Here is a 65,410-nt window from a genome sequence, read left to right as displayed (position 1 = left end):
CAGAGAAACACTGCGGCAGCATCACAGGCAAGTACATTCAGTTAACACACGGAACACAAATTGTACAATTCTCTGTCAGTAACAATATGGAAATATGTTTTACGTCATCCTGCTAATAGGACCAGAACAACAGGGGCTGAGCGGCGGCTCATCTCAGACGGTTCGTTTTGAAGGTCTCACAACCCGGACTGACCCCGGCAGATTCTGTGAAGGAAGCGAGGCGAGGCCGCCAGTTCGGGAAAGTTCATCCCCTCCCCCTTCAGGTTTCACCGATCACCTTGTGTTTCTCTCTCCCTTCTCCTCCCCCACCTTTCATTCTCCAGTCCTGCCGAAGGGTTTCGGCCGGTAACGTCGACTGTACTCTTCTCCGAGATGCTGCCCGGCCTGCTGAGTTCCTCCAGCATTTTGTGCGCGATCCTCGCATTTCCAGCAACTGCAGATTTTCTCTTGTTTCGAGTTCGGGAAAGTTAACTCACTACCCAACGTCAGAACTCCCCGATCGGGACCGGCTTCAATACTCACCGAAAGAACATTTTTGGTGTTGCCCCGCAGTGTCTTCGGCACCCCGTCCAAGACGGCGAGAACCCCCTCCGCATCCCGATCTCACCGCCGACCCGCTTTCACAAAGAAAGAAAAAAACAGCACGGACTAGCCCGGGAATGTGAGCATGCGCAATGTGTTAATTGCGTCATCGAGCGGTGGGCGGGGCCTCAGAAAAATCCGCAGATGCTTCCGATCTGCGGTAAAACGGGATCACGTGACGAGTGGTGGGCCTCCCACGTGATCCGGTGACGGCAACCCTCCCTTCACACACTGCCCTGCCCACCGTCGCATTTCCCATATTATTTTATTATTTCCAAACTTAAACCAGATACGTATTTAATTTTTCCCACCATATCTTCCCCGGTCCCGTTCCCTCTAGCCCCAGGTCACAGAGCTCTCAAAGTTAAGAGTTTCGACTCACATCGCGGTCCGAAACACAATTCAGACCCAAACCAGAAATGTGCAAGTTTCATTTAAATCAGACTATGTCTATAAACACTAATTTCTATTTATATTCCTCCGGCATCACCGATCAGGAACACTGAAACATTAAGTGAGAAACAGCAGCAGAAGGCCATTAAGCCCCTCTAACCATCAACAAGATAGTGGCTGTTCTCCCTTCTCAACCACATATTTCTGCCGGATCCTCATTTCCTCGATTCCCTTTGGTCTCCACACATCTGTTGTTCTCTGTTTTATGTGAGGACGATCACTGAGTCTTCACCGCCCTCTGTTGTGGGGATTTACAAACATTCACCGCCCTCGGAGTGGAGACATTTCAGACTCGGACAGTCCACGACCTTTTTCAGAGACTGGGATCCCTGGTTCAACCGGGAATGATGTTGTGCATTTTAATGCGTTCACCTTTCAGTCCTCGATTCTCTAAATGAAAGGGTTATCACATTTGATCTTTCTTCATAAGATGACCCCACCATCCCAGGGATCAGTCTGGTGAACCTTTATTGCACTCTCTATAACAAATACTCTCTAACCTCTTTGTTCATCCCCTATGGAATTAATTTCCATCTTCTGTATCCCGTGTTGCTCCAACCACTCACCTCCCACCCCTGTCACTATTTCCACCTTCCCACCTCCCCCTCACCTGGATCCACCTCTCACTCCCCAGCTCTTGCCCCATCCCCACCCCTCTCCTCTTTTCTCTGACTATTTCCCGTCCACTCACAATCCAGAGGGAGGGTCTCGGCCCGAAATGTTGACGGCCCATTTCCCTCCACAGATGCTGCCCGACCCACTGAGTTCCTCCGGCAGCGTCTTTGTATGCTGGTAAACTAACACCTTGACAATGTGGACCATAGATACCCCTTCCTCTAAAAGTCATCGAATCACTCAGACAGCTAATCGCTGACAGGAATTATATTTGATGGTTATTACATTCCAGCTGGATGGAGTTGATGGGGAGTTCGGCGTGTCCCAGCGAAAGAGCCGAACGGCCGAGCTCTCTGCGCTGTCCCTCCGGCTCTGGCCAGTGGTGGCGCTGTGGGAACCCTCGGCCAGAGTCTGGACCATAGGGAGACGCGCAGGCGCGCTGCCGACACTAAGCGTCGCAACACTGGGTCTGTGACAGTCCGAGCGGCGGTAGACAGAGGCTGATGTCGGGTTTGTGTAAATCGGGGGCCGGTAGCAGTGAGAAAGGGCCTGGCCCGAGCTCTACCGGGTGGCTGTGAGCTCCAGGCTCTCCTCAGCCCCGGTTTTAACTTTGCGACCGAGCCAGGGCTGTAGGGTCAATTTCTTGTGGTTCTCCAAGGTGTTTGGGGAGAATGGGCTCTGTCTGTGTGTGTGGGTAGAGGTTATGAGTGGAGTGTGGGTGTGGGTTTGTAGGCGGGTTGGGTTCTTTTGGGTGAAAGTGGGATGATTGCACATTCCGTGATACGGGGAGGATGGTCCCGAGACAAATTAAGTTGTAAACAAGGGACGATCTGGTGAACTGGATCAGACAGCTTAGCTCGCGTGTCCTTTCAGGAAACAACAATTCACTCTTCATATTAATGACTGTCTAAGATTGCTGTTCACAAGATTATGAGTTACAAGATTGTGTGTTACAGAGTCTCAGAGTCTAGGACAGCTGTCTCCATCATGGGCTGCGAGTGCAGATTGGGAAGGGGGAGGGTGTGTCAGTGACCAGTGCATCAGAGGATACGGGTTTCTACATCCTCCTGTGACGTATAAATGTCCTTACAGTGAATTCGGATATGCTGGCATATCGGGATTCTGAAAGTGAAAGGGAATCGGGAAGGGGCTGAGGAGAGAGTTTTAACAGGAGAACATGTTCAGGGGTAAAGGGATACAGGAGCAGTCTAATAGATCATTTTATGTTTTTTTTTTGTTTGTGTAACCTCACAGATGGTGACTGAGGAAGAAGCTTGTTGACGGAGGATACCCAGAGGCGAGCAGGTCAGGCACGGAATCAGGAAGTGAGTTGAATTGACTTTATTTCATACATTAATGAGGAGTAAAAATCTTTACATTATCTCCATCTAAATGTGCAACGTGCTATCATTGTAATTTATAATAGTTTATAATAATTAAAACAGTGTAATATAGAGTACGTTCATCAGTCTGATGGCCTGGTGAAAGAAGCTGTCCCAGAGCCTGTTGGTCCTGGTTTTTATGCTGTGGTACTGCTTCCCGGATGGTAGCAGCTGGAATAGAGTGACAGAGATGTAAGGCAGCTGCATTAATGGAAGACGACACGGGAACTTCATCAATTGCCAGTGGTTTAGCAGAAGTGACCAATCTCTATGCTACCTTGACAGAAACAGATATTCACAGAGGTGAGAAAGGGGTGCAGTTTGGTTTACTTCAGGTTAGAGAGGGGTGTGGAGTTTTGAAATCAATGCCTTGCGGTGCCACCATCGTTAATTTACCATGTCCGGAGTGGTGGATCACACAGCACGGAAACAGGCCTTTGGCCGGCCATACCTGTTCTGACCATCCACTCACTGTCTACACTTGTCCCATTTATCAGCACTTGGTTCACAGCCGACTGTATCTCGGCAGTTTCAATGCTCATCCTCTTCGTAAATGTTGTGAAGGGACCTGCCTCCACCACCACCTCGGGCAGTGAGTTCCAGATTTCAGCCACCCTCTGAGTGAAAAATCTCCTCCTCAGATCCCTCGAAATTTATTCATCCAGTGTTTAAATCTATGCCCTCTGACTTGTAACCCTACTGTCCCAGGATCGTGGCTGATATGGGCATCAGTGAGGTCTTTGAATAGGTTCAGCATGGTAAGTTGCTGTGGAAAGTCAGATCACATGGGATCCAGGGAGAGCTGGCTCACTGGATGCACAGTTGTCTTGATGGTAGGAAGCAGAGAGTGATGGTGGGAGGCTGTTTATTGGACTCGAGGCCCGTGTCTAGTGGTGTTCCCCAGGGTTACACATTGCTGCTTGTCATCTATGTCAATAATTTCGTTGAGAATGTACAGGGTATAATTAGCATTTTTCAGCAAGTAAGTTCAAACAATTACTTGTATTCAGATAGTAAGTCTAGACACTCCTTGTCTCCATTTTGCAGTTGCTCTCCCCTTACCCCTTACAGCTGTGCCACCCTCCCGCATCATCCCCCTTCCCCACCCGCCTTCCCTCTCCACGCAGTCTTTGTTCTGATCCGCGACAGGTTATATGTTAACGATGTGAGGTGATATATTTTAAGGAAACCTGAGGGGTGTGAGTTCCAGATTTCAGCTACCCTCTGAGTGAGAAATCTCCCCCTCAGATCCCTCTAAACCTCTTCATCCTCTGCTTAAATCTGTGCCCTCTGATCGGTGACACCTCTGTCCCAGGATCGTGGCTGATATGGGCATCAGGGAGGCCTTTGATACGGTTCAGCATGGTAAGTTGCTGTGGAAAGTCAGATCACACGGGATCCAGGGAAAGCTGGCTCACTGGATGCACAGTTGTTTTGATGGTAGGAAGCAGAGAGTGATGGTGGGAGGCTGTTTATTGGACTCGAGGCCCGAGCCCAGTGAGGTTCCCCAGGGTTAACCCACATTGCTCTCATTATTCATTGATATTTGAATATATTTGCATTTGCACGGTTTGTTGAATTCTATGCTCTAGTTGAACTTCCATTGATCCTTTTACTATTGTATAGATTTGCTAAGTGTTCCTGTAGGAAAAACAATCTCAGGGTTGTATGTGGTGACATATGTGTGCTCTGATAACAATATTTACTTTGAACGTCAAACACTGCTACTTGTCATCTAGATCAATAACGTACAGGGTATGGATAGCAGGTTTGCAGTAAGTTCAAACAATTACTTTTTCTGAAAGATATTAAGTATAAACTCTCCAGTCTGTTTCCCTCTCTGCACTCGACCACCACCTTCCCTTACTGTCTTCCCTCTGTGCCCCGTCCTCCCTCTCACCCTGACATTGGACATACGTTCAGGGTGAAAGTAAATTATTTTCGGGGAATCTGAAGGGGAATTCTTCACTTGGAGTTTGGTGAGAGTGTGGAATGAGCTGCCAGTGGAAGTGGAGGATATGGGTTCGATTTAGACACTGAAAAGGAATTTGGGTGAGGACGTGGATGGGAGGTGCATGGAGGCTGTGGTGCAGGTAGCTGGAACCAGGCAGTAACAACAAAAACAGGTCAGCATGGACTAGAAGGGCCTGTTTCAGTACTGCTGCTCTGTGACCTGAATAATATTCTCATTTGTAATTTCCACAGTCAGTAGTTTGCTACTTATGAGTGAACCCAGAAATTTACTCAAACAAGAACTGAAAGACTGTTGGTTGGCTACAAAAAGTGTTTACAAGCTGTGATACTTGCCAAAGGGGGTTTTACTCAGTAACGACCATGCAGGGTGCCCAAACCTTTGCTTCGGGCCCTTGTTATTTTGAAATTGTAAAAGATGGAAATAAAAATGTAATCTTGCTTAAAATATATTTAAAAAGTGTCATCTTTAACTTTATGCCTTTTATAATCAAGTCATCTTTTACTCACTTATCTAATCACAGTAAAAGAAATTTTGAACAGGGGTGCCCAAACTTTTGCATGCCACAGTATATATCCTGTGCCTTCCAAAAATTCCAGACATTGCTGATCTGTTTTCGTCCCGGCCCATGTTTTTTTTAGATCAATTTTGAACAATTTTTTTCTCGTGCCCCTCTAATTCTCTTTATTCCACCTGACTTTAGCTTCTCCTTCTCTAATGTCAGGGTGAATTAGATCAGATTAAGATCACTTACCCCTAAAGGTTCTTTGGACTTAAGTGACCTAATTAATTCTGGTTTATTACAACACCCAATCCAGATTAGCTGACCCCCAAGTGAACTCAATCACGAGCTGCTCTAAAAAAGCATCTTGTAGGCATTCCAGGAATTCCTCCTCTTGAGACCAACACCATCCTAATTTTCCTAATTACCTGCATGACAATCCCCCATGACTACTGTAACATTGCCCTCTTGGCACGCATTTTCTATCTCCCATTGTAATTTGAGGACCACATACTTACTACTGTTTGGGGGTCTCTGTGCAATTCTCATCAGGGATTCTTTTTTACATTTGCTGTTCCTTAATTCTACCCACAGATTTTACACCTTCCTACCCTACGCCACTTCTTTCTAATGATTTCATTTAATATTTTACCAACAGAGCCACTCAACCCCACTACCAGCTTGTTCTTGGCTTCTTCTTTCAAGAAACATATAAGTATCTGGGAAACAAGAGGACCTGCAGTTGCAAGAAATCTAGAGAACTACACACAAAGTGCTGGAGAAGCTCAGCATGTCAGGCAGCATCTATGGATGGGAATAAACATTTCGGGCCAAGATCCTTCACCGGGACACTTGATACCCACATATCTGGAATATCAACAAGCAACAAAAATAGAAAGTACTGCAAAATAGGGAAAACCTTTGACAAAATTCAGTTCAAGACTTTAAAAAAAAAACTACCAAATAGAGCTCAATAACTAACAAATACAACACAGGCAATACACACTTTCATCAATACTGACATTGACTTCTTTTTTTATAAAAATATCTTGGTCCCATTTCAATTAGTATAATTTAGAAAGATAAACAATAACTTAAGAAAGCTTTAGAAAAGACTATTTACACTCAAACCCACTTAGATTAACACTACCTTGGACAGATGGAGGAAGGGAAATAACACACATGAAATAAAAAAATATCACAGAACAGTCAGATAAAACTTCTAGGTATATATGTTTTCATCAAAAATGAACTGGATTCAGCACTCCATGTGTGTATATGCAATTGTGATAAGAAATACAGACCGGAAATCTTAAATGACAGGCCAAATCAGAAAAATTAATCATCACTATGGAAGGAAATATTAATCAGTTGAACGAGTATGATCCTCCATGGGAGACATCCCAACGATCTGAGCAGATGAAATGGTGACAAAATTATACATTAATCAATACATTATTTCAGATAGGACAATCCATAACAACGATCCAGATATAATATTACAAGATAAACAAGCAGGAACAACTCCCTTAATAGATAAAGCATTTCCGAACACACACAGTTCCTCAAACAGTGGAGCACTTCAACACAGGTATTGTTCGTGTTATCAGTCAGACAAACAAAAGATTTTCTCTGTCAATCAGCTTCAAAATGTTTCAACTCTGACATTGCCACACCCCACTTCTGATTTCCTTCTCCTCGACTTCTTCACTCTGCAGAAAACTCAAAGGAAACCTCTTCACCACAGAGTTGTGTCTGTTTGGAATCCGTCACCACTGGAATATGGATCCAGTGGTGGATCTCACCACCCAGGGAGAGTGAGAGATGAACAACAGGAGAGGATTTAAAAGGACTGTCATGGAACTGAATCACTGGCAGCGTCCAGCTGGCTTGAGTTGACTCTCTACTGTACACTAGGTGTGTTATAAATTCAGTAAGTACCAGAGACAGAGTTTAAAATATAATTGATTTATTTGTCTCAGATCCAGAATATTAAACTCCAGTCCCATTAAAGGTGAATGTGCAGCAGAAGAAACTCCTCCCATGCCCAGTGACCAGGGTGCAGAACTGGGTGTGGTGAGCAGCAGCAATAATTGCAGAGTTCAGCACCGACAGTCAGTCTCGAAGTTGCATTCAGCAATGGTGATGGACAAATATCCAGCATGCAGCTCATTGAAACTTTCTCCCCAGTGTGAACCCAGTAGTGTGTCACAAGTCTTACATGCTGTAAGGTTTCACTGCTAATGTAAGGACCTCTCAGTAAAGTTTCCCAGCTGAGGTAATGGTTTCTCAGTAGCAGCAATGTTTAGGCTACGACTATGGGGCTATCCAATGACAGAAATGTTCTTTCTTGTGAGTCTGGAAGAGAGATTTTCATGGTCTTTTGCCAGGGAGAAATGAGAAAATGCAAATGGAGAGAGTGGGTCCTTTTTCTTTTTCTTAAATTTGTTTTCTTTACTAACCCTCTGGTCAAAGTATGAATTACAAAGCTCAATTGTTTAATCACATATTGTTTACTGTTATTTCAGGGTTCTGATTTGTAGCAGGGGACACATCACACAGCATCCATCCAAATGATATTTCTTAAGTTTAGCCAGGCTGGGGTCTATCACCCGTTATATTAAGCTACTAGCCAAAGCAAGAGCTACATAAGGTTAGTTCACTGAGTGAATTGGTTCCCACATTCACAGCAGGTGAACGGAATATCCCCAGTGTCAACAGTGATATACATTGGTTGATTTAGCTGAGAGAATTTTTTCCCAAAGTCTGAGCATGAAATTGGCCTCTACCCAGTGTGAACTCGCTGGTGTCTCTGTAGTTGATATGTCCGAGTGAATCCCTTCCCACAGTCTGAGCAGGTGAATGGCCTCTCCCCAGTGTGAACTCTCTGATGTACCTTCAGTTGAGATGACGAAGTGAATCCCTTCCCACAGTCTGAGCAAGTGAATGGCCTCTCCCCAGTGTGAACTCGCTGGTGTACCTTCAGATGAGATGACATAGTGAATCCCTTCCCACAGTCTGTGCAAGAGAAAGGCCTCTCCCCGGTGTGAAATCGCTGATGTATCTTCAGTTGAGATGATGAAATGAAACCCTTCCCACAGACTGAGCAGGTGAACGGCCCTTTCCCTGTATGGGCTGACTGGTGTAACAGCAGGTGAGATGACCGATTGAATCCCTTCCCACAGTCTGAGCAGGTGAACTGCCACTTGCCAGTGTGAACTGATTGGTGTCTCTGCAGGACAGATGATTCAGTGAATCCCTTTCCACAGACTGAGCAAGTGAATGGCCACTCCCCAGTGTGAACTAACTGGTGTCTCAGTAGGTGAGGTGACAAAGTGAATCCCTTCCCACAGACTGAACAGGTGAACGGCCTCTCCCCAGTATGAACTCGCTGATGTACCTTCAGTTGAGATGAGCAAGTGAATCCCTTCCCACAGTCTGAGCAGGTGAACGGCCGCTCCCCAGTGTGAACTCGCTGATGTAACTTCAGTACAGATGACTGAGTGAATCCCTTCCCACAGTCCGAGCAGGTGAATGGCCTCTCTCCAGTGTGAACTCGCTGATGTACCTTCAGTTTATATGACCGAGTGAACCCCCTCCCACAGTCCGAGCAGGTGAACAGCCGCTCCCCACTATGAACTCGCTGGTGAGCCATTAGGGTGGATGATTGAGTAAATCCTTTCCCACACTCTGAGCAAGTGAACGCCCTTTCCCCAGTGTGAACTGACTGGTGTACCAGTAGGTAGGATGACTGAGTGAATCCCTTCCCACAATCTGAGCAGGTGAATGGCCTCTCTCCAGTGTGAACTCTCTGATGTATCTTCAGTTTAGATGGCAAAATGAATCCCTTTCCACATTCTGAGCAGATGAACGGCCTCTCCCCAGTGTGAACTCGCTGGTGAGCCATTACTTCAGATGACCGAGTGAATCCCTTCCCAGAGTCTGAGCAGGTGAACGGCCACTCCCTGGTGTGAACTCGCTGGTGAGCCATTAGGTCAGATGACCGAGTGAATCCTTTCCCACAAGTTCAGCAGATGTCCAGCCTCTGCCCAGTGTGAACTTGCTGAAGTACCTTCAGTTGAAATGACCGAGTGAATCCATTCCCACTGTCTGAGCAGGTGAACTCCCATGTAAAACGATGGGTGTGCCAGTCAGTTACATGACAGAGTGAATCCCTCCATACAGTCTGAGCAGGAAGGACAATCGAGTGAATCCCTCCCCACCGTCTGAGCAGGAAGGATGATCGTGTGAAACCCTTGCTGCACTTCTTAAATATCTGGACAAAGACAGCAAAACTGGTGAGTTGTGTTTGAGATTCCCGTAGACAAATTCCTTTACATTTTTAACCTGTAAAAAAGATTTACAAAATCCATCAATGGGGTAGGACAACATTTCATATGAGATCACTTGAGTTGTCAAGGTGTGATCTGACATCACACTGTTACAGTAAAGTTCATCCCAAGTTGGAGAGAGAAATCATCTTCTAACTGGGCAGATTGCTGGTATCTGAAATGACCATCAAACTCTCTGATGCTCCTCCTGTCTCTATAAGAATGGGGCATTTCTGCCATCTTCAATTGGTGACCTGGCTCAGTTTGACTCTCGCCATTGGTATTATTCCCTGTTCCAACTGAGTTGCATGGGTTGCTGGCCCCACAGTAACTGAAGCACTCTCACACAAATATCCGGCAGTGCATTTCTCGCACCCACCACTCTCTGTGTAAAATCTTACCCCAAAATCCCCTTGGTATCTACTTCCATGCAGCTTAAAATGATGCCCCCTCATGTTAGCCATTTCTTCCCTGGGAAATTTCAACTATAGAACCATGGAACATTACAGCACAGAAACAGGTCTTTTGGCCCTTCATGGCTATGCAGAACCATTTTTCTGCCTAGTCCCACTGACCTGCACCTGGGCCATATCTCTCCAAACCCATCTCATCCATATACCTGTCCAAGTTTTTCTTAAATGTCAAAAGTGAGTCCGCATTCACTACTTCATCTGGCAGCTCATTCCACACTCCCACCACTCTCTGAGTGAAGAAGCACCCCCTAATGTTCCCTTTAAACTTTTCCCCCTTCACCCTTAACCCATGACCTCTGTTTTTTTTTCTCCCCTGGCCTCAGTGGAAAAAGCCTGCTTGCATTCACTCTATCTATACCTATCATAATTTTATACACCTCTATCAAATCACCCCTCATTCTCCTACATTCCAGGGAACAAAGTCCTAACCCATTCAATCTTTCTCTGTAACTCACCTTCTCAAGTCCCAGCAACATCCTTGTAAACCTTCTCTGCACTCTTTCAACCTTATTAATATCCTTCCTGTAATTAGGTGACCAAAACTGCACAGAATACTCCAAATTCAGTCTTAACAATGTCTAATACCCCTTCACCATTACATTCCAACTGTTATACTCTATACTTAGATTTATAAAGGCCGATGTAACAAACATCTGGCTATCCACACGATCAACATCCCTCATCATTTCATAAACCTAAAAAAGGCTCTAAACATAAACAAGGAAATTTTACATTGCTCTGAGGATTTGTTAGAAGTCTACAAAATTATGAGGGTATAGATCGGGTAAATGCAAGCAGCTTTTTCAACTGAGGGTGGGTAGGATGACAACCAGAGGTCATGGGTAAGTGGGGATGGTGAAAATTTAACAGGAACATTTGGGAAAGCTGTTTACTGAAATGGTCGTGAGAGTGTGGAAAGAGATGCCAGCACAAGTGGTGAATATGAACTCGATTTCTCAATTAAGGGAAGTTTGATAGGTACCTGTATGGTAGGGGTATGGAGGGCGATGTTCCCAGTGCAGGTCGTTGCATTAGACAGCTTAAATTTTTTTTGGCATTGACCAGATGGGCCAAATAGCTTGTTTCTGTACTGAACTTCTCCATGTTTCTGTAACAGAGGAGCTGGCCAAACGTGTTTGGGAGGGAAAAGTTAGGAGTGACAACGTAGCAGCAATGGCTGGAGTTTCTGGGAGCAATTTGGGAGCTGAGTGACAGATATATCCCAAAGAAATGGAAGCATTGGAAAGGCAGGAGGACACAACTATGGCTGAAATGAGAAGCCAAAACCAACATAAAAGACAAAGACAGGACAAACAAAAGAACAAAAAAACTATTGGGAAGCTTCTAGGAACCAACAGAAGACGACTAAACAAAAAGTCAGATAAGCTCAGGGCTTGGAATGATGATTAATGAGTCAGTCATTAATGAGTCTTGGTAGCGCCCAGCAGTCTGAGACACTTAGAGGAACAAAATATCCGAGGTCTCAATATCTCTTGAAACCCAAGTTTCACTGTACCAGTTACCTTACCACTTTTATTCTGGCAGGCACATACAAACTCTACTCCCTCACTTCTGAAGAACTCACACTTACAAGTACTCCTTTGCTAGAAAAACCGCCAGTCCCAATCCACACTTATTAGATCTTTCTGATACCATCAAAATTGTCTTTTCTCCAATTTAGAAACTCAAACCATGGTCCAGCCCTCTCTTTTTCCATATTTACTTGGAACCTTATGTCATTACGATCGCTAGATACAAAGTGTTCCCATACACAAACTTCTGTCACTAATGCAAGATCATTTCCTAACAGCTTACCGCACACCTCTATGTCGGGAATACGACGTCATGATTAAGAGCACATTTGACAAACTCTACTCCATTTAGTCCTTTTACAGTATGGGAATTCCACTCAATATATAAAAAGTTAAAATCGCTTACTATATCAATCTTTGTTTCTAAGCATAGTCTGCGATCTCTACAAAGTTTTTTTTTTCTAAATCTCTCAGAGTGTTGGGAGCAACCAAGTCCCAATAATGGCTACAATATCAAATTCCCTGTCATGAGCTCATCGGGCTTTCCTACAATGCTTCTTGCATTGTGATATATACAGCTCAGCACGTTCATCATACCATGCTTAACCTTTTGTCTGCTGACTCTATCTGAGGTCTGAACAACATCTTTCTGGTGTCAAGAAAGCAACCTCTCCCTCAATGTCACAAAAACAAGGGAACTGGTTGTGGACTACAGAAGGAATGGAGACAGGCTAACCCCTTTTAACATCAATGGATGTGGGGTTGAGAGAGTGAACAGCTTTAAGTTCCTCAGCATAAACATCACCAAGGATCTCATGTGGTCTGTACATACCGGCTGTGTGGTACGTGGCCGTGTGCCTCTTTCACCTCAGACGGTTGAAGAAGTTTGGGATGGGGCCCCAAATCCTAAGAACTTTCTACAGGGGCACAATTGAGAGCATTCTGACTGGCTGCATCACTGCCTGATATGGGAACTGTACTTCCCTCAATCGTAGGGCTCTGTAGAGAGTGGTGCGGACAGCCCGGCGTATCTGTAGTTGTGTGCTTCCCATTGTTCAGGACATTTACAGAGACAGGTGCGTAAAAAGTCCCAAAGGATCATTGTGGACCCAAGTCACTCCAACAACAAACTGTTCCAGCTGCTACCTTCCAGGAAATGGTACAGCAGCATAACAGCTGGACCAACAGGCTCCTGGACGGCTTCTTCCACCAGGGCAACAGACTGATTAATTTATGCTGATACAATTGTGTTTCTGTTATAATGACTGTCCTAAGTATAAACTATTTATTGTAAATTACACATTGCACATTTAGATGAAGAAGTAATATGAAGATTTCTACTCCTCATGTATATGAATGATATAAGTCAATTCATTTCACCCGCTTCACCATCTGTTCTGGCATTCTGACTCCAATTCCCCCCTGCAAATTTAGTTTCACCAAACACCCTCCACTCCACACACTAGCAATAGCAAGCCTTACCACTAGGCCTTACCACTAGGATATTAGATCTCTGCTAGTTTTAATTTCCGAACATTTGACTTTCCTCTGCCAGGTAACCCGCCCCCCCAACAGTTTGTAAAGTGGTCCACCTGTTGTTGTATGAGATGACCCCAAGAGTACTCTGTGATGGATATTTAACCTCATTCCCCTTCCTTACTCTCACCCAGTTTAATGTGTCCTGCACCTTGGGTGTAACTCACCTCTCTTGATGTTATAACTATCACCCCCTCCAACTCCTAGATGATCCAGAATTCATCCATTTCCAGCTTCAGCTCCTTAAAATGCAGGGTTACAGGCTGCAGCTGTATGCACATCTTGTATGTGAGGGTATCAGGGGCACTGGAGGTCTCCCCGCCTTCCCACCAATGTCCTGTCTAATTTGTAATGACCGGTGTGCTGAAACACCTTGCGCTGTGCAATTTTTACCCACTGACAACAAGACATGCACACTGAATTTTAAATAGGGAGGTACTTCTTTTAACAGCTAGCAACTCACTGTCGATAAGAACTTTGATCTCCTTTGGGTTTGATCAAGTTCATCTGCACTCTCACACAAACTATGTAACAGGCCTGTTGTGGGTTATGAAGGATTTTCTCACTTGAACTTTTGCAAACCGTCCATATGTGATTTGCTTGCTAAATGATACTTTCAAAGGTCAGATTTCCAAATATCACTCCCCACTTGCAAATTCTCCAGCAAATTTTGCATCGCCACAATACTGTAATACCAGTTTCTGTATTGTACATAAATATTTCCTCTGAAATCTCCCCCAAGTGACAGATGGTGTTGAACTCAGTGAATGCAATGCCAATGAATATGAAGGGAAGGGCAGTAGTCTGTCTCACTGGAGTCTGGCACATTTGTGATGTGAAAGCTACTTGTAGCCCAGGGCAAAGGTGTTTGATGTCATTATGCACCCAGGGAGAACGGGACAAAACATGTTCTCACCGGTAGAAAAGTCCAGAGCAAGAGGAGGTAGAGGAAGCAACAGACACAAAATGCTGGTGGAGCTCAGCAGGCCAGGCAGCATCTATGGAAAAGAGTACTCAAGCTGAGTTCCTCCGGCATTTTGTGTGTGTTGCTTGGAATTCCAGCACCTGCAGATTTTCTCTTGTTTGTGATCGGAGATAGAACAAAGGTGATTTTCTCAACTGGTGATGTAAAAGATTTTGTTCCCTTTCTCCGAGTTCCTAATCCTTGCGTTTAGATAGCTGGAGCTCAGCTGTGTCTGAGAGATCCATCGGTTCCCATTCACTCATCAGCCGGAAGCTCCCCGGGGTCCGTGTACGGATCGCGGGGCTGAGAGAGAGGGAAGAGAGCAGGACTGTCCCAGGATTGCGGACTATGATGTCCAGAGTTCACAGCAAATGTCCCTCAGTCGGTGTTTAAGATAGCAGCCCAGAAAATCATTCTTACCTTTACCGATCCTCCGGATGTCCTTTGTCTACGGCGCGCATGCGTGCTATTCGGTGACGTCATCGACCTTGATGCCTGCGTATTTGATCGTTGCTTCAGAAGCAGCGAAATTTTAAACCCAGGGCTTTATGAGTAATCGCGGTGCCATTAAACATTCCTGCTAGCACCCGTTTCATGTCCACACCTCAGGGTTTTTTTTTCTGTGTCGAAAACTCAGCAGCTGTTTTAACGTAGAAAGTGGCTCCCAAAAACAATATCAACAGGCATTCTATTTACCTAATGCCTCTCGTATAACCCTCTTACAGAGGCAGATATAAAACACAAGAGATTCTGCAGTTGCTAGAAACACACACACACACACACAGAGACACACGCACACACACACAAACAGACACACACGCACACACACACACACACACAGACACACACACACACACACACACAGACACACACACACACACACACACACACACACACACAATGCTGGCGGAACTGTGCAGTTCAGGTAGCAACTAAGCAGAGGAGTACACAGTCTAGGCATGCTGAAGGGGCTCGGCGTAAACGTTGTCTATTTATTCCTCTCCACATTTGCTGCCTGATCTGTTGATTTCCTCCAGTATTTTGCAGAAATTAACCACCTTTTTTTCCAATCAAGCAGATTCCAAATGTGTCTGATCTTTCATTTGTAGCCACATCCTGCAGGTTCGGTTTCTCTTCTTCCTCCTCCTTGTAAGCCAGGCCCCATCTCTTTCTGGAGCCCCAAATCTCTGACTGGCAACTTGGTTTCTGACTCTGCTCCATTCACTCGCTAGTCTGCTGTCAGACTTCAGATGTTCATTGTAACAACCCAGCAGTTCGAAGCGAAGACCTTTGAAATTAGTGAGAATGACCTAAAACATTGAAAAGAGCGGGGAAGAAGGAGTTTAACCAACTTCGTCCGGGGCCCTGAACAACGTCACAACCACAGTGAGCTCATCCTCTTGTTCAGCCCGGAGAAAATCATGCAGGAAATTCATGCAGGTGTATAAGATGATGAGAGGCATTGGTCGTGTGGATAGCCAGAGGCTTTCCCCAGGGCAGAAACGGCTAACACGAGGGGGAATAGGTTTAAACTGCTTGGAAGTAAGTACAGAGGAGATGTCAGAGCTAAGATTTTTAAACAACAGTGGTGTGTGTTTATGGAATGCAGTGCCAGCGATATGGTAGAGTCGGATAAAATAGGATCTTTTAAGAGACTCAGATAGGTACATGGATCTTAGGAAAATAGGTGGCTATGTGGTAGGGTAATTCTAAGCAGTTGGGACTAAGATAAAGGCCAAACTGTCTGCAATGTGCTGTAGATTTCTCTGATTCTATGAAATTCAATGGCAATCTCCTATCCCTTGGAGTGGTGACTAGTTGCAACCTGTCATCTCAGGGAACGCGAGAGGAGAAAGGCAGGGATGTATTTTCATATACTGATATGGAACAGAATCATGGGAAGGGACCAGATGGTCCCTCCTGGCATTTGAAGTGGTAAAATCAGAGTCAGCAATGGTATTGAACATCGGGAGTAGGTGATAAGGCTTTTTCGTTGGAGATCGATAAACTGCCGGTAGTGTGTGTCTGGATGAGTGGGTCGTTTGCAGACTGGAAGGAGGTAGTGTTTGGAGTACCCCAGAGAGCAGTCCCTGACCACAGCTGTTCACAGTTTAATGTCCTGGCGGAGGCAGCGAGATGTGAGATGTCCCAGTCTGCTGGTGAGGCAGAAAGAGTGGAGTTGGGGGAGGGGAGGCTATTCACATGCAATTTTGTAGCTTTGCAATCAGTACATAGTGCACTGTGGGGCTGCAGTGGGGGGTTCCAATCTGCTAATTAGATTTGCTGACGGCACTACTTTGATCGGCCGAATCCCAAACAATAACGAGGCAGCCGACAGAGAAGAAGTCATCACCCCGACACAGTGGTGTCAAGAAAACAACCTCTCCCTCATTGTGACAAAAACAAAGGAGCTGGTTGTGGATTACAGGAGGAATGGAGACAGGGACCGAATTCAACATTTCCAAGACTGTTATTGACACAAATCATTTTAATATTGATCATGGCCCAATGTGTTTTATATGTTGTTAATGTCATAAAGCATATTTATAGATTGTTACTGACAGAGAATCGTATAATTTGTGTTCCGTGTGTTATCTGAATGTACTTGTCTGTGATGCTGCCACAAGTCAGTGTTTCTTTGTACCTGTACCTTCCCGTACTTGTGCACTTGGCAATAAATTCAACAGGACCTGAGAAATCTCAGTGAGATTTGATTAGTGATGATCATCTTGGCAGCTCGGTAGGTCGAATGTATGAGACAGTACACTGTTAAATGCAAAACCCTGAACAGTGTCGATGATCAGCGGGATCTTATACACCAAGTTCATCGCTCCCTGAAAGAGACTGCACAGATTGATCGGGTGGTTAAGAAGGGAAATGACATGGTTGTCTTTATTAGTTGAAGCACTGAGTTCAAAAGTCGGGAAGTTGTGTTGCGCCTGTTCCGAGCCTGCGGTCGTACTGTGACTGTTTCTTTAAGAGCGCCGGCGTGAGGAGGCGGGGCTATGACGTCAGTCACAGGCTGACAGCGCTGACTGTGGACTGAACCATAAGAGAGAGAGAGAGCGATCTGCAGACAGGCAGTCGGCCAGTCTAAAGACAGAGAGAGACTGGAAAAGCTGATCGCTTCAGTTAGTTGCAGCTGAGGTTTGGACCTCTCCTATGCCCGCAAGAGTGGGTTGATCATCGGTACACGGAAACACAACGAATGTGTGTGGCTGTCACTTCGTATAATCCATAGGAGTAGATTTTGGAATATCTTGTGTTAACCCTTGCCTGGGTATGTTGTGTGGTAACCCCTCGAAGACGGTATTCCTGTGACAGGTCACTTTTGCAGATAACTCGTATGTGGACGGATTCAAAGGATAAGAATTTCGACGGCGGTTATTTTGAAGTAACCTTTTCTCTATATTTCACCCTGGATTATAAATATCTCTATCCCATCATTTATTCCGTGAATTACTGAACTTTCCTACTTTACCATCTCAAGACTCTGAGCTTTGTTCCCTCAGGCTCGATAATCTGTGAGTCATATTTACACATATATACACATAACACTGTAAACTTTCCTTTATTTCGTTAAGTTACTGTATTATATAAGTCAGTACTACTAAAGATAATGGTTTTAACATCAAAACCAGACTCCAGCGTGAACTCTATTGCTGCTGGTTCGTTTCTAAAACGTTGCAGTTCGTAACACAGTTTTATAAAACTAGTTAGCTCACATCTGGAGTGTTTCATACAGTTCTGGTCGCCCCCATTCTCGGATGTCGGGGCTTTGGAGAGGGCGCAGAAGAGGTTTACCAGGACACTGCCTGGATTAGAGGGCATGAGCTATAACGAGAGGCTGGACAAACTTGTGTTGTTTTCTCCAGAGCGGCGCAGGCTGGGGTGAGACTGGATGGGCGTTTATAAGATTACGAGAGGAATAGATCGTGTGGACAGACGATATATTTTTCCTGGGGGTTGAAATGTCTAATACATTTAAGGTGAGTGGAGATGTGAGCGGCGTTTGCGTCCTTCCACAGAGTAGTGGGTAAACGGACATCTGTCTGGGGGTGAGAGACCAAAGCGGCCATGTGATCCCGTTTCCTGTTCACGTTTCTCTGCAGATCTGCAGCATCTGCGGGTCACTGCTCTACCTATACGTGTAGCTTCATCTTTCCCCGTTCATACAAGGCAGTGAGATCCGGATCTGTCACGTCCTCTCGTTGTGGTGGACAATATGGGTTTTTTTTCGGCAATATTTTCAGCATGTTTCATTCCACTGTTTTCACCTGCTGAAGTGCTGCCGATGTTTCTGGGTGTCTGACCCACTTATGTGAGAATTTAGCTTTTTATAATTATCTGAGCTTCTCATCATTGTGTAAAGTTCAGTTAAGCTTCACTCCACTACTTCCAAAGCAACAACCCAGTCAGTCAAACAGTTGGCACAATCAAAATAGTTTATTACATCTTTTTTTCATTTTGTATGATTTATATAATTTAACTATGTGATATTTCTATTCTTGTATTAAATCACAATTGTTAAAATATGTGGTTAAAAGTTAGGTTCTACTGCTGAACGAATTTCATGACATATGCCGGTGCTATTAAACTTGATTCCGATATTGACATGGGAGACCCACCACCGGTCACCTGATCCAATTAAAATGGGGAATTTGTTTATTATCATCACGTACTGAACTACAGTGATGTACCATCCACACAGATCGATACATTACAACAGTACATTGAGCTGATAGATGACAGAACATTAACTGTAACAAAGCATTATGGCTGCAGAGAAAGTGCAGTGCAGATAGACATATGGTGCAGCGTCACGTCGACTTACATTGTGAGGTTGAGTCAATTTTATCATTCATTTGGCTTATAACTGCAGTCAGGAAGCCATCCTTCAACATGGTGTTACGCGCTTCAAGGCTTTTGTATCTCTCCGCCAGTGGGAGAGGGATTGCAGCTAGAATGTCCAGATTATGAGGTTCTTTGAGTACATGGCCTGATTTTCCAGGCAGGGGAAGTGTAGGAAGAGTCCAAGGAGTGGGGGCTTGTTTCTCTGATGTCCTCTGCTCTCCAAAGTTCTCTGCAGTTCCTTGCAGTCATGGGCAGAGCAGTAGCCATACGAAGGCGTGAAGTATAGAGAAGAAGCTCAGAGACCTCGGCCTTCACCCTGCCTTGTGTAGCTGGAAACTGGACTTCCTGTCAGATCGCCGGCAGGTGGAAAGAGTGGGCTCCATCTCCTCTGTCTCTCTGACCCTCAGTACACATAACCCACAGGGCTGTCTCTTTGGCCCTCTCCTTTACTCTCTGTGCATCCATGACTTGTGTTGCCACCCACAGCTCCAATCTGCTAATTAAATTTGATGTCAACACTACATTGATTAGCCTAATCTCAAATAACAACTTTCAATAGATCATATGCCTCCTGACACGGCTCGGTCCAAACCAACTGTTCACCCTTCTTCAGGAGATTATTCAGAGGAAGAGCGATAGCAGCAAAGTTCTGACAGAACTTACGATAATATCCATCCATTCCCAGAAACCTAAGAGCCTTCTTAGCAGTCAGAATAGGAACTTGAGAAATTGCCTGGACTTTTGCCCGAGCAGGAGCCATCTTGCTTTGACCTACAACATAGCCAAGACAGTCACACTGGCATGGCCAAATTCACTCTTAGCCAAGTTAACTTAAGGTTGTCCTAGGAAAGCCTGTCAAATAGCTTTTCTACTGCAGAGATATGCTCTTCCCAAGTGTCACTCCGTGTGCCCGAGTTATCAATATAGACATCTGTGTGTTCTAACCCTGGAATTACAAAATCAATCATTCTTTGGGATGCTCCTGGAGCATTTTTCCTTCCAAAAGGCAAAATACTGTATTCATACAACCCAGATGGTGTCACACATGCAGAAATTTCTCTACCTCTGTCCATCAATGGAACACACCAAAACCCTTTCATCAGATCTATCATTGTAAGAAATTAGCTGTTCCAATATTATCGATACAACCATTATTCCTAGGGATAGGATAGGCATCTGTTTTTGTTACTGCATTTACCTTCCTATAATCAGTGCAAACTCTAACACTACCATCAGGTTTTGGCGCAATAACACAGGGTGAGCTCCAATCTTATGCTGAAGGACTAATAATATCATTTTCTAGCATATATTCAATTCCTTGCTCAGCCACTTTACACTTTTCTACATTCATGCGATATGGGTGTTGTGTATTAGGTTTGGCTTGACCAATATCTACATCATGTACTATGACCGTGGTTTGCTTGGGAACATCCGGAAATATATCTTTAAACTTCAGAATTAATTCTTTCAGCTGTAGTTGTTGCTTTGGCTGCAGATGTGCCAAACTTGTTAACAATGTTATCTGGAACAACTGCGTTCACTAGCCTAACTGGGACCACGTTTGGCTTGTGAAAATTCTCAGACGAGTCAATTGCTTCATTCTCAGGGCTGCCAGATTCATATGTTTTAACAACAACACTCAAAGATTGTGCCTGCTTGTCAAAATAAGGCTTTATCATATTCATGGGTACCACCTGTGTTCGTTTACGTCGATCATGTGTTTTAATAACATAATTCAGATAATTAATTTGAGAGACTATTTCATGCGGTCTATTGAGTTTCGCCTGAGGTGGATTCGTCAACATTGGAAATAGGCAAGCACCTTATCTCCCACCTGGCAAGCCTGCTTATCAGACCAACAATTCATTTTGTTTTGAGAAATCTTTACGTTTGTCTTGCTAGACTACAGGCTTGCTGTAGTTTATTTTTGAACTTCATGACAAAGTCAAACAAGTTAAAATGCACTGTTCCTTTAACAAGGTAAAAGGTCCCTTCACTCTGTGATCAAATACAAGTTCAAATGGACTAAAGCCCAGTGATTCTTGTACCGACTCTCTGACTGCGAACAAAAGCAAATATATTCCTGCATCCCAGTCTTTTCCATTTTCAACACAGTATGTCTTAATAATTGTTTTGAGGGTAGAATGGGATTTTTCTAAAACCCCTTGTGATTCCGGATGGTACACAGACGATGTAATTTGTTTAGCACCCAGTTCATAAGCTACCTGCTGGAATAATCCAGATATACAATCATTTCCTTGATCAGACTGGATTTCTTTAGGCAAACCAAATAAATATAAAAAAAAAACTTGGTAATTGCCTTCACCACAATTTTATCTAGGAAAATATTTCTGAGAAAAATTGCCTCTGGGAATCTGGATGTAGTACACATAATAGTTAGCAGATACTGATGGCCAGCTTTACTCTTTGGCAATGGCCCAACACAATCCACTATCACTTTGGAAAAGGGTTCACCAAATGCAGGTATAGGCCGCTGTGGGTCCATTGGGGCGACCTGATAGGGTTTACTCATAACTTGACAAGTGTGACAGGTTCTGCAAAAGGTCACTACATCTTTCCTCAAATTAGGCCAGTAAAATGCTTTCATAATCCTGTTTACAGTTTTATTCACTCTAGGATCTCAACCTAAGGGCATACCATGGGCCAACGTTAAAGTTTCAGTCCTATAAACTTTAGGAACACCAACTTGGTGAACAATTACCCATTCCTGACACGCTGGTATAGCAAATAGCCTCCACTTCCTCATTGACACTCCATCCCTGATATAATACCCTACTGGCACTTCCTTAATCTCATCATCAGAGAGAGCTGTTTCGTTTAAAGCTTCAATCTCAGGGTTTCGGTTCTATTCTGCTATAAATTCCTTCCTAGACAGAGATAAATCTTTCTCATCAGACTTACTACCTGAATCATGTTGAAACAATGAAGGCAGAAAAGTCCCTGACAAGTCTTCATAACCTGAATCCCGACTTTGGCTATCATTGGTATCAGAATCATGCTGCACAGAACCGTCTGCGTCGGCAGACTTTTTAGCCATACTTCGAGTTATTGCGCAGGAAGGATAAATGTTAAAATCCATCTGTGGGTCGTCAGTGGTTGGCTTAGTTGTCAACAGCACTGCAGGAACAACTTTACCATCTGCCAGGTCATTCCCTAACAGCAAAGTAACATCTTCCACTGGTAAACTGGTGCATAATCCGATCTCAACAGGTCCCGAAACCTTCAATAATGCAATCCCATCTGACATAAAATGATTGATCACCACCTTAACTCGGTCAGACCTCTCAGACCTTATCGGAGCCACAACAGAATGTTCAGGACCCAGTGGGTTTACTGGTGCTTCAACATACTGATCAGAGGCATTTGGGACTGCCTCCTTTTCCTTGTTCTTCTTCAGGACGGAACAATTAGCCATCATATGACCAGCTTTCTTACAATAGCAACAAGTGAGATCAGAGTATTTCTACTTCAACTGCTTCCCTTCCTCCTTTCTCTTGTCGGTAGTCCCAGCTTTAATTTCTGCTTTACCCTGGTTATCCTTGCTACTCTTCTGGAAACTCTTATTTGGGATAAACTTAACCTTGTCAGTTAAAGCAAACTCAGCTGCTAATCAAGCAGACTCCTGCAAAGTGGAAGCATCTTTTTCATCTAAATACGTCTTTATGTCAACGGGGACACACATTCTGAATTCTTCAATTAAAACCAACTCTCAAGCTGTTAAATATCATCATTTATATTTTTATATGTGAACTAGCAGTCAAAATACACAAACTTCTCATAAGCTAATTCCATATAATTATGGTTCACAGATTTCCTCAAATTTCTAAACCTTTGTCTATCTGATTCTGGAACCAACTCATGAGCTTTGAGCACAGCCTGCTCCACAATGTCATAATTAGCTGCATTTTCAATTGAATGTGCTTGTTGAGCCTGACCCTTAATTATACTTTGTAACAAGAGTCCAGCTTCCTTTCGGCCGCTTTTGACTTAGAGCCACTTTTTCAAAAGGCTGTAAATATTTACAAACATCAATCTGATCAAATGGAGGGACCAATTTAACTTCCTGGCTGGAAATGAACGGTACAACCAACTCCTTTGAGCAAGCACCTTCTTTCTCAAGCCTTAACTTCTCTATCGCAAACTGCCTGTCTTCTTTCCCTCTGTTTGTCTGCTTCCTCAGTTTCAAGAGTCTTTTTTCCTGCCTCTTCCCTTTGTTTGTCTGCCTCTCTAGTATCAAACCCCCCCTCTGCCTCTCCTTTACTTCAGCCTCTAATCTAAGTACATCAATCCTCAATTGTTCCAGACATAACAGGATCTCCTCTTTACTCACAGGAAACCTCTGTAACACCTCCTGATCAAACACCTTCATAGATATATAGTGCTCAACTATTTTCCTCTGAATTTCTGGCTTTCTCATAGCCCTCCTATGGTGGCTGCAATTCCCAGCTGCACCATCAGCTGGGCATATTAAAGTGTCCTGGAGCCAACCATCCTCCTGATAATCTGGGAAACGAATGAGCAGTTGCGTTACACCAGCCTAAGTAGATGGGGCTGGATAATTGAATTGTGCCATTCTACTATAGCCAGCGGGATGTTATCTGGAGCTACTTCATTTATGCCATATGTTTAAGGAGTAGAATGTTTTATCTTCCCTGCAATGTACTATGGACTGGCCAGCATCAAATGTAAACCCAAAGTCAGGAGCAGAGTGGTGTCTCTTGGTTTGAGGAGTATTTCACTATGTTGTTGTCACCCAGTTCTGTTCGGTTTAGCTGATTCAAGTTTGGACTCTAGAACAGTTCTGTTGAGTTTGTAAACATTTTGGGGAATAAAGCCCCTATTTTTTTTAACCTTTACCTGCTCTCCCAGATTTATGCTTCCCCTTGTCATTCACAGATTCTTAACTCCTTAAGGCTCAGCCTATTAGCAATAGTCATCAATTCATTCTGATTGGTTTTTCCTAATGCCTCAGGGGTTGGCGCTTCCAAAAATATAGCAATATCCACTGCTGCTGATTTCCACACACAAGACAGACAGACATACTTTATTGATCCCGAGGGAAATTGGGTTTTGTTACAGTCGCACCACCAGGAGTAGTGTAGAAATATAGCAATATAAAACAATAAATAATTAGAAATAGTTAAAATATGCCAATTGGAAAAAGTCCAGGAACAGCCTATTGGCTCAGGGTGTCTGTCACTCTGAGGCAGGAATGACTTCCTATGATGATCAGTGTTGCATTACAGGCAGGATTACAATCAAAAGGGATTACCCCAATCAAATCGATAATTAATCAATCAATACACCCCCAAATTTGTTCATATCTGAGATGCTGGCCCCAATTTTTTTTATGAACCTTAATGCTTTAGAAACAAACCAGTAGCAATTGACTGCACCTGGAGTCTGGTTTTGATGTTAGAACCACTATCTTTACTAGTGACTACTTATAATATTGTAACTTAAACAAGATAAACAAAAGTTAAGTGTTATGTGTATAAATATAACTCCCAAACTATTGAGCTTGGGGGAAATAAGGCTTAGAGTCTTGAAATGGTAAAGTAGGAAAGTTCAGTTCATCCACGGAATAGGTGATGAGAGAGGGATACTTGTAATCCAGAGTAAATGTTGACAGAAGACAATTATGTTGAATTCCACAGGTTCCATGGTGGTAAAACGAGAGAACAGTCACTGTAGATTTTATGTGTCATTCAAAGTCGACATACAAATTATCACCGAAAACGACTTGTCACAAGAAGTATCATCTTCTAGTGAATTACCACACCACAGCCAGGCAAGGGTTAACACATAAGTGGTCTTCACAAGATACAACAAATCAGATACACTCCTATGGATCAAATGAGGTGACAACCACACATTTGATGTACGATGGATCGATAATTAACCCACCCTTGTGGGCATAGGAAACTTCTAAACAGTGACCCTTGGTTCTGGTTTTGATTCTTCCATTTTTCCTCCTTCGTCTCTGTCTGACTCTGAGTGTCTGTGTCCTCGGGTAAAACTAAACAAGCTGCAAGTCAGACTGAATTGCCTTCTTAATCTCTCTCTCTCTTAAAATGACAGTCCGCAGCAAAAGAAACCTAGAGATTCATAACAACAGCCACTCACCATTGTGAACTGACTGATGTGCCAGTAGTTGGGATGACTAAGTGAATCCTATACCACAGTCTGAGCAGGTGAATGGCTTCTCCCAGTGTGAACTCGCTGATGTCTCTGCAGCGTGGATGACTGAGTGAATCCCTTCCCACAGACTGAGCAGGTGAACGGCTTCTCTCCAGTGTGAACTCGCTGATGACTCTCTAGGCACTAGACTTATACTCACCAGAATTTAGGAGATTGAGGAGGGATCTTATTGAAACATAAAATTTTAAAGGCATTGGACAGGCTAGATGCAGGAAGATTGTTTCCGATGTTGGGGGAGTCCAGAACGAGGGGTCACAGTTTAAGGATAAAGGGAAAGCCTTTTAGGACCAAGATGAGGAAAAACTTCCTCACACAGAGAGTGGTGAATCTGTGGAATTCTCTGCCACAGGAAACAGTTGAGGCCAGTTCATTGGCTATATTTAAGAGGGAGTTAGATATGGTCCTTGTGGCTAAAAGGGATCAGTGGGTATGGAGAGAAAGCAGGCAGAGGGTTCCGAGTTGGAGGATCAGCCATGACCATACTGAATGGTGGTGCAGGCTCGAAGGGCCAAATGGCCTATCCCTCTACCTATTTTCTATGTTTCTACAGTGAGGCTAAACACAAGTTGGAGAGAGAAATCAACTTCTGACTGGGCAGAGTGCTGGGATCGGGAATGACCATCAATTCCCTAATGGTCTTCCTGTCTGTATAGGAATGGGGCATTTCTGCCATCTCCAATCTGTGACCTGGCTCAGTTTAACTCTCTCCATTGGTATTATTCCCTGTTCCTGCTGAGCAGCACGGGGGCCTGGCCACACAGTAACTGAAACAGTCTCACACAAATAGTCTTTCTTGATGCACAGCTGGGAATTCTTTTATGTATTATTAACTTAAAGTATCACAGATTTAACACCATGTAGAAAATTCCTGCTGAGATGTATGGTTGGTCTGCACAGCTGTTAAAAGGACAGAGTGATTTTTTGCAGAATTCCCAGAATGGGAATACTGAGGATTATTCTGAGACAGGGAGGGAAGAATCCAATAAAACCCCAGAGTTAATTGCTCCACAATGACAACAGCCCACCCGAATGATGCCCAATTCCTGAGCAGGAGGAGGGACAGCCCTCAGTGATTCCTGTGTATGCTCCCTGGAAGCCTCAAGAAATGATAATGATCATGAATCAGTCCCCAGAGAGAAAAGAAAAAAAACAGCACAGTTTGCTCAGTGTGTCCGCAGTACTATACAAAAGTTTAATGCAACCCCATAAGATTTATTCAGTCTCTGCTGCGTGATTCACTCAGCTGATGAAGGGCAGAAATGGAAGGAAGAATTGAGATACCAAACCTGTCAGGAGTTACAGGCAGGAAACCATAATGAGAATGAACAGACAGAGCAGATTATTCAAACCTTGGAAAGGGCTCTCCAGCAACCTGTAAACATCACTAAAGTACTTGAATGCAAGCCTAAGCCTGGGGAATTGAGAACAGAATATTGCGAGTGATTTGTGGCCTACTATGGCACTTTCACAGGAGACCAAACCTTTAATGATGGGAATCCGTCCCCCCAGTTTATGCCCTACTGTTCCAATGGTTACCAACTAAGTTAGCCAACAAGATTAAAACAAATAATATGGATTGGCCTGACAATCACCGAAATCGAATGTGATGAGCTTTGACATATTACTGGGACCTGACTTTCGAACCTCGAAGGGAACTAATACTAAAAGGTGAATACGTTCAGTGGGAAGAAGGACATGAGTGGGCTAAATCTTGGGATCAAAAATGGGATCAAAAACCTACCAAGGGACAGGTGGGGACAACAACCCGTTTAGAAATTGACAAACAAGGATGCTTCCTACTGTGAGTATCATCCCTCAGGAAGAGCCCAATGTAATATTGCAAGTTGCTGGAATTCCAGTTCCATTTATGGTTGATACGGAGGCAACCACAACACCCTCGATCAGGAAATACTATCAAAAGGGATTCCAGCTATCAGACGCTACAATCACTCTGTCTGGGTTCGAAGGCACAGAACGTACATATTCACGTACCCATCCACTGCAGGTGGAATTCCAGGGGAACCAGTGTGAGATTTCATTTACAGTCACCACCAGACGGGGGTGTAATCTTGCAGGGAGAGACTTGCTCTGTCCGCTGGAAATTGAGATTCTATGCACGGGCAAAGGTATCACTTCGGGACTAGCGAACAACTAACAGCTTCTCCAGTTTCTGATCTCTCCAGTGTTGGGCAATTAATCTGGGCTCCACTGCGTTCCCAGTGGCCAAATCTCATGCGATGAGAGGTGTATGGAGGGATATGGGCCGGGTGCAAGTCAATGGGACTAGGCAGAAAAATGGTTTGGCAAAGCCAAGAAGGGCCAAAAGGCCTGTTTCTGTGCTGTAATTTTCTATGGTTCAATGAACCTGAAGGGTGCTCAACGTAGGAAAGCCCATATTTTGCACTTCTCGAGGGACAGAACTTCCCAGTCACGTTGATTGGAGAAGTTACAGAAAGAGAGTACAATGCATTACTGGCCAAAATTTCGGATTTCCTTTGGTGACAGACAGGGCTGGTGGTTCCCTATACAACTGTTAGGATTTGTCCTGGGTACAAGCAAAAGAGACTAGGGTTCCTTGCCTACACCCTGACGAAACAAGCCTCCAGCAGCGAGGGAGCCTGGCAAGACTTGGCCGCGGGCCAACTCCAACACTGGAAGGACTCTAAGGTGAAGACAGGAATTATGGTAATACATTATTTTAATATTCACCGATCCTGAGTCGTTGTACCCCATCTCTGGGCAATTTCAGGCCATTAAGTTGGCCATACCAACTGCCCCCATGTGGATCACCGTGAAGGAAAGACCGACTCTCCCATCCATTCCACAATATCCCCTCAAGCTGGAGGCAATGTTTTATGAGGATGGAAACTCTTTTGTGGATCCAGCAGGGAAACGATGCGATAGTGACGGACAGTGAAGTAATTGCACAGGCCTCTTTTGAAGCAGCTGTCTCCGCCCAGAAGGCTGAGCTGTTTGCTCTGACTCGTGCCTGTATCCCAGCAACAGACAGAAGTGGGAACGTTTACAAAGACTCCCGTTATGCATTTGGAATTGTACATGACTACGGGGCTCTCTGGGAACATGGGGATTCCTGACTTCCTCTGGCCACCCCATTAGTAATGCCACCTTTGTAAACAACTTACTCACTGCTACACAGCTACCTGTTACTACCTGTTATTAAATGAGCAGCCCACACCCACATGTCCGACTGAGTCACGAAATACAATGCTTTAGCAGATGAGACAGCGAAAAGTGTGGCACCATCCTCGGTAGTTGTAGACCCCTCGGGTTCCCGTCAAGCAATCCTCCATCACTCAAGCAGAACGCGTTTGCCGGACATGTGGGAGGTACGTACTTTTCAGGGGGACGTCTCTGAGGAGGAGCACAAACTGTGGTCCCAGATGGGGTGCCAGAAAGACCCCGAGCTAGATTTTTGGATCACCCCAGCGGGACAGGTTTGTGTTCCTACACAGTTTTTACCAATATTGGTCGATTATATACATAATTGTACAGCCCTTGGAAAGGAGGGAATGGTTGGAAACCTGTACCCTGCACACCGGTACGACTCCCTTGACAGGTGGACTTTTCTCGTGTTTACAAGTTGATTTTCTTGAATTGGCTAGAGTACATTGTTTTGGATACTGCTTCAGTTATTATAGAAATGCTTAGTGGATGGATTGAAGCTATTCCAACTACCTTTAATACTGCGAAGAATACGTACACAATGCTGGAAGACCTCAGCTGGTCTGGCAGCATCTGTGGGAAAAAGAGTAGCCAACGTTTCGCGCCGAGACCCTTCGTCAGGAATGGGGGGGAAGAGAGGGCCGAAGCCCAGTGAAACAGATAGGGGAAGGGCTAGAGGCAGGTGGAGAACCAATCAGAGGAGAGATAAAGGGGGGAGAGGGAGGGGATAAGCATGAAAGAACTGTAGAGATAAAGGAGCAGAAAGTTGAAATGGGAGAGAGGCAGAGAGGGACCTGGGATAGGGGAAGGGGGAGGGAATTACTGGAAATTGGAGAATTAACATGGGGGCCCCCGAATGCTGGGGTGAGCCCTCTCAAAGACATAAACATGAACACCACTAACAACCAATACATTTAATACTGCAATGTCTGTTGTGAAGGTATTATTACGGGAAAAAATTCCCAGGTACAGTGTGCCGGAGATGCTGAGCTCTGACAATGGCCCACACTTCGTGATGAAAGTAAACAAAGGGGTACGTAATGACCTAGCTATCAAGCAACAATTCCACTGTGCACACCACCCACGGGCCGAAGGAATAGCGGAAAGAGCCAATGGCACTCTGAAGAGTAAACTGGCCAGACTAACAGTGGAGACTGGACTCACTTGGTTGATAGTCCTACCGATACCCAGTTCCACATGAGGGTTACCCCACAGGGGAAAACAGGGTTGTCACCAGCTGAAATCATTTATGGACAGCCCATGAGGACACCCTGGGGACTAAGACCTTGTGTACCATTGTTCCCAGAAGTCTACCAGCAAAATTGGATATTCATACCTGAGGGGAAGACACGGGGAAATATATATGCCAAAAAAAACAAAATTTTCTAAGCATTACATTCACAGGTATGACAGGCTTACAATGAAGAGAACAACTACGCAGAGAGGAATGACTATCCCACCATGGAACCTGGGATTTTTTTTCCTGATGAAGAACTGGGATTAAGGGAATCTTGGACCTCGGTAGAGAGGACCATCAGGTGTTACCGACCACTCCCACGGCTGAGAAACTGAATGGGCAATCTCGGTGGATACATCATTAGGCGCCAAACATGTTACTGAAGGAACTGAGCAGAAGGTCTCTCTCGGACTAATGGAAAATGTATTGGTTGTTAGTGGTGTTCATGTTGATGTATTTGAGAGGGCTCACCCCAGCATCCGGGGGCCCCCATGTTAAAACATTTCTGTCTTTCTGTCATACCAATGCCAAACAGGTAGAGCTAGGGGCCTGCTAGGTTTGTGCTGAAATTCCACAGCATGGTAAAACTATGGTTCCAATGTCATTAATCCCACTCAACCAGAGTGAGGAACTCTCAGCCTGGGCTTTCTCAAATAACATATGGGGAAGAGAGTGAGGACCTGTGGTCCAGTCAGAGATGACTGTCGCTGTCAGTGTTTTGAGGGATGGTATCGCAGGCCCCCACCAAACTGAACTTCCTATACTGGGAAACATGCATCCTGGCCATACTTGCAGGTGCCTAGCAGCAGAGAGGAACAACCGAGACTGATTGATTTTGGATGATTACTTTTCTCTCCTATGGAGAAAATCAGGAATTCATGAGAGATAATCAATTTGGATACAGCACTTGAGGAGCTGGCCACAATACTGCAGGGGCCCTGACAGTAACACAGGCCCAAGTAACAGAAATATCCACTAAAATGATTGCAATCTGGCAAACAGTCCTACAGAATCGTACAGCTTTAGATTTTATCCCAGCTGAGAAAGGGGGAACCTGTGCTATTATTGACACAGAATGTTGAACCTATATCCCTGATGAATCTACTAACATTACATCCCTCTCCACACTGCAAAGCACACTGCAAAGGAGATTGACAGCAACAAGAAAGTAGGGCAGGATTTACACGTGTTCACCGAAGGGTCGAAATGGTGATCTGTGAAGGCCTGTTTGGTAATATGTGGGGCATGATACTGCATTATAGCCTAATAGTAGTACATATCTTTGTTGTAATTACTGTTGTACACTGTCTTTACCCACTGATAAGTCAATGCTGTCATCAGTTGCTTTCTCTATAAAAAGTTACTGCTTTGTTGATATTGTAATGATCAAAAGGAGGGAATGATAAAGTCTGTAAAATGGTTAACACTTTGTTAAACAATAGCAGCCTGTTTTTCTGAAGGAAATTTCTGATGATCAACCGTTGTGCTGAGCCACGTTTCTTTTTGTGGGTAGCTAGCTAGAGTTTCAAGATGCTTATCTCCATGTGCACTCATGAGAAGAGATAGGACAGCTTCAGTCTGTCCTGTGTCTGGAAGCCTTTATGACTGTTTTGTAATTTGTCTATAGGGGCGGCTCATGTAGTAAATATCTTTGGCTCCAGCGTCTTGCGTGGGGAGGATCTGGACTATTTTGATAATGACTATTTTGTAGTTTGTCTTTAGGGGCTCCAGCCTGTCATGTAGTAAATAGCCTGTCTTGTGTGGGGGTATCTGGATGGATATATCCATGGTGTCAGGGGAATTGTTAGTCAGTTAGTGGATTGGGTGGGGACAGTCATCAACTGTTCCTGTTTGAGCGACTGAGTAAGCCCCAGGTACTTGGAATAAAGAGTTTGTACTGTACGGTCTCTGAGTGACTCTCTCCAGCTTCGACTTACAGAATGGGAGTGGTTTTAAAGGGCTGGAAACTGGAAGCTCATTACCAGACCTGGAGTGATTGCAACTGGGTCTGACAGAGGCATAAATGGTTGTTCTGGGCGCATTCAGTCTCACTCCAAATATAACCCACCTTCCCTTTTACAGGTATGTAATGTCTAAAGGACCAGTGTTTGAGTAAATGAGACTCACCAAACTTTCTCCTGACTGAATCAATGGAATCTCCGATTCTCCTGAGGCAGAGTTGATCTCTCCAGTTAATGCTCTCAGTCCTCAGGCTGGTGCACTTGTTGCTGTTCCCTCGTCTTCAGCCGTGGTTTGCTTCTAGTTGGGGTTTTTCTTCCAATAAAAAGGAGAACCAAACATTTCTGCTGAATGTTACTAAGAACAAAACGTTGAAGGCTGATATAATGATTTCAGTAAACATATTTTTTATTGTCACTCACACATCACAAAACAATATGGGATAAGGAGGAGCCATCATTCAGTCAGGAACAGAATTATGTGATTTGGTCCAACTGGTCTGCCCCACCATTTAACCATGGCTGATTTTCATTCCAACACCACATTCCTGCCTTCCTCCTGTAACCCTGAGCTGCTGAGCAATCATCAATATGTTCATCTCTGTCATAAATATACCCAAATAGCAGCTTCAACCAACCTCTGTGGCAACAAATTCCACAGATCAGACATCTTCTGGCCAATTTTTTTTTCTCCTCTCAGTTTTAAAGGGAAGCTTCTTTATTCTGAGACTGCGCTGTCAGATCACAGTCTAATGGAAACATCCTCTCTGTGTCCACCGTATCCAGGCTTTTCAGCATTTGGTAGGTTTACTTAACCATACATCCCCCACCACTCCCACCGTCCTGATGAACTCCATTGAGCACTGGTCCAGAACAATCAAATGCTCCTCATACATAATGCCGAACATTCCTGAGATTATTCTTGTAAGCCTTGTTCACAACAACTGTACTGAACACATTTCTAGGAATAACAATCTAATTGGCACCAGGGTAATTTGCAGGGAAAAGTTGTGGTTACTTTACTGTTCTACTATCACAGAGTGAGCCATTTCCACTCCCACATTAAAACAGGTACAATTCAGGAAACATAAACTAATCCAGAGTGAATGTAATAAAAAGAAATTGGAATTACCAAACTGCTCAGCAGGTAAGGAACAGCTGTGGGGACAGGAACAAACTTTACAATTCAGGTTAATAACATTTTGTCAGAATGACTTCAAACACCAACTATTTCCCACCTTCTAATGTACAGGCATGTAATGTATAAAGGACCAGTGTCTGAGTAAATGAGACTCACCAAACTTCCTCCTCACTGACTCACTGGGAACTCCAAGTCACCTGATTCAGTGTTGTTCTCTCCAGTTGATGTTCTCAGTCCTCGGGCCAGTTCACTTGTTGCTGTTCCTACATCTTCAGCCGTGGTTTGCTTCCAGTTGGGTTTTTTTTTCCAATAAACCTCTCACAGCAGGTCTAACATTAACCAGAGAGATCACGAAGCACATTAACAATGAAACAGAGAACCAAACATATCTGCTTAATGTTACTAAGAACAAAACTCACTGTAATTTAAAAGTTGAAGCCAAATATAATAATCTCTATGAGCGATCTTTTATTGTCCCTCACACATCACAAAACAATATGGGATAAGAAGGAGCCATCATTCTATCATGGTAATACATAAGGCACAGGAACAGGATTAGGTGATTTGATCCATCTGGGCTATAAATGAGCAGGAGCAATGGGTGGTTAAGTGCCATGCACAAGGATACAACACACTGCCTGGCCTGAGGCTCAAACTCATGACCTTCAAATTGCTTAACCACTCGGCCACGTGCACATCATAGAAACCATTCACCCCCTAGACTTCCCAGTCCCTCGGTAAAGCAGGCAGTGAAATCAAAGATCCCCAAAACCTGGGATGTTCTCATTTCTCACCCACCCCAGTCCGGGAGAAGACACAACAGCCATAAAGCTCAAGGACAAATGTGAGCAGCCTCAGGAAACGAGGCGAGTTGCAGGAAGTTAACGGGACTCAGTGACCAACATCAGATTCCCCAACACAACATAGAGGAAGCATCCTGACCCATCCGGGGACTCTGAGCACACACGACGTCATCTCACATCACAAAGCGAAGGGTAGGGCAGATCTGCAGTAAACAGCCTCACGTGACCTGTCGGTGGCTCTCCCATTTCAACCCTGTGGAAATAGACAGCCTGGGCTCCAGGTTTGGATCGTTCAATGCAGATTAATTGAAGTCTACACATTTTTGACAAGCCCAGATAATCAGAATATAAATGAGTAATTGGTCCTCAGTTCGGGGCTCACGGCCAACATCGGATCTCCCTGCTTGGGATCGGTCGCAATACTCACCAATGGGAACGCAATATTTTCGGCCCACAGGCAGTGATCCCGACCCCTGGCTCCCCCACCCAGGAGGTGAGGACCCTTCCCTCGATCCCACAGATGATGCACTTCAGCACTGAGTGGAAATGAAAACACCGCCCGGCCGGAGACAGTGAACATGCGCAAAGTGAGTGTCACATCATCCGGAGGGCAGGGCCTCGGAAACAGATGCACAGGTGCTGCCCATCTGCTGCTAAATGGAAGGGACTAACGGGATCACGTGACCAGTCGGGTCTCCCACCCCAGGCAGAGTTTTCCAGCTAGCCACTACTCTGTGTAAAGAAACAAACTTGCTGCTTACATCTTCTCTCACCTTAAATATATTAGCCATTTCAACTCCCGGGAAACATAGATTGTCTGTCCACTCAGAATCAGAATCAGGTTTATTATCACCAGTCTGTGTCATGAAATTTGAAAACCGTGCAGCAGCAGTTCAATGCAATACATATTATAGAAGGGGGAAGAAAAACAAAACAAAAATAATAAAAATAAACAACTAAATCATCTGGTTCATCTGGGACCCTTACTCTTTGGGATTTTGATAAATGACCTGAATGAGGAAGTGGAGGGATGGGTTAGCAAGTTTGCTGATGACACAAAGGTTGTGAGTGTTGTGGATAGTGTGGAGGGCTGTTAGAGGTTTCAGTGGGACATTGATAGGATGAAAAAATGGGTGGAAAAGTGGCAGATGGAGTTCAACCAGGATAAGTGTGAAGTGATTCATTTTGTTAGGTCAAACATAATGGTAGAATATAACATTAATGGTAAGACTCTTGGCAGTGTGGAGGATCAGAGGGATCCTGGGGTCCCAGACCATAGGACACTCAAAGCTGCTACGCAGGTTGACTCTGTGGTTAAGAAGCATATGATGCATTGACCTTCATCAATCGTGGGATTGAATTTAGGAGCTGAGAGTTAATGTTGCAGCTATATGTGAAGCTGGTCTCACCCCACTGTGCTCAATTCTGGTTGCCTCACTACACGAAGCATGTGGAAACCATAGAAAGGGTGCAGAGGAGATTTACACAGATGTTGCCTGGATTGGGGAGCATGCCTTATTAGAAAAGTTTGAATGAACTCGGCCTTTTCTACTTGAAGCAATGGAGGATGAGAGGTGGCCTGATAGACGTGTATAAGATGATGAGAGTCATTGATCATGTGGATAGTCAGAGACTTTTTCCCAGATCTGAAATGGTTATGGCAAGACAGCACAATAGGTACCTGGAGACACTGGAGAAAAATAAAGAAATCCCTAAGTTAGGGACATGTTGGCACAACTTTGTGAGCTGAAGGGCTTGTATTGTGCTGTAGGTTTTCTATGTTTCTGTGAATAAATTAAAAATCGTGCAACAAACAGAAATACTATATATTTTAAATGTGAGGTAGTGTTCAAGGGTTCAATATCCATTTAGCAATCGGATGGCAGAGGGGAAGAAACTGTTCCAGAATCACTGAGTGTGAGCCTTCAGACGTCTGTACCTCCTACCTCATGGTAACAGTGAGAAAACGACATGCCCTGGGTGCTGGAGGTCCTTGATAATGGACGCTGCCTTTCTGAGACATGGCTTCTAATCGTCTGGTAATCTTCTAAACGTCTTTCCAGTCTCACCCCAGCCGGCAAGGCTCCGGAGAAAACGACACAATTTTGTCCAACCTCCCGTTATGGCTCAGGCCCTCTAATCCAGGCAATATCCTGGTAAACCTTTTCTGCGCCCACTCCAAAGCCCCGCTATCCTTCCGAGAATGGGGGCGACCAGAACTGTATGAAACATTCCAGATGTGGTCTAACTAGTTTTATAAAGCTGCAACACAACTTCCCGACTTTTGAACTCAGTGCTTCAACTAATAAAGACAACCATGCCATTTGCCTTCTTAACCACCCGATCAATCTGTGCAGTCTCTTTCAGGGAGCGATGAACTTGGAGTCTAAAATCCCTCTGATCATCAACACTGTTCAGGGTTTTGCATTTAACAGTGTACTGTCTCATACATTCGACCTACCGAGTTGCCAAGATGATCATCACTAATCAAATCCCACTGAGATTTCTCAGGTCCTGTTGAATTTATTGCCAATTGCACAAGTACGGGAAGGTACAGGGACAGAGAAACGGTGACTTGTGGCAGCATCACTGGCAACTACATTCAGATAACACACGGAACACAAATTATACGATTCTCTGTCAGTAACAAGATAGAAACATGTTTAACTTCATCCTGCTAATAGGACCAGAACAACGGGCTGAGCGGCGGCTCATCTCAGACGGTTCGGTGTGAAGGTCTCACAACCCGGACCGACCCCGGCAGATTCTGTGAAGGAAGCGAGGCGAGGCCGCCAGTTCTGGAAAGTTCATCCCCTCCCCCTTCAGGTTTCACCGATCACCTTGTGTTTCTCTCTCCCTTCCCCTCCCCCACCTTTTATTCTCCTGTCCTGCCGAAGGGCAGTAATGTCGGTAATGTCGACTGTATTCTTCCCCTAGATGCTGCCCGGCCTGCTGAGTTCTTCCGGCATTTTGTGCGTGTTGCTCGCATTTCCAGCATCTGCAGATTTTCTCTTGTTTGCGTTCGGGAAAGTTAACTCACCACACAACGTCAGACCTCCCCGCTCGGGACCGGCTTCAATACTCACTGAATGGAAATTGTTGGTGTTGCCCCGCAGAGAATAATCCGTCTCCGGCTCCCCGTCCAAGGGGGCGAGGACCCCCTCCCGATCCCGATCCCGATCCCGAACCCGAACCCGGACCCGCCGCTGACCCACTTCCACAAAGAACGAAAACAACATCGCTGCCTGGCTCGGCACTGTGAGCATGCGCAATGTGCTTCCTTTTGCGTCACAGTCGGTGGGCGGAGCCACGGAAAGAATCCCGCAAATGCTGCCGATCTGCGGTAAAACACGATCACGTTTCGCTGGTCTCCCATGTAACCGGTGACTGTTCCTCGCCCTTCACATACCGCCCTACCCACCGGCGCATTTCCCACATTATTTCATTATTTCCCTATATCATTTCCATACGTATTTAGATTTTCCCTCCATATCTTTCCCGATCCCTTTCCCTCCAGCCCCAGGTCACAGAGTTCTTAGAGTTATAGTTTTGATTCACTTCCCATCCCGACACACAGTTCAGACCCACACAGAAAATGAGCTGGTTTCTTTTAAATCAGTCAACACACGCAAAATGCTGGTGGAACGCAGCAGGTCAGGCAGCATCTCGAGGGAGAAGCGCAGTTACGCCTCGGGCCGAGACCCTTCGTCAGTCCTGAAACGTTCCGAAAAGTGGACAGCGCTTCTCCCTATAGATGCTGCCTGACCTGCTGCGTTCCACCAGCATTTTCTGTGTGTTGCTTGAATTTCCGGCATCTGCAGATTTCCTCGTGTTCGTGAATGGTGAAATATTATCTGATTGGGGAGAAGGTTCAAACAGGAGTACAGAAGGAAAGATGAGTCCTCGGGCAAGACTCCCAGAAGGTTAATATACAGGTTGAGTCTGTGGTAAAGAAGGCAAATGAAATGCTGTCATTTATTTAAAGTGAAGTGGAATATATAAGCAAGGAGATAGATAATGCTGGTACTTTATAAGACACTACTCAAGTCGCAATGAGAGTATTTGGGACCCATATCTCAGAAAACGTGTGTTGTCATTAGAGAGAGTCCAGAGGGTGTTCAAGAAGATGATTCCGGGAATTAAGGGATTAAGATATGAGGAGCATTTTCCAGCCTTGGGCCTGTACTCCTACACTGACCTATGTTTAATAAATGAGGATGGGTGGGGGTGTTAAATCTCACTGAAGCACACCGAATGTGGAAAGGTCTGGATAGGGTGGATGAGGAGAGGACTTTTAGCATGGTCTGGGTAGCCATAACAGAGGGCACAGCCTCAAAACTGAGGAGCGACCTTTTAGAATAGTAATGGAGGATTTTATTTAGTTAGAGAGCAGTGAATCTGTGGAATTCTCTTGACACAGACGGCTGTGGGGGCCAACTCTTTGGGTACATTTAAGGCAGAAGCTAATAGTTTGCGGATCAGTCAGGGCATTACAGGATACCCCGAGGAGGCAGGTACATGGGGTTGAGTGAGAAACGGAATCACCCATGACAGAACGGTGGAGCAGACTTGATAGGCTGAATGGCCTATTTCTGCTCCTATGTCTTATGGTCTTATACTGCTAGTGTCTTACACAGTGAAGATTGACACAAAGTACTACATTCGGCCACTATTTACTCTAACTCTTGCCTCTCTTTTACTCTTTATGTATCTGAACCTCTTTTGATACTTGATATGATCGGCTCATTGACCTTAATTTTTCATCTTGTCTCTCCTGGGTTCTATTTTTGGTTGTCTCCTGTTGGTTATGTAAAAGCTTTTCGATCCTCTAACTTCCCACTGTTTTCTTGCTATATAGTATGACCTATAGTCATATATATATAATGAGTGAAGCAGCTGCATCACTGCCTGGTTCGGAAATTGCAACATCTCGGAACACAAGACCCTGCAGCGGATAGTGAGGTCAGCTGAGAAGTTTATCGGGGTCCCTGTTCCCGCCATTACGGAGATTTACACCACACACTGCATCCGCAAAGGAAACCGGATTGTGAAGGGCCCCACGCACCCATCATACAATCCCTTCGCCCTCCTGCAGTCTGGGAAAAGGCTTCGAAGCATTCGGGCTCTTACAACCAGACTATATAACAGCTTCTTCCCCCAAGCTATCAGACTTCTCAATACCCGAAGCCTGGACTGACACCTTGTCCTTCTGTCCTGTTTATTATTTATTGTAAATGCCTGCACTGTTTTTGTGCACTTTATGAAGTCCTGTGTTGGTCTGTATTCTAGTGTAGCTTTCTCTGTGTTTTTTTTGTTATTATTACTTAGTACAGGCCAGTTTTTTTGTACTGTGTCATGTAAACCATGGTCCTGAAAAACGTTGTCTCATTTTTACTATGCACTGTACCAGCAGTTATGGTCGAAATGACAATAAAAGTGACTTGATTTGACTTGACCCTGCTTTTGCTTTTATCAAAAAACGGGAGAAAATCAGTGGATGCTGGAAATCCAAGCAACACATACACAAAATGCTGGAGGAACCTAGGAGGCCAGGCAGCATATATGGGAAATAGAAAACAGTCGAAGTTTCGGGTCGAGACCCTTCATCAGGACTGGGAAAAAAAAAGATGAGATGTCAGAGGAAGAAGTGTGGGGGTGAAGGGGTGGAAGAAGTGGTAGGTAATAGGTGAAACTACGAGAGGGGGAGGAGTGAAGGTAAAAACTTCTTAGGATATAATTTCCTTAACGACTCTCGAAAGCTCATTGCTAGTGCCTCCACATCTCTTCAGTCACCTCCTTCAGATCTTCAGATGGGGTGTACACCATCTGATTCAGGTGACCTATTTACTTTCAGATCATCTCTGTTTCCAAAGAACCTTCTCCCGAGTAACGTAACTTTACACATTCTGACCACTGACATCAGGGACTTCCATATTACTGCCAGTGCCTTTGACAGATAAGAGTGATGTACAATACTTATTCAGTTCATCTGCCATCACCTTGCACCGCCACCCCATTACTACCTCTCCAGCGTAATTTTTAGTGGTCCAATATCCTTTTTCAAATCTCTTTTACACTATATGTAGCTGAAGATATTTCCTAGCAATTTTTGCTCTATGCCCTCTCTTTGGTTTTTACGTTTTCTTTGGTTTCTCTTATCAGCCGCGGTTTTGTCACCTTACCTTTAGCATACCAATTCCTCTCTGTGACTTCCGAATTGCTTTCAGAAATTCCAGCCATTGCTTGTCTGTTTTCATCACTGCCCTTGTTATTTTCAAATCAATTTCGACCAGTTTTGCTCTCATGCCTCTCTAATTATTCCACATCTGACTTTAGCTTCTCCTTCTCTAATGTCAGGGTGAATTTGATCAGATTAAGATCACTTGTCCCTCAGGCTTTTTGGAAATTAAGTGACCTAATTAATTCCAGTTCGTTACATCACCCAATCCAGAAAAGCTGATCCCCAAGCGGGCTCAACCACGAGCTGCTCTATAAAAAGCGTCTTGTAGGCATTCCAGGAACTTCTGCTCTTGAGACCAACACCATCCTGATTTTTCTAATCACCTGCATGACAATCCCCCATGACTATTGTAACATTGCCCTTTTGAAAAACATTTTCTATCTCCCATTATAATTTGTGGACCACGTACTTTGGAGGTTTGGAAGTCTCTATACAATTCTCAACAGGGATTTTTTTTTTACATTTGCTGCTCCTTCATTCTACCCACAGATTCTACACCTTCCAAACCTATGCCACCTCTTTCTCATGATTTTATTTAATATTTTACCAGCAGAGACACACAACCCCACCAGCAGCTTGTTTTTACAATAAATATATAAGTATCTGGAAACAAGAGGACCTACAGATGCTAGAAATCTAGAGAACTGCACACAAAGTGCTGGAGGAGCTCCGCATGTCAGGCAGCACCTATGGACGGGAATCAACATTTCGGGCCAAGACCCTTCATCGGGATCGCGATTCTTTTTATTGTAATTCATTTTTTAATGAAGTTCAACATCAACAAACTTTTCCATAAGATGTATTTCAGGTATTGTACACATATATGCCACAAGTCTCCACATAATATTTATCTGAGATATGCACTTATAGAAAAGAGATAAAACAACAAGTGAAAGGAGAAAACTATGTACAAGTAAGCAGTGGTCTTTTTTTTTACAACACTTTCATTCATTTGTGAGAATAAAATCAGGTCTATAAGGTGTTATGTAGTTAAACCATTTTCCCCAGTATGAATCAAATTGTTCTAACTTATGATTAACAGATGCTGTTAACTTCTCCATTTTGTAAATATCCATTGTAATTTCCATTCATGCGTTTAAGGTTGGGCTGTTCTGTGATAACCATTTCTTGGTAAAAAAAATCTTTTTACCAGTCACCAGCAGTATATTCATTAAATATTTATCCCTTTGTACCGATTCTTGAGGTATATACCCAATATATATGGTCTTACTTTCTAAGGGTATTTCACATTTAAAATGTCTTTCAGGGCATTGTGCATTCCACCCCTATAGTCTTTGATAACAGGGCCATCCCAGAAAATATGATAATGGTATGCATTTTGATTTACACAATTTCTCCAGCAAACAGGAAGTTAACTATCATAATGGGATTTCTGAGAGGGTGTAATAAAATAATCATATCAAAGTTTTCCATCCAATCTCCGTCCGTTTCTGTGAACTGGTACAGCTCCATTGATAACTCCATAATATTGTCCATTCTTCCTCAGATATAATTATTCCTCATTCCTTGTCCCATTTTGTTTTAATGTACACGCTTGAAATTATTCTACTACAATTATCTGAATTATACTTTTTTTTTCTAAATAGTTCTATCAAACATGAATTTGCTTGGTTCCATTTTTAGCCCTCCTATTAACAAAAGGTGGAGTGGCGGAGCAGACTCACCTACTTGTGCTCCTTTGTCTTGTGATCTTGTAATATTGTCCTATTGGTACGCATTTTCTAACTCCCATTGGAATTTGTCGACCACATACTTACTACTGTTTGGAGGTCTCTATACAATTCCCATCAGGGAGTTTGTTTTTACATTTGCTATCCCTTCATTCTACCCGCAGATTCTACCAACAAACAAACAAAGCAGTAAGTGAAGAAAATGCCAAGAGAAACCAGAGACAATCGAGAAATTTCAGGCTCCTGCAGCAGTTTAATTCAATCTGATTACTTACAAAAGTACAATCAAGTGGCAAATATTCTCAATAGGGGAATCAAGGGATATGGGGACAAGGCAGGGACTGGGTATTGATAGTGAATGATCAGCCAAGATCTCAGAATGGCGGAGCAGACTCGAGGGGCCGAATGGTCTACTTCGGCACCTATTGTCTATTGTCTATTGTCTATAAATATCATTCACCAAAATCTTTAAAATACAAACTCATCAATGCCCTCTATCACTTCATAAAGGCACAATAAATTCAAGCCTGATCCAATTTTAGAGTCAAAATCTTACAAATTATCTGATAATCAATAATTAGGATAGGACAATCCATAATAACCATCCGGATATAATTCTACAAGACAAACAAGCAGGGACAACTCCCTTAATAGATAAAACCATTCCCAACACACACATGTTCCACGACCAGTGGAGCACCGCACCACAGTTATTGTTTGTCTCGTCAGTCAGACAAACAAAAGATTTTCTCTGTCAATCAGCTTCCAAAAGTTGTTACTCTGTCATTCATTGCCACGCCCCGCTGCTGCTTCCCTTCTCACCATCATACGTTCATAATCTAGAGCCCCAAACTCTGCCCTGTGCAGATCCCCATCGGGTTTCTGACCCTGCTTCGTTGAACATCCAACAGATGTTTCCCCATTCTGCTTTCAGTCTTTAAAGGACAGGGGTGTTTTCAACAACCTTTAGAAGCAGGAAAAATGACACATAATGTGGAAATGAGTCGTGAATAAGGAGGTCATTCTTCCTCAGTCCAGAGATGAGAGGGGCGGAGAACATGTCAGACAGAACTGCAGTCAGCTCGTCTTCGTCAGTCTGCAGGGAATTCAAGGGGAACCTCTTAACCGATAGACTGGTGACTGGAACCCATCCCACAGGGAGAGCGAAAGGGGAACAACAGGGGAGGATTTAAAGGACTGCCCTGGAACAGAATCACTGGCAGGGTCCAGCTAGCCTGAATTGACTCTCTACTCTGCACTACGCGTGTTATAAATTAACTAAGTACCGGAGACAGAGTTTAAAATAGAACTGATTTATTCGTCTCAGATCCAGAATATTAAACGCCAGTTGTCACAAGGTTAGATTACTGAGTGAATCCCTTCCCACTTTCACAACGGGTGAACAGCCTCTCCCCAGTGTAAACTCAATGAGGCACATTTGGTGCAGATGGCTGAGAGAATCTCTCCCGAATGTCTGAGCAGATGATCGGCCTCTACCCAGTGTGAACTCGCTGGTGTCTGAGTAGATTAGATGACCGCGCGAATCCCTTCCCACAGTCTGAGCAGGTGAACGGCCGCTCCCCACTGTGAACTCGCTGGTGTCTCTGTAGGTTAGACGACTGAGTGAATGTCTTCCCACAGTCTGAGCAGCTGAATGGCCTTTCCCCGGAGTGAACTGACTGGTGTGTCTGTAGGTGAGATGAGAAAGTGAATCCTTTCCCGCAGACTGAGCAGGTGAACGGCCTCTCCCCAGTGTGAACTCGCTGGTGTCTTTGTAGGTCGAATGGCCGCGTGAATCCCTTCTCACAGATTGAGCAGGTGAACGGCCTCTCCCCAGTGTGAAGTTGTTGGTGCTTCTGTAGGTCGTATGATCGATTGAATCCCTTCCCACAGTCGCAGCAGGAGAATCGCCTCTCCCCAGAGTGGACTACCAGGTGTCTCCGCAGGTAGGATGAATGAGTGAATCCCTTCCCACAGTCTGAGCAGTTGAACGGCCTCTCCCCAGTGTGAACACTCTGATGTACCTTCAGATGAGATGATCGACTGAATCGCTTCCCACAGTCTGAGCAGATGAACGGCCGCTCCCCAGTGTGAACTGACTCGTGTGCTTTTAGGTTAGATAACTGAGTGAACCCCTTCCCACACAAAAAACAGATGTATGGTCTCTCCCCAGTGTGAAGTCTCCGATGTGCCTTCAGCTGAAAGGACCGTGTGTATCCCTTCCCACAGTCTGAGCAGGTGAACGGCTTCTCTCCAGTGTGAACTGACTGGTGTTTGAGTAGGTGAGATGACTGAGTGAATCCCTTCCCACAGTCTGAGCAGGTGAACGGCTTCTCCCCAGTGTGAACTGATTGGTGTTTCAGTAGGTGAGATGATTTACTGAATCCCTTCCCACAGTCTGAGCAGGTGAATGGCCCCTCCCCAGTGTGAACTCGCTGATCTGCCATTATGTCAGATGACCTTCCCCACAAATTCAGCAGGTGACTGGCCTCTCCTTAGTGTATACTGACTGGTGTGTCCGTAAGTGGGATGACCTAGTGAATCCCTTCCCACAGTCTGAGCAGATGAACGGCCGCTCCCCGGTGTAAAATGACGGGTATGCCAGTAGGTCAGATGACCAAGCGAGTCCCTTCCCAGTCGAAACAGGTAGGATCGGGAAATATTGCACGAATGGATGATTGCACGATTGAAGGATGATTGCACGAATAGCCCGCTGCACTTTTTAAACATCTGGGCAGACACAGCGAGACTGGCCTGTTGTGTTCGAGATTCCCGTAGCCAAATTCCTTGTCGTGTGTAACCTGAAAAAAATAACAAAATCAATCAGTGTGTGAAGGACAACATTTAAGATGAGATCACTTTGGTCGCCGAGGTGTGGTCTGACATCACACTGTTACAGTGAAGTTCAACCCAAGTTGGAGAGAGAAATGACCTTCTAACTGGGCACAGTGCTGGTATATGGGATGCCCATCAAATTCTCTGATGCTCCTCCTTTCTCTATAAGAATTGGTGCAGACGAGTTATCAGGCGTAAGATTTTTACACAGAGAGTCGTCAATGTGTGGAATGGGCTGCCGGCGACGGTGGTGGAGGCGGATACCATTGGGTCTTTAAGAGGGTCCTGGGCAGGTATATGGAGCTCAGAAAATTAGAGGACGATGGCTACCCCTGGGTAATTTCTCAGGTAATAACATGTTCGGCACAGCTTTGTGGGCCGAAGGACCTGTATTGTGCTGTTGGATTTTTTCTATGTTTCTGCTGTCTCCAATCTGTGACTTGCCTCAGTCTGACTCTCGAATTGGTATTACTCCCTGTTTCCACTGAGCTGCATTGGTGTCTGGCCCCAGAGCAACTGAAACAATCTCACACAAGTAGCCTATGTTGACTTTCTTTCATGTACTGTCAATCTAAAGTGCCACATTTTAAAGCCATGTAAATATATCCTGCTGAGATGAATAATTGATCCACACAGCTGTTAAAAAGGATTTAGAATGAATATTAGTATTATTTCAGTTTCTTGAATTAGAGTCATAGAATGTACAAGATAGAAACAGGCTCGTTGGCCATCTGCCCACTCCCATATCGCTACCATCCAGGTACCTGTACAAACCTCTAACTTGCTGAAATCGATCTCCCATGCACAACTTGAGCTGGCTGCTCATTCCACACTCGCACGATGACATGATGACGTTTCGCCTCATGTTGTCGTTAATGTTTCACCTTTCACCCCTAACCCATGACGTTTGGTTCTGGTCCCACCCAATCTCAGTAGCAAAAGTCAGCTTGAATTTACACTATCTATGCCCTCATAATTTTGGTACACTTCCATCAAATCTCGCCTCAATCTTCTGCGTTCCAAGGAATAAAGTCCAGTTCAATCTCTCCTTATAACCCAAGACCTCCAGACCTGGCAACATCCTTGTGAATTTTCTGAGAACTCTTTCAACTTTTTTAAAAGTCTTTCATGCGGATGGTGACCAAAACTACACACAATACTCCAAATAAGGCCTCATCATTGTCTTGTACAACGTCAACATAACATCAATCTCCTGTACTCAGTACTTCGGCTTATGAAGGCATATGTGCCAAATTCTTTCTTTTTATCCCTATCCAACTGTGATACATCGTTCAGTGAATTATAGACCTATGGTCCCATCCCTTTCTTCAACTACACTCCTCAGTGCCCTAACAGTCACTGTGTAAGACCTATCCTGGTAGATCCTACCAAAGTGTAATACCTCAAAACTGGATGCATTAAATTCCATTTTCCATTTCTCAAACCATTTCTTCACCTGGTCCGGTTCGCACTGCAAGCACTGCAAGACTGCAAGCAAGTCTTCTCACAGTCTGCTAAACCCGCAGTCTTGTTTTCATCCACAAATTAGCTGTTACGGCCATCCATGTTATTACCTGGATTGCTGATATAGATGACAAACAACAACAGATCCAGCACTGATTCCTGTGGCTCACCACTAGTCACATGCCCCCAGTCAGAAAGACAATCATCTGCTACCACACTCTGAATTCTGCCAGAGACAGTATCTCATCCAATTTATTGTCTCATCTTGAACGCTGAGTGACTGAATCTTCTTGACCAACCTCCCATATGAGACTTTGTCAAGTGCCTTGCTAAAGTCCATGTAGACAACATCCACTGCCTTGCCTTCACCCACTTCCCTGATAACTTCCTCGAGAGACTCTATAAGATTGGTTAGACATGACCTACCATGCACAAAGCCATGCCATCTATCCACGTAGATCCAAATAATTATATATTCTGTTTCTGCACAAATGTTCCAATACGTTTCCCACTACTGATGTCAATTTCCTCGTTTATTTTTAGAGCCTTTCTTGAACAGAGGAACAACATTGGCTGTCCTCACCTGTCACTAAGGATGATTTAAATATCTGTGCTTAGGTCTCGACAATTTCTGCACTTGTCTTATGCAGGGTCCTGGGGAACAACTTGTCAGGTCCTGGGGATTGATCCACGCTAATTTTCCTTCAGACAGAAAACACCTTCACCTCTGTAATCTGTACAGGGTCCCTGAAGTTGATGCTGCCTTGACTCACTTCTACAGACTCTGTGTCCATCTCCTGTGTAAATACGGACGCAAAACTACTATTTCAAACCTCCCCCATCCATTTTGTCTCCCGTATAGAATACCATTCTGATCGTCCAGGGTGGGCATGTTTCTGTTCTGACCTTCTCCATGTTTCTGTGACAGAGAAGCTGGTCAGAGTTGACTGGAAGGGGAATCTGGTAGGAATGACGACAGAGCAGCAATGGCTGGAGTTTCTGGGAGCAACTTAGGAGGTGCGTGGTAGATACATCCCAAATATGTGGAAGCATTGGAAAGGCAGGAGGGCACAACCGTGGTTGAAATGAGAGACCAAAGCCAACATAAAAGCCAAAGAAAGGGCAAACAAATGAGCAAAACCCATAGGGAAGCTTTCAGAAACCAACAGAAGACCACTAAAAAATGTCATCTGAGCTCACGGCGTGGAATGATGTAGTCATGTTGTCATGTTGTAATGATGTAGTCATTAATGAGTCTTGGCTGCACCCAACAGTCTGAGGCATTTAGAGGAACAAAATATCCGGGGCCTCAATATTTCTTGAAAACCAAGATACCCTGCACCAGTTCCTTTTCAACTTTTATGTAGGCAAGCATATACAATCTAGACATCCTCAATATTTCACTTCTGAAGGCCTCCCACTTACTAAGTACTCCTTTGCCAAAAATCATTCTGTCCCAATCCACACTTGTCAAATCCTTAAAATTGAGCTTTCTGCAATTTGGAATGTCAAGTGTTGTCCAGGCCTCTGTTTTTCCGTATTTACTTGGAATCTCATGGCATTATGATCACTAGACACAAAGTGTCCCCATACACTAATTTCTGTCTCTAGCCCTGGATCATTTCCTAACCTCTACGTCGGGAATTCTACGTACTGATTAAAGGAACACTTGACGCCTCTACCCCATCTAGTCGTTTTACAGTATGGGAGTCCCAGTCAATATATGGAAAGTTAAATTCACTTACTAAATGAAAAATTGCTTCTTGGCATAGTCTGCGATCTCTCTATAAATAGGTTCCTGTAAATCCCACAGACTGTTGGGTGAAACCAAATTCCAGTAATAGCTACAATATCATAATTCCATGCCCTGACGTCTGAACAACATCTATCTCTTGTCAACAAAACAACCTCTCCCTCATTGTCACACAAACTAAGGAGCTGATTGTGGACTACAGGAGGAAGGGAGACAGACTAACCCCCATTGACAGGATCTGGGGTTGAGAGGGTAAACAGCTTTATCAGTACTCCATCCGTACTGGAAAGGAAGGGGGAAGGGCCAGATGTTTGATTGATTTTGGAGAAGTGGGTTGTGGTCCTGTGAGACTTGGTTCTATTTGTCAGCAGCTCCCTATTCGCGCAAACTCCAATTTACCCAACAACTCACACTCGTTTAGGTGTGATCGACGTCGCTTTCATATTTCACACAACCCTTTGCCCTGCGGGGAAACAGATAAAACCTATACCCTGATACAGGAGACACCACTTACCTCTGAGACTGTAACCGGATGGCGTTCGGTGCGGTCCCGGGTAACCTCACTCTGACCTCCCGGGTGAGCGGCAGTGGATCTGGACCAGGGTGCTTAACCTGCGGGGAAACAGATAAACCTATACCCTGATATAGGAGACACCACTTATCTCTGAGACTGTAACCGGATGGCGTTCGGTGCGGTCCCGGGTAACCTCACTCTGACCTCCCGGGTGAGCGGCAGTGGATCTGGACCAGGGTGCTTAACCTGCGGGGAAACAGATAAACCTATACCCTGATATAGGAGACACCACTTACCTCTGAGACTGCAACCGGATGGCGTTCGGTGCGGTCCCGGGTAACCTCACTCTGACCTCCCGGGTGAGCGGCAGTGGATCTGGACCAGGGTGCTTAACCTGCGGGGAAACAGATAAACCTATACCCTGATATAGGAGACACCACTTACCTCTGAGACTGTAACAGGATGGCGTTCGGTGCGGTCCCGGGTAACCTCACTCTGACTTCCCGGGTGAGCGGCAGTGGATCTGGACCAGGGTGTTTAACCTGCGGGGAAACAGATAAACCTATACCCTGATATAGGAGACACCACTTACCTCTGAGACTGTAACCGGATGGCGTTCGGTGCGGTCCCGGGTAACCTCACTCTGACTTCCCGGGTGAGCGGCAGTGGATCTGGACCAGGGTGTTTAACCTGCGCGGAGAGTTCAGTCTGAGGTGAGGCAGAAATTGACACTTTTCGGCACCAATGGAGCTAAATAACTCGCACGTCTCCTGACGACGGTTGTCTGGCGGATGACGGGCACACAAGGTTGCCCAAATCGTCTCAGCGTGAGCCCCTCACCTTAATTATAAATTAAATTATTTAAATTCCAGCTGTGTGTTGATTATTTACCAGCAGGGGGAAATAATCAACGCACAAAACTGGAAATTAAATAATTAATCGATTTAATATTTGTTTCCAGTTCAACCCTATATTAAAATCATATCCCTCTTCGCACGCCGTCATTATACTAAATTATGAATGAAAATGGGGAACTACGATATTGTTGGGATATCGGAGACATGGCTGCAAGGGGATCAGGCCTGGGAATTGAGTGTACCAGCGTATACGTGCTATGATAGAGACAGAAATATGGGAAGAGTGGGTGGGGTGGCCCTGTTGGTGAGGAATGAGATTCAGTCCTTAGCAAGAGGTGACTTGGGAACAGGGGAAGTAGAGTCTGTGTGGATTGAGCTGAGGAACAGTAAGGGTAAAAAGACTCTAATGGGTGTTGTGTACAGGCCCCAAACAGTAGCGTGGATATTGGGTACAAGTTGATTAGGGAGTTAACATTGGCATGTGCTAAAGGTAATGCAGTCGTTATGGGAGATTTCTACATGCAGGTGAACTGGTAGAATCAGGTAGGTGCTGGACCCCAGCATAGGGAGTTTGTGGAGTGTCTAAGGGATGTATTTTTGGAACAGCTTGTGCTTGAACCAACAGGGAACGAGGCTATTTTGGACTTGGTGATGTGTAATGAACAGGAATTGATAAGTGATCTTGAAGTAAAGGAGCCATCAGGAAGTAGTGATCATAACATGATAAGTTTTTATCTACAATTTGAGAGGGATAAGGGCAGATCAGAGGTGTCAGTGTTGCATTTAAATAAAGGAGACTACGGAGCCATGAGGGATGAGCTGGCCAAAGTTAAATGGGCGGATGCCCTGGCAGGAAAGACAGTGGATTAGCAGTGGCAGATATTCTTGGGCAGAATACAAAAGATACAAATGCAGTTCATTCCAAAGAGAAGGAAGGATTCAAAGAGGGGGAAGGGGCCACAGTGGTTGACAAAGGAAGCCAGAGATTGTATAGCATTAAAGAAAAAGAAGTATGACAGGGCTAAGATGAGTGGGAATACAGATGATTGGGAAAGTTTTAAGGAACAGCAGATCTTAACTAAAAAAGCAATACGGAGAGAAAAAATCAGGTATGAGCTCAGTCTAGCCAGGAATATAAAAGGGGATAGCAAAAGCTTTTTTAGCTATGTGAAGAGAAAGAAGATAGTTAAGAACAATGTTGGCCCATTGAAGAATGAATTGGGAAAAATTGTTATGGGAAACAGGGAAATGGCAACAGAATTTAATGCATACTTTAGATCTGTCTTCACCAGGGAGGACACAAGCAATCTCCCAGATGTATGGATGGGCCAGGGTCATAAGATATCAGAGGAATTGAGACAGATTGACATTAGGAAAGAAACTGTGATGAGTAGACTGGTAGGGCTGAAGGCTAATAAATCCCCGGGTCCAGATGGTCTGCATCCGAGGGTTCTAAAAGAGGTGGCTCAGGAAATTGCGGATGCATTGGTAATCATTTTCCAATGTTCCTTAGATTCAGGATCAGTTCATGAAGATTGGAGAGTGGCTAATGTTGTCCCACTTTTCAAGAAGGGAGGGAAGGAGAAAACAGAGAACTATCGCCCTGTTAGCCTAACGTCAGTCGTGGGGAAGATGCTTCAGTCCATTATTAAGGACGAAATACTGGCACATCTAGATGGCAGAAATAGGATTAGGCCGAGCCAGCATGGATTTACCAAGGGCAAATCATGCTTGACTAATCTGTTGGAGTTTTTTGAGGGTGTAACAAGGATGTTAGACGAGGGTAAGCCAGTAGATGTTGTGTACCTAGATTTTCAGAAGGCATTCGATAAGGTGCCACATAGGAGATTGGTGAGTAAAATCAGAGCTCGTGGCATTGGGGGCAGGGTTTCAACATGGATAGAAAACTGGTTGGCAGATCGAAAGCAAAGGGTAGCAGTGAATGGGTGTTTCTCAGACTGGCTGGAGGTGACTAGTGGGGTACCACAGGGCTCTGTATTGGGACCACAGCTCTTTACGATTTATGTCAATGATTTAGATGAGGGCATTGAAAACTATATCAGCATGTTTGCTGACGATACTAAACTGGGTGGCAGTGTGACATGCGAAGAGGACGTTAGGAGAATACAGGGAGACTTGGATAGGCTGAGTGAGTGGGCAGATACTTGGCAGATGTCATTCAACGTGAATAAATGTGAAGTTATCCACTTTGGAAGCAGGAACAAGAGGGCAGAGTATTGTCTGAACGGTGAAGAGTTAGGTAAGGGAGAAATGCAAAGAGATCTAGGAGTCCTAGTTCACCAGTCAAAGAAGGTGAATGAGCAAGTGCAACAGGCAGTGAAGAGGGCAAATGGAATGTTGGCCTTTGTTACAAGGGGAATTGAATGCAAGAGCAAGGATGTTCTTTTGCATTTATACAGGGCCCTGGTGAGACCACACCTGGAATATTGTGTACAGTTTTGGTCTCCAGGTTTAAGGAAGGACATTCTGGCAATTGAGGAAGTGCAGCGTAGATTCACTAGGTTGATTCCTGGGATGGCAGGGCTGTCTTACGCAGAGAGATTGGAGAGATTGGGCTTGTACACGCTGGAATTGAGGAGATTGAGAGGGGATCTGATTGAAACGTTTAAGATAATTAAAGGATTTGATAGGATTGAGGCAGGAAATATGTTCCAGATGTTGGGAGAGTCCAGTACCAGAGGGCATGGATTGAGAATAAGAGGTCAGTTATTTAAAACAGAGTTGAGGAAGAGCTTCTTCTCCCAGAGAGTTGTGGAGGTGTGGAATGCACTGCCTCGGAAGACGGTGGAGGCCAATTCTCTGGATGCTTTCAAGAAGGAGCTGGATAGATATCTGATGGATAGGGGAATCAAGGGATATGGGGACAAGGCAGGGACTGGGTATTGATTGTGAATGATCAGCCATGATCTCAGAATGGCGGTGCAGACTGGAGGGGCCGAATGGTCTACTTCTGCACCTATTGTCTATTGTCTATTGTTCTAATTCTTCTGTTTGATTTATTATCACTTTTTCAAATAACTCAGTCTGGCTAATAAAGGACAACATGCCATGTTGTTTCTCCTTAACCAGACTAAGTTTCTCCAAATACACATAAATTCCTTCTTCAATTATCCTCTCCATAGTTTACCCACTACTGATGTAAGACTGCCTGCTTAAAATTAAAAGAAATATCCCTATTATCTTTCGTCAACAATTGAATAACGTTTTCCACTCTCCAATCATCTAGTTCTACTTCCGTGGCCAGCGAAGATACAAATATCCTGTCTAAAGGTGCAGCAAAATCTTTGCTCACCTTCCAAAATTACCTGGACTATATCCCTTTCGGCACCGGGGAATCATCTATCATAATGTTTTCCAAGTTTCCAGCGCATCCTCTTTCTGAGCGTCGGCAGGTTCTGGCAGATCTGCCTTTTGACGCTGTGTTCACATTGATCAATGTATTCAGTGAGGAGCTTCACCGCCTCCTTGGAGTCCAGACACAAGTTTTCCTCTTTTACCTCTGATCTGCCCACACTCTCTCCAGCCATCTTTCTGCTCTTCAATTATCTTACTGATCTCTACTCCCCTTCTAACTTTGAAGTCCATTGTTAAATTCATTTTCTATCTACATTGTTACTCGCCCTAACCCTATCTGATCCTTATTCCTGAACCTTAAGTATCTTTCTTCCTCTTGACAAGCTGTTCCAATTTCTTGTCAGCAAGGGTTACTTTACGCTATCATCCTTTCCCTGCCTGAATGAGGCAAGCTTTTACTGAACCCCATGTAAGTGTTTCCTGAACAATCTCCACATATGTGTTGTGCATTTCCCTGAGTACATCATTTTCCTATTTACCTTCCCAAGTTCCTGCCACGTAGCCCGATGTATCGGAATTAAATAATTCCATGCTCTCTGGTCCTATCCCCGTGCAGGGTGGACGTCGGGGAGTTCTCCCTGTCGTTCTGAAATGCTGACCCGCGGAGAGATCTGACACCTGATCCGTTTCCTTTTCTAATATTAGATCCGGAATGGACTCTTCGCTAGTCCGCCTGTCTTCATATAGTGACGTGAATCCTTCCAGCACACAACTGAGGATTTCTGTCATAACCAAACCTTTTACCCTGGGGACGTGCCAAGAATATTAGGGAATTTTCAGTTGCCCTTGCCAATAACATGACACGTGTCCAAGTTCCGCTTCCCGATCGGTACCTCACTGATTCAGTCGCCGTTTTTATTTTTGTTCAATCTGTGGGCAGCTGTATAGAATACTCCAGACGGAGTGATCGCGTCCTTCATGTTTCTGTGTTCGTCTCACAGTCTATTAACAAACGAACTCTCCACGTTGTCCTCCCTTTCTGCAGCTGCGATACTATCCCTTGTTTCCCATCGCACTCACTTTACACTCTGTGACCTGACCCTGTCCATTTTGAAACACCTAAAGCTCGGAAAGCCCTGAAGCCATCCCTGCCCTGTTGACAGATTTCAGTGGCCATTGACATTGTCAATTTATAATTTCCTGTCAGACACATATCATGTTCTGAAGTTCGCGCAACCAGCGTTCATTTAAGTACGTAAAATTAGTCTATGTACATAAGCGAATCTTATGTACCTTTCACAGACAGGCGAGTGACACATAATTCAACCAGTGTAACAATCACGCCAGCAGCATTGAGTGTTTGTATTGCTACCTCGCTGAACTGTATCACGTCAGCAATCTTCCGCCAATTCTCCAATTCCCGGATGACCAGGCATATGAATGTTTGAATTTATGACATCCATGCCAAGCCTGTTCATTGTAAAACGGCTTTATTTGAAAACTTCACTGAATTGCCTTTGAAGGCCGACGTTATCTACACAGATGGCCATTTAATGTGAACACATACTTCATTCCATTCCTCAGCTCCTCTCTGAATTTCCTCTGTGTCAGTGTATAGATACAAGTATTGGTGCACATGCTGAGAAATTTTAACATGAACCCAAATTGTTGGAAGATATATACCGGGGAACTCAAATATCTGTCCTCGTAAAAATAGTTTTGTGCTTGCCATTTTAGAGTACGGGCTACATGGGGCATCCACAATAATATGAAATTAGCTGATATAGAAAACAGCAAAATCATCGATTTTCTGCGTTTTTCCACCTCGGCATCTTTCTGATTATCGCTGCTGTGCCGAAGCCTTCTGCGGACTCTATTTGCCACAACGATATGTCTAACGGTTAGCCCGTTAAACACCAGGATTAAGCCGATTGGTAGCAATGGTGTTAAAATACTCTCCAGTAATTCGTATCCTTTCCACACGGGTGAAGTACGGTATTCATATGTGGTGGTGCACCGCCACGGCGTGTTGTCAATGATGACGTAAGGTTCAATGGCAAAGTAAAACGGGACCCCTGTCCCGCAGCTCACTATAACCACGGTGACGATAACCACGGTGACGATAACCACCGTTGCTGTTCTCTCGGTGCAGTATCGCTCCCGTAGCTTTTCGTAACATATTGCGATGAAGCGATCGAAGGTAAAACTGACCGTGAACCAGACAGAACAGTCACTCGTTATAACCCGAAATACAAGTGTCAGAGCGCATACAGGAGTGATGAGCAGGAATCTAGAATAAATGTAGATATTGTTGGTCTGTTCCATTAAAGCAGCAAAGATAACCAACATCAGATCCGCTGTTGCCATTCCAACCAGGTAACAGGTGATGCATTTGGAGAGTCCGCATTTTCCCCGCGATAGGATCACAATCGCCGTTAAATTAACTGCAAGAAATTTGAAAAGAGATTAGAGATATGGTCATCTCCCTGCATGCCCCATTCTACCGATGGTATGCAGGGTAGGGTCTTGGAAGTGGAAAGCGGGAATCTCCGTCGCTGCACTCCGGCTGGGCAGGTTAGAGCAAAGAATCTGACTTCCACGGCTCACGTGCCGGTGAACGGACGATCGTCCCAGTAAACAACACCATTTCCATTACTGGAGGTGAAAGAGCTGAAGGGATTGTTTGCAGCCGTGACAAAGTGGAATCAAAAAACACAATTTATCATTTACAGACCCGCGTGTCGGAAATAGACTGGACAGTCATTTAAATAAGCTGCTATGTTGTTTTAAGGTCGAAGTGTCTGTACTGATAGAAACTTGGACCCAGAAAAGCAGAGAGCAGCATCACTTCAGAAAGCCTAGCGAGGTGAAATTATGAAACAATGTCAATATCGGCATATACGTAATTGACAAAAGAATAATCACTTCGAACAAAGTACGAAAATGAAAATAAAACAATCAGATGCCTGAAACCTCCATTCCGGAAACACGTTTCAGCCGACGGTAGCATCTGTGCTCGGTAACAGTGCGAATACCGCAGCAGAGTAACGACGGCACCATACATAAAGTGAGCAGCTCCGGCATCTTACCGGTGACACCGACCGCTACAAGTGTGGGATAGTAAATGGCCGCGATGTAGTAAATCGTCGGATATCCCATATTCCGTCAGAAGCAGCGTTCAGTCGTACGGAACGTTTCAGCTGCTCAGATGGACTGGTGATCGGTTTAGCAGACTTTTATTGAGGAGAGAGCAATTCCACTGAGGTAATTAGCGTGGCGATCACGTCAGGGACATTAGTAACAACCAACTACACAAACATTTACGTTAAACTATTTTTACTCTTTCAATCCCCTTGTCATGTATTTGACTCCTCAAGGGATTTTGCAATGTCATTACTTTAAAACAAAATATGATGTGCTTTTTTTTTTCCCATGTTGTTTTCCATGATACCTGGCTTCAGCTATTTAAATGAAGATATATTTTGTCATTGTTGATTTTAAATCAGGCATTCAGCTTGAAGTCGATATATTTGGAATATTTCACGGAGCACATTCGCTTCTGAAATTGAGGGAAGGAGTTTGTTCTGGCGGGTGAAATGGAGAACACTTCTTTATGAAAGGGGAACGTTCATCATCTTTTCTTTCGTTCGTTCCAGTCATTCCGAGCGGTTTGAGTGATGGAAATCACAGTGACAGCTGACATGTGTTACAATAAAATAAACTGCACATATCCCTCCAAACACTGTAAAAGATCCACAGCGATATTCCAGAGACCTGTCTTCAAAAAGGAAAACTGTCCTCGGGAGATTAGCGAGGGCTGTGGACAGTTTGAAGAACAATGTTTTCCAGCGCACACGTGGGCCGTTTGGCAGGAACCTGACCTCTGCCAGTGTAGGACTTGTCCGCCCATAGCCGTGACCTGCGATGCAGTCTATTTAACTTTAAAGATATTCTCAGACCTGCTACAATTCTACCACTATTTCTCCATCCATTCTCTGTTTGAACAAATATAGTAAGCAAAATCTATGATCAATCAGCAGGTTCTCAGGCTGTTGTATCATTTGCCACAAAGTTGTATATTTCCCCCCTGATTTACTGTCAGGTATATTGCCTTTCCAGCGTCACTATGAGTATGTGAAGAACAGCGGAAGTGTTCAAGCTCACCTGTCAATTACACTTCCGTCTGCTCCTGCAGCGCACCGCTCCGTGCCGATTGTGGTTTTCGTACCGATGAGCGGGTCTCGGCTTATTTGAGAAAGTCTCATCACTCCGTTTCCATTGTGGAACTCGGACTAATGTGCGGCCCTCGGTTGACTCGAGAAAGTATCACCTCAGCCTTCAAATTCATCCTTCCAAAGTGAATCACTCCGTAACGTTCCGGGTTGAGCATCATCTGTAACTTGTCAGCACTGCTCTGCGTCCTGTCTCTGTCCTGTTGTAAACTCTGACTACCTTCTATACTATCCCTAATTCCACCAAACTCCACATCATTGCAAATACAATAAACCACCCTTACACTTATTTATTCACATCATTTCAAAGTACAAATATCCTGGGCTCTCAGAACAGATCTCTGCTGGACACCACCGGCACCAGCATCCGGGGAGATAATGTTCCATCCACAACTACCCTCGGCCTTTTGGGGCGCCAGTCCTGAATCCACATGCCTACTTTCCCGGGACACCAAACCTTCTGAAAGGTCCTGCCATGCTTAACCGTCACATCCTCACAGAATTGAACCAGGCTCGTGAGACATGATCTGCCCCTCACAAAGCCATGCTGACTCCCAAGTTAGGTAATCCTTCTCCAAATTCCCGTAACTCCTGTTTCTAAGAATTTTGTCCAATAATTTGCCCGTCACTGAAGTAGGACTCACCACTTCCCGCAGTTTCCCAGGGTTACACGCGACCACACAAGAGGACTTATCTATCCTATGTTTTTTTTTCGCTCCGTGCCGATTGTAGTTCTCGTACCGATGAGCGGCCCTCGCTTCACTGGAGAAAGTCTCATCACTCTGTTTCCATTGTGGAACTCGTACTAATGTGCAGTACTCGGTTGACTCGAGCAAGTGATACCTCTGCCTTCAAATTAATCTTTCCAAAGTGAATCACTCCGTACCTTTCCGGGTTGAACTCCATCTGTAACTTTTCAGCGCTGCTCTGCCTCCTGTCACTGTCCTCTTGTACTCTGTGACTACCTTCTACACTATCCATAATTCCACCAACTTCCACATCATTGAAAATACAATAACCCATCATTCCACTTCCTTATTCATATCACTTTTAAAGCAGATCAATCCGAGGGTCTCAGAACAAATCTCTGCAGGACACCACTGGCACCATCATCCGGGGAGAAAATGTTCCATCCACAACTATCCTCTGCCTTCTTGGGCGTCAGTCCTGAATCTACCAGCCAACTTTCTCAGGATACCAAGCCTTCTGACGCTCTGAAAGGTCCTACTATGGTTAACCGTAAATTTAACCGCCACACCCTTACAAATTGATCCAGGCTCGTGAGACATGATTTGCCCCTCACAAAGCCACACTGACTCTCCCAAATTAGGCAATGCTTCTCCAGATTCCCGTAAATCCTGTTTCTAAGAATGTTCTCCAATAATTTGCCCGTCACTGAATTAGGACTGACCGCTTCCCGCAGTCTCCCAGGGTTACTGCCGACTACACAAGAGGACTTATCTATCCTATGTGTTTTTTTAAAGTTCCAGTACATCCTCTTTCTTAACCTCGGAATGTTGTCGCACATCGGCCTGTTTCCCGCTCTCCTCACAAGCTTCCCTGTCACTGGTAAATACTGAACTAAATTCTTTATTCAGGACCTGCCCTTCTTCTCTCGAACTCAGGGGCTTGTTTCATCTTCTATCCCCGTCAGTTCTTACACTCATTCCAGTCATCTGTTTTCCTCACATACATCTGGAATGGCTTGGGTTTTCTTTAAAGTTACTGCAGACCCTCAGTAGACCTTCTAGTTATCATAATTCCATTCTTCAGTTTGTCCCCGGCTACTTTGTAGATCTAGAGTCATGTCTGATCTTTGTTGTCTAATCCTGAGCTCAACTTCCTGAAGCTTCTCTCTTCCTCTTGACCAGATGTTTCACATCTCTTGTCAGCCATGGTTCCTTCACCATACAGTCATTCTCCCGTCTGAATGGGGCAAAGCCGTCCAGAACCCCATGTAAGTGCAGCGTAAAGTACCTTCACATTTCCGTTGTGTATTTTCCTGGACATACCCGTCCATGATTTATGCTTCGATGTTCCAGCTTAATATCATTCTACTTCCACTGACACCGTTAATTACTTCGGGACAGACACAGGGCTGTGGGACGCAAGCGGGTAGAGTGATTAATTTGCACCCTGACACGCGGTTGTCGGCAGAGTTTGGGGCAATGGGATGGGTATGGGGAATGACACGAGATTGTGGGGACACAACGGGGCTTTGAGATTACTTGGTGACTGACGCGGGCCTATGTGTTTAGTGTATGTGACCCTTTTACGAAAGGAGGGTGCTGGATCCCTTGTAATCTGCCTATCTACACAACCGATCGACAGACGGCGCAATGGCCACTGTCTACTCACCGTCCCGACACATCTGGAGAAGAAGGATGCTTAGGTGAAAATGCTATTCTTGGACGACAGTTCAGTATTCAACACCATAATTCCCCCCAGGCTCGACAGGAAGCTCAGATATCTCGTCCTTGACCCTGCCTCTCAGATCGCCAGCAGGTTGTAAGAGTGGGCTCCCTCACCTCCACCCCTCTGATTTTCAACACAGGAGCCCCTCAGGGCCTTATACTGAGTCCCCTCCTTTACTCACTGTATACCCATGACTGTATTGCCACCCACAGCTCCAAGCTGTTAACTTAATTTGCCGACGACACTACATTGATAGGCCTAATATCAAAAAATAACGAAGTGGCCTACAGGGAAGAAATTATCTCCCTGACGCAATGGTGTCAAGTAAACAATCTTTCCCTCAATGTCGCAAAAACAAAGATCTGGTCGTTGATTACAGTAGGAATGGAGACGGGCGAACCCCTATTAACATCAATGGATCTGGAGTTGAGAGGGTAAACAACTTTAAGTTCCTGCCATCCACATCACCGAAGACCTCACGTGACCTGTACAGACCACCTGTGAAGTGAAAAAGTCATAACAGCGCCTCTTTCACCTCAGACTGTTGAGGAAGTTCGGTATGGTCCCGAAATCCTAAGAATTTTTTGCAGGGGCACACTTAAGAGCATCATGACCGGCGGCATCACTGCCTGGTATGAGAACTGTACCTTCGTTAATCGCAGTACCTTGCAGAGCGTGGTGCGGACAGCCCAGCGTACCTGTAGATGTGAACTTCCCATGATTCAGATCATTTACAAGGACAGGTGTGTAAAAAGGGCCCGAAGGTTCATTGCGGGCCCTGGTCAGCCCAACCACAATCTATTCCAGGTGTTACCATCCGGGAAGCGGTACCGCAGCATAAAAGCCAGGACCAACAGTGTCCGAGACAGCTGGACCAACAGCTCCGGGACAGCTTCCACCAGGACATCAGGCTGATGAACTCACGGTGATTTGTTTGTACTCTATATTACATTGACTGTTCTATTTACTATAACTTATTATAAATATCTATGATTGCACATTTAGATAGAGACGTGATGTTAACATTTTTACTCCTCATGTAGGTAAAGGATATAAGAAATCAGCATAATTAATTTAAATGTATTTCATAGTGAAACACAATGAAATATTAGTTTTATTATATTGTCTAAATTCTTATTTTTTAATTACTGCATAAATAGTTAAATTGATGAACGGAACTACAGTAAATTAAAAACATCGAAGAGCTCCCCCTAACGGCCGAACTCAGTATTTCCGCGTTCTCATCCCACCCTTTCTTTGACCTCAGGACCATGGAATCCCGAGCCTAGGAGCACGAACAAACCCACCAGTGTCGGGACTACGGAGCTTCCACCTACCAGGTCGCTGCTCCCCCATGGATCAGACCCACGGAAGCGAGGTATGTCCACAACTTTCACCTTCCATTCCATAGCCCTTTCGGTCTGAAGACCCTATCGACTCGAAACGCATAGCAAGCGAGTAGCAGCACCACACTCTCCGGGGAGCGAACCCCCACCAGCTATGATTGCGGCGGACTGGAAGTGGGAGAGTGTCCCGCTCCCTCCTGCATTTAGCAGACTCTAAATGCACTCTAAATGCGGTGCACTGTTCTACTGTGCAGCGATAACTGCACAAATATGACCTTCATGGAAGAGTCGTCAGAAGAAGACATTTCCTGCATCCTCACCACAAAAAAAAAAATCAGCATCGAAAGTTTGCAAAGTTACATCTAAACAAGTATGAAGCATTTTGGAAACACGTCCTGTGGACTGATGAAGTTAAAGTAGATTTTTTTGGCCTCAATGAGCAAAGGTATGTTTGGAGAAAAAAAGGTGCAGAATTTCATAAACACGGGGTGGATCGATCATGCTTTAGGCTTGTGTTGCAGGCAGTGTCACGGGAAACAATTCACTGGTGGAAGGAAGAATGAATTCAATTAAATACCAGCAAATTCTGGATGCAAATATTACTCCGTCTGTAAAAAAGCTGAAGTTCAAAAGAGGATGGCTTCTACAACAGGATAATAATCGTATGCACACCTCAAAAACCACAATGCATTACCTCAAGAGGCGCAAGCTGAAGGTTTTGCCATGGACCTCACAGTCTCACGACCTAAACATCATCGAACATCTTTGGCTAGACTTCAAAACAGCAACGCGGCCCAAGAATCTCAAAGAACTAGAGGCCTTTTGTAAGAAAGAGTCGGCGAAATTCCTTCAACCAAGAATTGAAAGACTATTAGCTGTCTGCAGAAAGCGTCTACAAGCTGTGATACTTGACAAAAGGGTGTTACTAAGTACCGCCATGCAGGGTGCCCAAAATTTGTTTCGGGCCCTCTTCCCGATTTTGTTTTCGTTTTTGTTTTGAAAGGAGAAGGTGAGGATGGAGGAATGAGGCTGAGGGAGAGGGCGTGCGCTGAACGATTAGAGAGGGATGAGAGAATGGTCAGGGTGAGGAAGAAGTGACGGACGAAGCAGCAGATTGCGCTGTGGAGAGGCGAGGGAGGAAGATGCTCGGGGAGCTGTTCACATTCAGACACGGTGTTGGGGGAGTTCCATTCCTTCTGTGGTAATATAGGACTGGGTGGGTAACACGGAAATATCGAAAACACGCAATAAAACACAAACAAAGTCAAGACGATGAAGGCAGAAATTAAGATTAACCAGAAATTATTCAACACATGACAGTATCCTGAAACAGTTTAACTCAAGCCGATTACTCACACAGGCACAATCAAGTGGCAGGCATAAACACCAAAATCGTGCTTTAAATTGTAAACTCATGAAAGATAAGATACATTACTCTAAATCGAATCCTAAGGGAGTTTTAGAGTTAGAGTCCGACGATTTTATTATGACCAATCCATTCCTAGAGATAGGGCAATACATCAGACACATCCGGATATAATATTACAGGATTAAACAGAAAAAGCAATTTACTAAATAGTCAACCAATAAGAAAAACAACAGACAAATCTGCAGGTATGTGTGTGTCATTCCAAACACACATAATAGACAGAAATAAGTACTTGAGAAACAACAAAAATATGCTGACTTGAAAAATAAAATTGAAAGACTATGGTATATGAAAAGGGTACACTATATCCCAATTGTAATATCCAGTGGTGGTTTCTTCCCAGAGTCACTGTGCAACAATAATTACTCCTACGCAGCAATATTTATGTAAGTATCCAGAAAGCTACAATAATAAATATCTCTAGAATAGTAGGAAAGTTCCCAGCAATTGAAAAAAAAACAAGTTTTACCAGTCTTAGCTGTGAGAAAAAAAAAGAAAAATTATTAACATACATGTGTTTGTACTGGAGTGAATGCAGAGGAGATTCAACATGCATTTTACTCAGATGGAAATTTGGAAAACTGCCAAACTCGACAGTTACAATTCGGGTCTGTGTCCAGCTGGATGTTGTCTGCTCATCGCGTGTTGACGGATCCGATGTTGGGTGCAAACAGCTAAATCTCATTGCGGTGCTGCCCACTGACTGCGAGCTCGGACCAGTCCCGATCTGACCGTCGGGGTGCCCACAGTGCATTCCGTCCGCTCTCCTTGTGACGGCCATATTTCCAGCAGCTGCCTCGTCTGCGAGAAGCACCGGCTTTGTCCGTCACTTGAACGGTGAGTACTTACACTGTAGTGCGATATTTATTATTCAACGTGGTTCGGCGATGACGACAGCGGGGTTATGGTCAAAAATAAAAATAAGATGCAGGATGAAATTAATCATTGGTCGGAGGTGAAGGTCGCAGGGTGCGGGCGCCGAGGGGTCTGTTCTCGTGTTGTGTCTCCCTCGGGCTGACAACCAGTTTTATTCTCCCCGCTGCGACGTTCTCCAATGATCGCCGGTTTTGCACTGTCAAGGTGGGAAAAAAAAACCCTACCACCACTGAGAAGAACTTCGACATTTTATTTATTAATTAGTTGACATAACCGGATATCTCGCTGCGCTGGGGGACTGCTCTTTGAATTTAGACTGAGTTACCCCATAACGTGTTTGTGCAGCAACTTACTACCATCAGCAAGTATCCGGAGTGATCAACATTTTCCAAGCCTTGGACGGAGTCCGAGCAGAAACGGACGTGGGGGAGGCAATGACGGGAGAATGAGAGCACAGTGGACAGTGGAGTGGAGACACACGGGGAAGAGAGAGATGGGAAGAGAACCTGAGATAAAAACGAGAGACAGACGGAAGGTCAGCGAGGTAAGGGAAGGCGAACGAACTAGAGACGTGAGGGAAAATAAATTTCAAGGGAGCAGACACTTTGGTTAGAAATACTATGGCGGAGAAAGGATGGTTGGAATGAGACTGGGAGTGGGCGAAAGAGTTATAGTGAGAGAGGGGGCAAAAGACGAGTGAAAGGGAGAGGTTGAGAAGCAGCGAGTGACAAGTATTGGGCATAGGAGGGGGATACGGGTAAAAGGAAAGTGACGAGGAGAGAGAAACAGGACGACGGAAAGTTGGAGAGAGAAGGTGTGGACTGAGAGAGACCGCAGGACAGAAATTAAAGGAACTTACCCGGACTTACCTCACTGGGAGCAAGTTCGTCCTCAGCCTCTGTTCGCCGAAGCCTCTCTAGCCAAAGCCTTTCTACTTTGTCTCCCACTACTCCGTCGCCTGCTCCGTTAATCTGCTCGCTTTTGATATCTCCAGCTGCCTCACGGGCCGACTTTCACGCGCTTGCGCAGTCGTGCTCCGTTCAACAGCCGAAGAGATGACTGACCCTTCTCAATCTGCTCGCTTTTTAAGTCTCCCGCTGGCTCATAGTGGGCGGCTCATTCCCGTCCAATCTGGTGGACTCTGTACAGAATACTCCAAATGGGGAGATAGCGCCCTGCATGTTTCCGTGTTCGTCTCACAGTCAATTAACAAAGGAACGCTCCACATTGTCCACCCTTTTTGCAGCTGCGAATCTACCCATGGTTTCCCATCGCACTCCCTTTGCACTCTGTTACCCGACCCTGTCCATTTTGATACATCTAAATTCCAGAATTAAGCATCCTCAGACCCGTGTGAGGAAGCAGTCCCTCCGTCTTCACGGTCTCATGAGACAAGGCAAAAAGGAAAAAGCCTCCCCCAGCCACCCGATCCTACATCAAAAGAGAAGCAAGATTCCAAGGGCCAAAAGAAGCACGAGTGGCCCTCCCAAGTGAACGAGGAGGAGATATCTCCGGCAGCAGAACAACCTACAGCTTTCAACCTTCCGCTGCTCAGGTGCGCCGAGGGCTCACTGATTTGAATCGGGAGCAAGTTACAGCTTGTGATTCAGCTGGGAGCTCAGAGAATTCGACCGTGTAGGTAGGATTTAAGCCTACCTGGCCTCAGGAGTGCTCTGCTCTCTCTGCCTGCTCCCCCTGCCTCTCTGGACCGTCACCCATCTGCCTACTTATTGGTTTTTTGGTGTGACTAACTCCTGATAACTCCTATCTATCTCTGCCTCCACCTCCCGAATGATCCGTAGTTCATCCAGCTCCTGCTCCAACTCCCTAACTCGGTCTGATAGGAGCTGCAGCTGGACGCACCTTTGGCAGGTGTGGTCATCAAGGACAACTGTGTTGACCCTGACCTCCCACATACTGCATACGGAGCACACCACTGCTGTGACTGTCTCCCCCATACCTGAACTGGATTAAAAGAATGTCTAAAAAGCACCTAGCGACCTTACCTTCTTCCCCTCAGCGAGCAATCGCACAGGCTTACCGGTCCCCTTACGCCGAAGCCCACTTAGCCAAAGCCCAGGACTCTGCTTCCACGGACTCCGCTGCCCGCTCTGAAAAGAAGTCCCATTCCATTCCTCAACTCAGGGTATAGATACAAGTATTGGTGCACATGCTGAGTACTTGCAACATGAACCCAAATTGTTGCAGAATGTATACAGGGGAACTCAAATATCTGTTCACGTAAAAATAGTTTTCCAATTGCCATTTCAGGGAATGGGCTACATAGGGCAACCAAAATAATATGAAATTAGCTGATATAGAAAACAGCAAAATCATAGATTTTCTGCGGTTTTCCACCTCGGCATCTTTCTGATTGTCGCTGTTGCGCCGAAGCCTTCTGCGGACTCTATTTGCCACAACGATATGTCTTATGGTTAACCCGTTAAACACCAGGATTAAGCCGATTGGTAGCAACGGATTTAAAATACTGTCCAGTAATTCGTATACTCTCCACACGGGTGAAGTAGTGTATTCATATGTGACGGTGCACCGCCACGGCATGTTGTCAATGATGACGTAAGGTTCAACTGCAAAGTAAACCGGGACACATCTCCCGCAGCTCACTATAACCACAGTCACGATAACCACCGTTGCTGTTCTCTCGGTGCAGTATCGCTCCCGCAGCTTTTGGCAACATATTG

At 44.7% G+C, this 65,410-nt stretch overlaps 1 protein-coding gene and 2 long non-coding RNA genes across 5 annotated transcripts in view; all 3 read right to left on the bottom strand.

Moving 5' to 3' along the window:
* Positions 1-658, bottom strand: part of LOC132389946 (uncharacterized) — a 14,025-nt gene extending 13,367 nt beyond the window's left edge. Inside the window, exon 1 of the long non-coding RNA XR_009510737.1 lies at positions 523-658. This is a non-coding gene — a long non-coding RNA (uncharacterized LOC132389946). The remainder of the gene's footprint in view (positions 1-522) is intronic.
* A 4,813-nt stretch (positions 659-5,471) lies between these two features.
* LOC132389943 (zinc finger protein 229-like) lies at positions 5,472-14,785 on the bottom strand. Its single transcript, XM_059962511.1, has 2 exons — positions 14,763-14,785; positions 5,472-9,853 (listed from the first exon to the last, which is right to left on the bottom strand). Exon 2 carries the CDS (start codon positions 9,495-9,497, stop codon positions 8,292-8,294), a length of 1,206 nt encoding a protein of 401 aa, XP_059818494.1. The 5' UTR covers positions 9,498-9,853; positions 14,763-14,785; the 3' UTR covers positions 5,472-8,291.
* A 1,807-nt stretch (positions 14,786-16,592) lies between these two features.
* On the bottom strand, positions 16,593-37,018 carry LOC132389945 (uncharacterized). Of its 3 annotated transcripts, XR_009510735.1 has the most exons (4): positions 36,827-37,014; positions 33,094-33,266; positions 31,966-32,112; positions 16,593-20,142 (listed from the first exon to the last, which is right to left on the bottom strand). It is a non-coding gene; the product is annotated as an uncharacterized LOC132389945 (long non-coding RNA). The 3 variants fall into 3 exon arrangements; XR_009510734.1 differs by having other exon boundaries at positions 31,966-33,266; positions 36,827-37,018; XR_009510736.1 differs by having other exon boundaries at positions 16,593-19,689; positions 31,966-33,266; positions 36,827-37,018.
* Between the last annotated feature and the right edge of the window lie 28,392 nt (positions 37,019-65,410).

This window comes from Hypanus sabinus, unplaced genomic scaffold (genome assembly GCF_030144855.1).
Source record: "Hypanus sabinus isolate sHypSab1 unplaced genomic scaffold, sHypSab1.hap1 scaffold_715, whole genome shotgun sequence".
Lineage (NCBI taxonomy): Eukaryota > Metazoa > Chordata > Chondrichthyes > Myliobatiformes > Dasyatidae > Hypanus > Hypanus sabinus.
The sequence above is the reverse complement of the archived record's forward strand: the minus strand, read 5'-3'. Positions and strand labels throughout refer to the sequence as shown.

Coding starts and splice junctions, on each gene's coding strand:
- LOC132389943 (XM_059962511.1), bottom strand. CDS start 9,497: ATGGCTCACCAGCGAGTTCACACCAGGGAGTGGCCGTTCACCTGCTCA.